This window comes from Canis aureus, chromosome Y, assembly GCF_053574225.1.
Source record: "Canis aureus isolate CA01 chromosome Y, VMU_Caureus_v.1.0, whole genome shotgun sequence".
Lineage (NCBI taxonomy): Eukaryota > Metazoa > Chordata > Mammalia > Carnivora > Canidae > Canis > Canis aureus.
The window spans coordinates 3124795-3196883 of NC_135650.1; positions in this window are offsets into that span (position 1 = coordinate 3124795).

Consider the following 72089-nt stretch of genomic DNA (forward strand, 5'->3'; position numbering starts at 1 on the left):
TCCCGGTGCATGGAGCCTGCTTCTCCCTCCTCCTGTGTCTCTGCCTCTTTCTCTCTCTCTATGTCTATCATGAATAAATAAATAAATCTTTAAAAAAATAAATTATTTATTCATTCATTCATTCATTCATTCATTCATTTATTCATTGAAGAGAGAGAGAAGGGCAGAGGGAGGGGGATATTCAGACCCTGCTCTGAACAGGGAGCCTGACACACGTCTACTGCTAGGATCCTGGGATAATGATCCAAGCTGAAGTCAGACACAACCTACTGAGGCACGAAATTGCTCTTCTGTGGCCTATTCTATCATAAATATAGCGTTCTTTGGATAAAATAGTAAGAAACAACGTAAATAGTGAGAAACACTCTGTGCTGGTTTTGGGTTGTGCAGTTTGTCATATTCTTCTTTTATTTTTATTTAACTATCATTCCTGAAAAACAGTTCCTTTTCCTTTGTCACTGGCAAGCATCATAGCCCTTCTTTTGTTTAGTTAGAATCTCTTGAGAATAGAGCAGGAGATGTTTTTCTTTCAAGTTATTGCATGTGGTCTTTCATGGAGCCAATCTCTTGAGATCTGCCATGCATAAAACTTACAGAAAGAGTGCATCTGTTGGATTCAGGTGCTGGCACAGCTGGGGACACACTTCCTTTGCCCCTATGTGTCACACAGTAGTAATGCTGGGCTACCCTCGGTTCTGTCTGGGGCTGTAAGGGCACTATAGGAATGGGCATCACAGAAATGGTAACTTGAAGCACATGTCTCTGGTTTCAACAGAAGTGAGGTGGGAGGGATGGCCAGAAGACAACTTCTGCCACATCTCCTTTCACAATCCTCAGTCCTGGGACAAGAATAAAATCTGCAGTTGCCTCCCTAAGAGAGAGGCTCAAGTGCAGCCACCCAATACCATCGCTAGGTACAGGGAATCTAGAGGAATATGTGAAAGTTGTTGGGTTGGTGGTATACATTTGTGCTTAAGGTACTGCAGAGCTAGTCTCCTGGTCTGACCAGGCCAAGGACACAGGCTCTAAGCAGGGTGGCCAGTGTTTCTGATCATGTCTGATATCACTATTACAAGCACACAGTGCTGGGCCTGCTCGCCATCCAGGGTCCTGACACAGCCTACAACTACCCCTCTCATGCCTGCCTGCAGCCCATGGCCCAGCCCTTCCAGGATTCAGGGCAAATGCTGGCCTGAGCTAGTATTGATTAGGCCTCACCCACTTTAGAAAACCCATCATCTCATTTTTACACTAAAGGGAATTTGGCAAGATACTTTACGTCTAGCATAGCATTCATCTCCTCTATGTACTACGGTATGTATGGGCTGTTCAAAAGATTCAGTGTGTCCCAATTTAGGAGTCTCTCATGGTTTGTCTCACTCTCTAATTTTTCCCACTCAATTCTTCTCCTTTCCCTCATAATCGCTTTCACTATTTCTTGTATTCCAGGAGAAGGGTATTTGATGGGATGAGCCCTGGGTGTTACAGTATATGTTGGCAAATTGAATTTACATACAACTAAATAAAGATTTAAAAAATGAATGAAGTTTAAGTTTGTCTCAAATACCTAAGGTCACTTAAAGCACAAGGGAGTCACATGATAATCCCAGTGGGATGTCACTCTCATGGTCACATACAATTCCAGCCACTGGGCCCCCACCCCATTGCAACTACTCTGGCATTGCCTGGATTGGCTTTTGATCAACTTGTTAAGGTGGGTCACATAAAAAGCTGATCATTACTCCACCAATCCCACATCATAAAATAAAATGGTTGTTGGAAGTGAAGGAGAAGGGAAATGAGCAATTGATTAAGAGGAAGAAGACGGAGTGAAACATGAGTGATCAGAAAAAGGGACCAAAACATGGGAACAGAAAGTCATAGGTAACTTGGGGGCCTCTTGGAGGAATTGGATGAGACACCTTGTTTCCTGGTTCCAGATATAGAATTTGAGACCGGGGAAGGCACAGAGACTCTGGAGGCCATTCACCACACAGAATTGAAGAGATCATGGTTAAAGGGGTGTGAAGGTGAGCGGACTAGAGCAGAGGGCAAAATTAAGTTCCCAGTTTGAAGACATAGGTCCTAGGAGCTGTGACTCATATCCTCCTGTCCCCTAAACTGTTCCCTATTCTTTCCCCAGGCCAACACATTCCTGTTTTTATGCTGCTGCACAAGGAAGGTTATTTTGGTGACTGTGAAGACTCAGATCCTTAAATCAACATTGTATGTAATTTATTTCCTCTCATGATTTTTACACTATATTGTTTAATAATTACTAATTATATTTTGAGAGAGAGACTCTGTGGGTTGAGGGGCGGAAAGTGAGAGAGAATTCCATGTAGATTGCCTGCAAATCCTACTGTTGAACTCAAACCAGCACTCTGAGACAAGGACCTGAGCCAAAATCTTGAATAGGATACTTACATACTGGGTCACCAGGCACCACTATTCTCTCTCTTAATGCCATGCTCCTTTGTAGGACCGTCATCCTGCAGCATTTGCTTTCATCCAGGCACTTGTCACTTTGAGATGTTTATTTTTTTTAAGATATTTAATTTTTATTTATTTATTTATGATAGTCACACACACACACACACACAGAGAGAGAGAGAGAGAGAGAGAGAGAGAGAGAGGCAGAGGGAGAAGCAGGTTTCATGCACTGGGAGCCCGACGTGGGATTTGATCCCGGGTCTCCAGGATTATGCCCTGGGCCAAAGGCAGGTGCTAAACCACTGCGCCACCCAGAGATCCCTACTTTGAGATGTTTAAATGTATCATCCTACTCTTGAGCCCAGGGCAACAACTTCCCTAACATCCACCCTGGTGGATGATTCCAAGTCTACCTGGAAAATTCAAAGTATAGATCATAGTTATACCATTCATTCAGAGATTTTCCTCCCACAGCCAATCCAGGAACCAACCAATTATCTTGCTGTCAGCCAAATGAGAAGTCCTCATCTATATAATATAGAGAGTAGGACATTTGGCGGTTGTATCCAGCACCTGCTGAATGGTGTGCACCAGAACCTGTGGGAAAACTGGTTCAAGTTGCTACAGAATAGCCCTTATACATCTCAAGCCACAGGCTTAGGATTCTACACCATACCCACTCTCCCACCTAGACCTATGTATAACTGAGAGCTTTCATAACACTAGTCCCAATTTCCTCCCTAGGACCCAACAATCAGAAAAAAATCAGCCTTGACAATCACATAGGATGACTCACTTCTGGACAACTCACTCTAGTCTCTCCATAAAATACCTGCCCATCTTGGCATAATTGAAGTCTTCCATTTACCCCACTAGAGTCAGTTTGCAGCCTTCTGTCTGAAACTGGGGCCCTACTCAACACTAATAACAGTGGCTGATTCCCTTGCTCTAACAAAAACTTAGTCAGTTTTCTTTGCTATTTTCATTTGGTTGGCCGTTGTTCATTATACAGGCAATCACAAGGGGTCCACAACACCTTCACAGCCTCCTGTTGCTTTGAGCAAGGGTTGTGCTCACAGAGTTCTCCTGTGCCTGGCTCCTGGCAGCTATCGAGTCCATGGTGACATAGAGAGGAAGCCCTGGATTTGTAATGTGTTCTCTGAGACAGTTCCTAGGCGGTTTGTACTGAGTCGGGCACCTGAGATTTGTTTTTGTTCCCATTTCTTTGGACTATTTTGTGGAATCAGACTATTCTTATAGGTCTCCTTATGCTGTGTGGTTTTGTTACCATTTTCTGCTGTGCTGTGTTAAACTGGTGTGTGTAATAAGTAGAAATATCTGAGCATAGAAGCATAAATAATGCCCAGTGAGTCTTCTCTGAGTGATCCTCCCAGAGCAGTGAGCTTCAGGATCTCACAGGACTGGCATCCACCCTGAAGAACTTTGCTGAGGTTCACCAATCCCATCAGCAGAGCTTCTCTATCTACTTTTGTGTCCTGAGAGTATTCACTCTGAGGTTGTGCCTGCTGGGGTGGACAGATCATTGGCTGTTTGTTCTGCAGTGTCCAGTTGTCCTTTTGGGCACTCACAGCATGAGGTACACAAATGTGATATTTCCATCAACTGTCACCAGCTGTCTTGGGATCATCTAAAACTGAACCCTCCCCTCTACCTGAAAAAGTGTGTTTTGCTTTTATGCCTGCTTCTCAAAATCATAATTCTTGATCCCACCACTTCACCAATGCTGTTTTGGGTCTTCTAGGCCATCTCTCGATGACCAGAACTGAAAAAATTATTCCCTAGAGAAATCTCATAAAAAGGAAGATGAATGGGCAGCACCATTGATTGATACACTGAGGCCCCACAAAGGATTTCGGCATCAAAACTTGTTTCATTAACCATTTGTATGACCAAAGCTAAAGAACAATTTTACAACGCTAGGCAATAATAAACTAGAGGCACATTTTTAGTAAATGCTCCCTTCTCCCGTTCCTCCAGCTATTTGTCTGTCTCCACTTCTATTCTTAGTATCCCGGTTTCTCTCCCACCAGCACCTCCTTCTCACTACCCCCTTCCCAGATACCTCATTTTCCCTGACAATTCACATGAAGCACCAAAGTGCTATTTGCATAAAATAGCCAGGTGTGCAGCAAAGAACAGATAATTGAAACCTTGAACTTAAGGTTAAAGAAGAGATATACTTACAGATTTTTCTACCCCAAGGAGAGCCAGGACAAATTTCTATACTATTTAGAATTCTATGAGGTGTATATTTGACCTTGTATTATCTGACCAATGTCAGCTCATACACACACACACACACACACACACACACACACGGTTTGGTCCCTCAGATGATCCATTTTGAATGGCAAAACTGATTGGACTGATCTGGAAAGACACCTACATGGTCACCTTTTCTGCAGTAAATGAAAAGTCAAGAAACAAACAGGAGTTTAGAGGAGTGGCCACGACCTTTTTTTTTTTTTTTTTTTGGCTTAGGTCATGAACTCAGGCTCCTGAGTTAAAGTCTTACCTCAGGCTCCATGATGATGAAAATCCTGCTTAATATTCCCTTCCTCATCATCTACCTGTACCCCATCTGGACTTACATTCTTTCCCTCTCTCAAGAAGACTGAGACAGTTCCTAGGCGTTCCTAGGAACTGTTCCTAATAAAACAAGAATGAAATAAAAAATAATTGAGATTTCAAACCATCAAAAAATCCACAATGAATGGTTTCTGTATTCAACAAAATGAAAGAAGTGAGTCTGAAAAACAATATGGTTCATGATTCCAAATATATAACATATTCTAAAAAGAAAGCTGTAGAATGTGAATTGGATCCATGTATTTGTTCCCAATCTTCACAAGAAGTAATATAGAGTTCAAAGAAAATTACAATTTTGCTAGAACACAGTTCACTGTTTAAGATGTAACCTATTTAAGAGGGGAAAATATTTTCAGCACTCCATTTAAATAAGAAAAACTTTCATAATCCTGTGAGTTCCCTGGAGTAAGTAGACACTAGCAAGGATGGTTATCCAGTCCATTCCCTTCATTACATACTGGTTCTTCCATTGTAAATTAGGATCTGGAAGATACGAAAGCCTTTCAGTATGGAGACTAGAGGGCAGTACCTTACTACATGCAGAGATGGTAACATGTTAAAGAACTCAGGAAATTACCGAAGTGTTTCACCACTAAGGTAAAGAAAATGTCCCTCAAATTTTCCTAGCAGCATTTTCCTGCTTTTCAACTGGAGATGTTTCTGAAGTAAGGGACAAATGTGAAAAAAATGCCCATCACTGAAAGTGACCTTATCAGGTCTATGTAAAAAATGAGCAATGAGAGTCTAAGATGTTCAAACGTTAACTTTAAAAAAAATTCAGAATTGGACAAACTAAGAAAGCTACTCAAACTGCCTCCTCAGACATTTTTTGAAGCAGTCATTGGAAAGGTGCATTGACCCAAGACTTTCAGAATAGGCAAATTATGATAGATAGTGGGCAGCTTCCTCCCAAGATAATGGACCAAGATGCTCATCCAATTCATTTCCATTTTCTTTCCCTCCTCAGGGAAAGCTCAGTTAAGATAATTATTTTCACTTTACACAAACCACTTGTGGCCCTTCACCCAGAATGACTCATTGCCCCCACCTTTACTTCTTATTATACTTGCTATACTAATTATAATCATAGTTATGTTGGGACATAGCAAAAAGAAGCCATAATTCTCCCTTTCTGACTGCTGGATATGCCATCCATCACTGAAGTTCATGATAAATCCTTCTGGGAAATGTGGATTTCATCCAATGAAATGAATCACCGAAGCTGAAATTTACACCTCATATGTGAGTTCCCACTTAAGATCACTTTTGTTAGTTCAGACAAATTACTTGGAGAAGTTCCTATTCAGGCCAAAGATTAGAAAATGTTGCCATGGGTGGATATTGCACAAATTAATAAGCCGGAAAAATATTGATCTCTAATTTTGGCAAATGTTCTGATCATAAAATATATGAACCAAAAAACAAAATGTATTACCCAGATGGAATATGGATCAGTGGAATCCTATAGGGATGAATAGTGATGGACGGTCACATTGCCCTAGATTTCTTGTTGGCTGGTGTGGGGGCATTGGTGCCATTGTTAACACATCTATACTTGGCCGAACAATAAAGTTGTGTAGGCCGAACAAATGTGAGGTCCTTAGGGAAGAATCTGCTTGGCTTTCAGGTTGATTCTCTTGGCTTTCAGGATTTGTTCCTTGGTCTGGTTTAGGCAGATTGGATTCTTTGTTTTGAGGCACTTTTTATGGACTATTAACTTGTTCTTTGTTCATTTGTTTGCTTTCATAGTGGTCATAGCTCTGGTCCATTGCATTCTATCTGGAGCCTCACGAATGGTCAAGAAGATCTTCCAATTCATCTTAATATGAAGGTGGCTAGACCATATGCAGCAGCATATGTAGGATCTCTGTTTTCTCTGAGTGGGTCAACCTCCCCCAAGTGAGATAAGGACCAAAATGGGAGACTGCAAATAGGAGACCCAAACGGGCTGTGGCGTGACCACAGATACACTTCAACACTGCTGTGAACTTGTCAGCAACCCTCTAAGGAAACCAACCAATTCTCTAGGCTTTCCTACTTACAGTAAGTCAAAACAATATCTTGGGTAAGAAGCCCAGGGAGCTAAACAATAACCCTTGTCATAATTGCAAGGGATGCCCTGCAATAGGACTCTGAACCATGCTCCCTGCACCACTCATGGCTGATCAGCGACATTCAGTGTGTGAAACCCAGGTCAGGAGTCAGAGTGACACCAATAGATTAGGTAAGGTGATCAGTGTCAGATATTCTATAGAAACTGGAGATGCCAGGCGCAAAGTGTCAGGTTGAGACCATGTCCTCCAGAATGATAATCTTCCATGAGAAACACAGAGAGATAGGCAGATATACAGACAGATGCAGAAAAATGCTCCATGCAAGGTGCTAAATTTGGGACTTGACTACAGCTCCTAAGATCATGCCCTGATATGAAGGAAGACGCTCCACTGCTGAGACAATCAGGTGTCCCCAGAAAGATAATCATCCAAATGTACGACGGGTTAGACCACAGAGGTAAATTATGGTTAAGCAAGAAATAGAAAAAATGGAATGCTAGAAGACAGATATGTCAAATGCATATGGCTGGGGCCTGTGTCCTAATCCTCAATCCTATGTGTTCTCCAGAATGATAGTAACCCATGAAAGACACAGAGAGGCAGAGACACAGGCAGATGGAGATGTGTGCTCCATGCAAATAACCCAATGTGGGACGCAATCGGGGTCTTAGGATGATACCTTGAGAAGAAATCAGGTGCTCTGCTCCTGAGCCACTCAGGTGTCCCAAGAATTACAATCATCCAACTGTAGGATGGGGTAGAGGCACAGAGGGAACTTATGGTTAAGCAAGAAATATAAAAAGTAGGTGCTGGAAGCCAGATGTAAGTGTCATGCAGATGGCTGGTGTCTGTGTCCTAATCCTTAGGATCTGGAAGTCAGGTTTCTATGTACATTGTGGAAATGACAGACAGGTTGGCATTGAGAATGAGAGAAGAGCACAGGTGTTGAACCAACTTGCAGAATTGTCCCAAAGTTTGTATCCCCAAACCTAAGCACCACTCTGTCCTCAGCATTGCATCCACCAGCGACCAGGATCTGTTTCCCAGGAGAGGATCCATATCTCAGGATGATTTTCTCTCTCAGATTTCATTAGTGAGGCCAGCCAGCAGTCTCTGAACCGCCCTGTCCCTCCAAGAATCAGTCACTGTCCCCATGACATTATGTTGGTTATATTGACTGCCTCCCTGCTCAACCGACCCCTCCACTAACACATTCCTGTCACCTGATCCCTCTCCATTTCCATCCTCTTATTTGGCCTATACATTAGTGTTTCTCTCCAGTATCAAAAAAGAAGAGAGGAGTGGTCATGGATATGTTGCTACACTCCCTTAAAATCAATCTATTAATGAAAACTAATCCTTTCAAATTGCAAAATGATTTGCAAGACTTCTTGGAGAATGAAAACAACTCTGCACAACTTGTAAGCATCCTGTCCATTCTTTGACCTTAGCGTCTTGGGAGACAAGGAGCTTCACCCACCCCTTCCTCTTATGACAACTCTGGCCTTGTAGAGAGGTGAATATGACATTAGAACTAATCTATCTTGTTCAATGTCCCCAGTCTACAGGTGAGGTGAGAGAAATGCACAGGCTTTCTCCTACCCTTGAGAGGGCTACCAGGCTTTGATCCCAGCATTGAAAGAATTGGAGATACCCCTAGCAGGTGGAAGAACCCAGCATGGGGTCATGACCCTGATATTGGGAACAGACCTATCACTCAGTAGCTAGTATAGCAAAGTCACACAGGAGTAGTGAACCTGGTCCTTTGGCCCAGAGCCCTCAGTCCTCAATGTTGTATTTAGGAAACCAGCTCTGTGGGAACATGAAATGGAGAGCCTGTGGCTACATTAGCAGGGTCACACAGACCTCTAGAATTCCCAGGCCAGGGAGGATCTTGAGAGGCTAGATGTAGGCCTGTCTAGAAAACAGAATATAAAACTACTTCATACTTATCAGGATACAGTGTAGTGCAAATGTAAATCTATGCATTGGAAACAAAACAAAAACTCATTTGACCCACTGTATGGAGACATTTGATGTATTATGTTAGTCTTAACAGAACCTACCCACTCTCAGACATGTGTCTGTATCATAATACAGATGACCATGGATGGTCTTGATTCAAGATGTTATACTCTTGGCCTGACCTTAAAACCTTGGAATTGTTCCCCCTCTACCCTCATGTTGCCTGTTTTCTCTCTTTGGCATCCTTTTGCCTCTCTGTTTCTCCTGTCTTAATGTACAGCCCATGGCCTGAATTCCTTGGTCACCCATGGAATCCATGGGGGACCTGTCTCTGGACCCTAGATCCTCACACTTGGTATCACTCATCAAAAACATTCACCCCTGGGCATGACATGTAGCTGCATCTGGGGCTGCACCTGCCACAACCCTCTGGCTAAGGGAGAGGATTCTTTCTCAGGCACTTTTAGTCAAAATGGTTTCGAAACAAGAGTAGGGGCAGGAGGGGAGCATCAGTGGAGAAATATCCCTTTCAATCTCAAGGAAATGATGTAGAAAGGATTCTGGGATCAATGTGGTCTCCAGTCTGCAGAGAGTCTCACATGTGGAGGATCAGAAACAAGAATTAGATGTGTTACTGATACTGGAATCCCACTGAGATTTAAAGAGAGATCAGCTGGAATGATACAGATAAGATTTTTTTTTGCTTCTAACAACTTAGGAAGGCAGAAAAAAGAGGAATCAAGCAGGGGAGGGACACTACCAAGAGCAGAGCTACAGCCTGATGGGAAATCCTCAGGGACATGAAGCCCAGCCCCAGAAAAACAGATATTTTATAAATCCTCCCTGGATTCTTCCCAGACACAATGGCACTGAGCAGTGAACTTGGGCAGTATGGCAGGAGGGGCAGTGGAGCCTCCAGGGTCCCAGAGTCACTAACAGAGGAGGTGTGCCCAGGGGACAGTGCTATGCACACTGTGGGCTGACCTCGGCAAAGCACTGGAGTGTGCACCTGGCTGGGTCTCGGGGAGAAGCTGGTCAGTCAGGCATGGGGTCAAGACAAATGGGTCTGCACCCTGCTGCCTTTGGGAGCTGTGGCCCTAGAAGCATGATTTGAACAGCTCAGGCCCTGAATCCCACGGAACTGGGGACACAACCCAGGATCACCCACTTGCCCTGGGATAAGCAGAGGTGACGGGAAACAGGACTGCAAGGACACTCATGCCACCGGGTGCCCCCAGGCTGTACTGATCATGGCCATGGCCCACTGCCCTCCAGAGCAGGCTGTACTGATCATGGCCATGGCCCACTGCCCTCCAGAGCATCCAGCTCAATGTAGACTGGGAGACTGTCGCAGTTACTGCAGGGAGCTGACTGCAGACCTGGAGAGCTGCCTGCAGCCAGTCTTCTTGTCCCTCCTAGTGTCACCTTGTACCTGGGAGAGGCAGGGCCACCATGGACAGAGGCCTCACAGGACAAACAGATCCCACTGAGCCCTGCACCTGGTGGTGGTGGGTCATTTCCTCCAGGTACACACATCTGCGAATCAGCACAGCAGGCCCTCTTTCAGAATACCAGCTGATAGGACAGGGGAAGAGCAAGTTATGGACCAAGCAGTGCTGGAAAGCTCCAGGGGATTTCGAGGGATTTACAGTATATAGAACTAGAAGGTACCTCTTTTTTACCTTTTGCCATACAACTCTTTTTTATATCAGACTAAAATTTACTATTTTTTTCTCTTTCCCACCTTAACTACAATATTTTACTGCCTCTTCATTTTTAAATTTCTTTCTCATATTTCTAAAATCACATGTCCTAGATAGATTATCCACTTCTAGATTCCCTTCAACATACTCAATTTAATTTTGGGAGATAAACGAGATTTTTTTGGGGGGGTGTAATTTTTGCTTCCTCTGCTTCATTCTATTATACAATAGTGGAAGTTAATACTTTCTAAAACATGACTAGCATGCACCCACAATCAAGTGGTGTACCATGCTGGTTCATTCTGTAAGATTATATTCTCTCTTCATTCTCATTCTGCTGCCCTCACTTATATCGTTTAAGTTTTGGTGGTCAATGTTGTGGTTTCTTCAAGTATTGCTGGTGTATATAAATTTTGGAATGCGTGTCTTCTAACATACAGAACTAAATGCACTCAGAACCAAAAGGATCTAAGACTGTCTAGGACAACTTAGGTGGACCAGATTTCCCTCCATTACAATTTCTTCACCATCACCTTTCCCTGTCACCCTCCTGTTTTCCTTTCTTCTCCTTTTTTCTTTTTTTCTTTTTTACTTGTAACTTTAGCTTTTTCTCTTCATTTTTCTTCTTTCTTTCTTTTCATCTTCTTTGGGATCCTTAGCCTTGTATTATTTTACTACTTTGTATTAAATTAGTTTTTCACTTTAGTGGTCTCTTCGTTTTATTTTGTTCTGATCACTGCTTTCATTTTCTGGTCTCTGACCATGTCAGAGTCGCCTAGAGGTGAAATTTACTTAAGTCGTGGTTGATATTCTTGACTCACTGTTCTCAAACAGCAACTGCACACTGAGCAAAATGACTGTAAAGAACACCTCACTAAAAAAGAATGAGTTAGAAACAGTAATCTTGAGCACAGTATTACAGAATTTGGATTACAATTGGATGTCAGAAAGCCAATTCAGAAGCCCAATTACATAGTTACTGGTAGCTCTGGAAAAATGCATAAAGGATTCAAGAGACTTCATGACTGCAGGATTTAGATCTAATGAGGCCAAAATTAAAAATCAATTAAATGACATGCAATCCTATCAAGGAGGTTTAAAGACATAGAAAATAAGGAGTGACATAGAAGACAATTTGATGCCAAGGAAGGAAGCTGAAGCAAAATGGAAAAATAATTTAAAGAACATGATGAAAGGTTAAGAGAAATAAGTAACAGCCTCAGGAGGAATAATTTATGTTTAATTAGGGTTCTAGGGGGCACCAAGAGGGACAGAGGACCAGAAGCATACTTGAAAAAATCATAGCTCAGAACTTCCCTAATTTGGGGAGGGAAACAGGTTTTCAGATTCAGGAGATAGAGAAGTTCCTCAAAAAAATGATCAAAAAAAAAATGATCAACACCTCATTTCATAGTGAAACTTGCAAATTCCAAGAAAATCCTTAAAACAGAAATAGCCAAGAGATGCCTAACTTATATGGGGGGAAATATTATAATAACAGCAGACTTCTCTACAGAGCCCTGGCAGGCCAGAAAGGAATGGTTGGATATATTCAGGGTGCTTAATGAGAAGAACATAGAGCCAAGAATACTTTATTCAACAAGGCTCTCATTCAGAATAGAAGGAAATATCAAGAGCTTCCAAGATAGGCAGAAACTGAAAGAATATGTGACCACCAAACCTGCTCTGCAAGAAATATTAAGGAGGACTCTGTAAAAGAGAGAAAGTCCAAGGAAACAAACCAAAAAACAGGGACTGAATAGGTATTATGATGACACGAAATTCATATCTTTCAATAATAACTCTGAACATGAATGGGCTTAATGACCCCATTAAAAGGCACAGGGTTTAAGACTGGATAAAAAAGTAAGACCCATCTATTTGCTGTCTTCATGAGACTCATTCGAGACCTAAGGACACCAACAACCCAATGATAAAAGGTTGCAGAAAAATTTACCATTTAAATGGTCCTAATAGGGATCCCTGGGTGGCGCAGTGGTTTGGTGCCCGCCTTTGGCCTAGGGCACAATCCTGGAGACCAGGGATCAAATCCCATGTTGGGATCCCAGTGGATGGAGTCTGCTTCTCCTTCTGCCTGTGTCTCTGTCTCTCTCACTCTTTCTCTCTCTCTCTGTGAATATCATAAATAAATAAAAATTAAAAAATAAATAAATAAATAAATAAATAAATAAATAAATAAATAGTCCTAATAATAAAGCAAGGGTAGCAATCCTCACATCAGATATATTAAAGTTTATCCCAAAGACTGTAGTAAGAGGTGAAGAGGGACACTATATCATACTGAAAGTGTCTATCCAACAAGAATACCTAACAATCATGACTGTTTATGCCCCTAATGTGAGAGCTGTCAAGAATATCAACCAATTAGCAAACAAATAAACACACATTTAGATAATCATACACTAATACTGGGAGACTTCAACACGATGCTTACTGCAAGTGACAGATCTTCTAAGTACACCACCTCCAAGAAACAAGAGCTTTATCATTTTTATTTTTTTATTGGAGATCAATTTTCCAACACATTGCATAGCACCAGCGCTCTTCATACCAAGTGCCCCCTCAGTGCCCATCATCCAGTCACCCCAACACCCGCCAACCTCACCTTCCCCTACCCCTTCTTCATTTCCCAGAGTTAGGTATCACTCATGTTTTGTCACCATCAAAAACCTCCCAAGACACAAAAGTCCAGGGCCAGATGGATTCCCATGGGAATTCTATGAAATGTTTAAAGAAGAAACCATACCTATTCTACTAAAACTGTTTGGAAAGATAGAAAGAGATCGAGTACTTCCAGATTCATTCTATGAGGTCAGCATCACCTTAATTCCTAAACCAGACAAAGATCCCACCAAAAAGAATTATAGACCAATATTCCTGATGAACATGGATGCAAAAATTCTCAACAAGATACTAGCTAATAGGATCCAACAATACATTAAAAACATTATTCACCATGACGAAGTAGGATTTATCCTCGGAACACAAGGCTGGTTCAACACTCGTAAAACAATCAATGTGATTCATCATATCAGCAAGAAAAAAAAAACCAAGAACCATATGATCCTCTCATTAGATGCAGAGAAAAACATTTGACAAAATACACATCCATTTCTGAACAAAACTCTTCAGAGTGTAGGGATAGATGGAACATTCCTCAACATCTTAAAAGCCATCTATGAAAAGCCCACAGTAAATATCATTCTCAATGGGGAAGCACTGGGAGCCTTTCCCTTAAGATTACAAAAAGACAGAGATGTCCTCTTTCACCACTGCTATTCAACATAGTACTGGAAGTCCTAGCTTCAGCAATCAGACAAAAAAGATATTAAAAGCATTCAAATTGACAAAGAATAAATTAAACTCTCCCTCTTCACAGATGACATGATACTCTACATAGAAAACCCAAAAGACACCACCCAAATATTGGTAGAACTCATACAGCAATTTGGCAGTGTGGTAGGATACAAAATTAATGCCCAGACGTCAGTGTCATTCCTATACACTAAAAATGAGAGTGAAGAAAGAGAAATTAAGGAGTCAGGCCCATTTACAATTGCACCCAAAAGTATAAGATACCTAGGAATAAACCTAACAAAAGATGTAAAGTATATATACCCTAAAGCTACAGAAAACTTCTGAAAGAAATTAAGGAATACACAAAGAGATGGAAAAATATTCCATGCTCATGGATTGGCAGAATAAATATTGTGAAAATGTCAATGTTACCCAGGGCAATTTACACGTTTAATGCAATCCCTATAAAAAAATCATGGACTTTCTTTGGAGAGATAGCAAATTATTTTAAGATTTGTGTGGAATCAGGAAACACCCCGAATATCCAGGGGAATTTTAAGAAAATAAAACGGTGCTGGGGGCATCACAATGTCAGATTTCAGGTTGTACTACAAAGCTGTGGTCATCAAGACAGTGCGGTACTGTCACAAAAACAGACACATAGATCAATGGAACGGAATAGAGAATCCAGAAGTGGACCTTCAAGTTTATGATCAACTAATATTTGATAAAGGAGGAAACAATATCCTCAGGAAAAAAGACAGTCTCTTCAGCAAATGGTGCTGGGAAAATTGGACATCCACATGCAGAAGAATTAAACTAGACCACTCTCTTGCACCATACACAAAGATAAACTCAAAATGGATGGAAGATCTAAATGTGAGACAAGATTCCATCAAAATCCTAGAGGAGAACACAGGCAACACAGTTTTTTAACTCGGCCATAGGAACTTCTGATAAGATCCATCCACGAAGGCAAAAGAAACAAAAGCAAAAATGAACTATTGGGACTTCAAGAAGATAAGAAGCTTTTGCACGCAAAGGATACAATCAACAAAACTAAAAGACAACCTACAGAATGGGAGAAAATATTTGCAAATGACGTATAGATAAAGGGCTAGTTACCAAGATCTATAATGAGCTTATTAAACTCAACACCAAAGAAACAAACAGTCCAGTCAGGAAATGGGCAAAAGACATGACCAGAAATCTCACAGAGGAAGACAGAAACATGGCCAACATGCACATGAGAAAATGCTCTGCATCACTTGCCATCAGGGAAATACAAATCAAAACCACAATGAGATACCACCACACACCAGTGAGAATGGGGAAAATTAACATCTCAGGAAACCACAAATGTTGGAGAGGATGCGGAGAAAAGGGAAACCTCTTGTATTGTTGGTGGGAATGTGAACTGGTGCAGCCACTCTGGAAAACTGTGTGGAGGTTCCTCAAAGAGTTAAAAATAGACCTGCACTATGACCCAGCAATTGCACTGCTGGGGATTTATCCCAAAGATGTAGATGCAATGAATCCCTGGGACACCTGCACCCCGATGTTTATAGCAGCAATGTCCACAATAGCCAAACTGTGGAAGGAGCCTCAGTGTCCATCGAAAGATGAATGGATAAAGACGATGTGGTTTATGTATACAATGGAATATTACTCAGTCATAAGTAATGACAAATACCATTTGCTTCAATATAGATGGAACTTGAGGGTATTATGGTGAGTGAAATAAGTCAATCGGAGAAGAACAAAAATTATATGGTCTCCTTCATTTAGGGAATAGAAATAATAGTGAAAGGGAATAGAAGGGAAGGAAGAAGAACTGGGTAGGAAATATCAGAAAGGGAGACAGAACATAAAGACTCCTAACTCTGGCATATGAACTAGGGGTGGTGGAAGGGGAGGTTGGTGGGGGGGGTGAATGTGTGATGGGCATTGAGGCAGTCATTTGATGGGATGAGCACTGGGTGTTATTCTAGTTTTTTGGGGTGTTATTCTATACGTTGGCAAATTGAACATCAATAAAAAATAAATTTATTATTTAAAAAAATCTCCCCATGTGTTGGCATCGACTTCACGGACTCAGATCGAGTGACTTTTCTCTCCCTAGAGACTTGATTATTACCTTCTGTAGCTTCCCGTTAGAAGTTTCACCACTTCTTCAGTCAATGAAGAATCCTACCCACTCACATGGGTATATACCAGGAATCCTACACAGTATGCCAGTAGATGCCCATCCTTACATGTGCACCAGAAGACATATCAGTGGAATTACCATGGCTCCCCTTTTGCAGATGTGAACCCAAGGCATGGATTTAGGCAAGGAAGTCCTTTCAGAGGGCCATGACTACAGAACAGAAATGAGGAGCACATCAGGAAGGACACCTGGGCTCACACGGATCCCCTAGAAGAAATGTTTTTCTCACTCATCCTCCACTTAAGCACACACCTGGAGCTCTGGACTCATGCCTTGAGACTTCCCTCCATCATTACTGGGAACAGCAATGGTCACAGAAGCACGTAACTTCTGCCCTCTGGCTGCAGGTCTTTGGAGCAGATGTGGTCATGTGACCCAGGGTAGCCTAAACTCATTGGCTGTGCTAGAGCATTTGAAATTGTGAGTTCTGCAACCTAGAGGCTCTAATTTTTGGAACATTTTCTAAGTTTTGGGAATGACGCCAAGTAACTAATTGTCCATCTCCTCCTTACAGCACCTTATATTGATCATTCTTGTCCCCATCTTATAGGTGACCAAGAAGGCCAGGAAGGTTAAAGGTCGAGATGTATACAGCGAGGAAGTAGCAGGGATGAGGTTCAGTTATTTGTATGTTATACAAATAAAGGTCTTAACCTCCACATGGTGCTGCCTTTCTTAGTGGACCCCACATCTCCATAGGCAACCCCAGTACTCACATGTCAAAATTCAAGTTTTTTCTCAACAACAAGCAGTTCCGCAAATGCATCATGCTGGTGGTCGCCTCTGAGCTCCTCGTGTGTTCTTCCTCCTGCTTTTGTGTCCTCCCTGGCTTTGCGACCCCAGAGTGGTCTGTCCTTACTCCATACCATGGACCTCAATTTCCTTCTTTGCAGAATGGGAAATATGCTGATTGTCATGCTTACCTCACAAGGTCCATGTTAGGCACAAGTGATTACTGTGAGAGCAGTTTGTAGACTTTCAAGTCTTGTAGCACATCAGAAAGTACAATATGAAAGTGGACAACTGAGTACCCATACAGGAAAGATAGAGAATGATATTGTGTGGGGCAGTACTAATCTATAGTGTAGCTTCAGAACAAAGCTATACAGAGCAAGAGATGCCTGGGTTGCTCACAGTTTGAGTGTCTGACTCAGGGTGTGATCCTGGAGTCCAGGTATTGCCCACATCAGGCAATTGTTATCTTCTGTTCCATTTACTCTATTACTCTATTGTATTTAGTCTCTAATCTGTTGTTACAAAATCATCCAGTATGGGAGATATTTAAAAATGGAATATATACAATTTACAAATAGCCATGGTTGTAAGAAGAGCAGAGGGGATAGGCTTCTACATATCCATTATAAATGTCAGAGGGTGAAAGGTAAAGTGTAGAGAATATGATCAATAAAATGGTAATAGTGCTCTATGGGGACACATGATATCTAGGTTTTGGGTGAGTGCAGTTTTAATAAGCATAAGTGACAATCATAGGTGGTACACCTGAAACTAATGCAACCTTGTGGTTCATCTTGACCTGAATTAAAATCAGTAAAATGTGGTCACCAGTGTGGATCATTTGGATCAGCAACTCCCTTTGACTCAGGTTATGTTCCCAGATCCTGGGTTACATACTATTATGCATATGTCAAAACAATCCCTAAAGGAGATCAGTCCTTACTATGGTCAATGTCAATATTGATAAAATCTTTACGCCATTTTTTCTTTGTGATAAATGTTCCACACTGATGTAGGTGTGAATAATTGTGGAGATTGTATGTCAAGGGATACGGGGAAAGGAGAATTTTTATATTATGTGCTGCATTATGACATCAACCTAACTCCAATGTCAGTAACATGATCTATTTTTAAAAACATAGTAGGAGTTTTTTTTTCATAGTAGGAGTTTTATTTGCTAATATTAACATGGACTAATATGTCCAAATGTTAGCTTCACAATGCCTACCATTAAGTTTGACCAACATAGAGGTCTGAATGCTATTTTACTCTTTTGGGTATAAACTAATGCCTGACTATGTAAATTAAGATTTTCAAACATCAAATATAAAGGATATGGCTTAGTATATTTGACTTTGGAATGGAACCCTGAGCAAAATTGAATGGTTCTTTTTTTGTAGAGAGATCAAAAGAGAAAGTGTAAGGAGAAGAGGGGCAGAGGGAAAGGAAGAGAGAATACTAAGCTGGCTCCACGCTGAATACAAGTGAATCTGATGACCTTGAGATCATGACCAGAGCTGAAATCCAGATAGTAGAAACAGCTGACAGAAACACGCAGGTGCCCCTACAACATTATTTCTTGAGTCAATTTAAAGAATGAATTTTCATGTTACAGTCCATTGACTCCTTTGATAGGTGACTTTTTATGTTTCTGAAAAGTTAAAATATTTTCGCTCAATTTTCAGTCCAGGTGTACTCAGCTGGTTTCATAATTAGTTTTTGTTTTGAGATTTTGATTGAATATTCTGGGAAATGGATGACCATAGAAAGACGTGTTGACATCTTTATGTTAGAAGACCATCCAAAATGAGTGATAAGATTATTAGAGTTCAAAATTTGATCCCATTAATGGTCATTTGCCTTGTAGAGAAACCTGAGCCAGAGTGTGGTGCAGAAAGGCCTTGGAGAAGCCATATTCATAAAGTACTCAACTGAAAATCTAAACTGATAAACATGGAATGGAAAACAACCTGCAGAGCCCCACCCTTAATATTTAAAAAGGTCTGTCATAAAATCTAGCAATCAGATTTTGGGCAAATAGGGCACAAGGAGTTGAAATCTGAATTTCACAGAGATATCTGCATGATCTGCAGCACCATTCTCAACACTCAAGAAAAAAAGAAAGGACTTCACATCCATTGATGAACAAAAGGATAAAAACTTAGTCTATTTTACAATGAAATATTCCATGTAGAGGAAGGAAATCACAATAACAGTGATGACATGCATGAGCCTAGAGGCCCTTATGTTAAGAGAAATAGGCAGGCAGTGTAACACAAATACTGCATGACGATGCTTATGTGTGGAACGGAGAAAAATCAATACACAGCATCAGAGTATAGAATAGGAGAAGGGGGGACAAAGCAGGAAATGTTGCAGGTAGGGTACACAGTTTCTATGATACAATTCAATCTGTTCTGGAATTCTTTGTGCAGCCAAGGGCCTGTGATAAGCAACACTGTATTATATGTTTGAAAATCATGAAGAGATTATATAATATCAAATTTATTTACTGTCAGAGAACAAGAGAATAGCTAGCAGACACTTTGTGGGGACATACCTTTATTTAGGTGAGACAATATAGAAAGACAGAACAGGACATTGTGTTGATGACTTGCCAAGAGTTACAAAACTTATGAGGAAGGGAGGAAGAAGACTGAGACACAATCTGAGTTGGATCCCAGTGGCGAGAGGTCTGTGAACACCTGTGAAATGCATAAGGATCCAGAGATCATGCTCTGCACCCCTGAATCAACGGATACCTCATGTCTTTCTTAAATTCTCCTGCCCTGTGTTCCCTGTGCATGACATTTCATAACCTGGAGACTGCCTGTACACATTTTATGTAAACCATCCAATCCCGGTTTCAATCCCTGACCCAAAACACAAAGCAGTTGCCCCCAAGTAAAGCGATGGTACGGCAATGGGAACCCCAACTGTGGTCAACATTCCCCAGGGTTCACACTGCCATCTGTCTCAAGTGGAGCCTTCCTGGGCACTGGACCAGCCTCAAATACAAGTGGACTGCTCCCAAGGTGATTCAGAACCCAGGATCTTCCAAGCATACAGTCCCATGAATGCCCTGCCAAGAAGTTGCTTCCCTTAAACTGACCAACCATGATGTACAGTTAATGTGAATTCATGACATTTAAGCATGTTTTAGGCTTCAGTATGAATGTGTATTCAGACATATCACCACATATGTCCAATACTATTTTTTTTTTCTTAAGAAGTCTCTATGCCCAACATAGACTAGGGCACATGACTCTAGATCAAGAGTCGCATTCTCCATCAATAAGCTATCTGGGTACCAGCTGCTCTGCTTCCAATTAGTACTTTTGTGCCATGTCCTGAAGTCAGACCATGTTATGACACTGATTGGTCAGGCATTTATCACCTCTGTATCTCAGCTGTACAAGTGAATAGCAGTGGGGCATGGATACCAAGCTAATCATAAACTGGCCACGGTTTCTGATCTTTCATTGTCCCAGGGGTAGGTCACAGGATTTCAGCATTACTATCGCTCACTGTAAAGACAAAGCCATCATGAAAGAAATGTCTCAAGTATGAAAAGATTGAGGTCACGTGCTGAGGAACAACTGAACACTGACAGACTTCAATCAGATTAGCCAATGGTGCCACTAAACCCTTAAAATCTACAAACCGACCACAACCATGGCTTGAACTGACCACTATCATAACTTTAAGCTGACCATACTTTGAATTAACCAGATCTAAGACTTAGGACTCCTCAGGCTTTTTGTCTGTTTCTATTAGTGACTATGACAAGATCCCTCCCACTAAGGCTCAAGAGCATCCCTGGTAATGTAACCACTTAGGTGACCTCATAGTGGTAGACAATGTTGGGACTTCCCTAGGCACAGGTCATTCCTGACACACAGAGAAGCTAAAGCTCCTTTATACAATAACCAATGATCCAATGCCTGAGTAATTACTGCAGCATAATTCAATAATAAGAGTATGAGATTTCAGACTCCAAGCTTGGATTCATATCATAACTCCTGAATTCAGAGTTCATGAGCCTCTTCGCTGTGCCTCTATTTCTCCACCTGAGGAGGATGGAGAACCAATGAGCATTAAATGAATAAATGTATGAATAATGATCAGGGAGTTTAAGTAGAAGCAAAATATTGCGTCTGAGATCTCACATTTCACAAGTTCTAGAGCTTGATTGAAACCTAGGAATATAGGGGACTGCATGGTCCCAGGAGCATCTCAGAAGTGGCTATGGTAGGGGCCCAACCCAGAGGGGGCTGTGCCCCCAGCAACGTGATTCCAACAGCACAGGCCTGGGAGCACAGGGCACTGGGGACACAGCCCAAGATCTGGTGCTCACCCTGGGACAGGCATAGGCTGGGAGGGCACAGGACAGCAAAGACACTCCTGAGGATGGGTGGCCCCAAGCTGAGCATACCAGCAGCCAAGCACCTGGCGTATCCCGGCCCCTGAAGACAGAGAATTCCATAATTACTGTGGGAGCTGAATCCAGGGCTCCAGAGGTGGCCACCACCACTGTTGTTGTTCCTCCTGGGGCCTCACAGGATAAACAACCCCCAAAGAGAATCACAGTGGCCTCACAGGATAAACAGCTTAAACATCTTTCACTGAGCCCTGCACCAGGCAGGGGGCTGAGAAGCTCCTCCAAGTCCTAACACCAGAAATTCAGCACAACAGGCCCCTCATACAGAAGATGTGCTAGACAGACAGGGGAAAAACAAATTATTAACCAAGCAGCACTGGAAAGTTCCAGAGGAAGTCAAGGGATTTACAGTATACAGAATCACAGGATACTTCCCCTTGTTCTTTGATTTCTGTTTGCTCCCCGCATTTCTTTTTTCTTTTCCTCTCTTTCTTTCCTATTTTTTCCTTTTTTCCTTTATTCTTTTTCTTTTCTTCTTTCTCTTCTCTCTTTTTCCTCTTTTCCCAATACAACTTGTTTTTGGCCACTCTGCATTGAGCAAAATGAGTAAAAGAAAAACTCACAGAGGGAGGGGCAAGATGGTGGAGGAGTAAGGTCCCCAAATCACCTGTCCCCACTAAATTACCTAGATAACCTTCAAATCATCCTGAAAATCTATGAATTTGGCCTGAGATTTAAAGAGAGAACAGCTGGAATGCTACAGTGAGAAGAGTTCACGCTTCTATCAAGGTAGGAAGATGGGGGAAAAGAAATAAAGAAACAAAAGGCATACAAGGGGGAGGGGCCCCACGAGGAACTGGGCTAAAGCCAGGGCCAGTGTCCCCAGGACAGGAAAGCTCCGTCATGGAGAAGCAGGAGTTTCACCAATCTTCCTGGGCAGAAAGGCCTTGCAGGAAGTTAGAGCAGGATCCCAGGAGGGTGAGGATGCCCTCAGGCTCCCTGGGACACTAACAGACACCTGCATGCCCAGGAGAGCACGCCAAGCTCCCTAAACAGCTGCAGAGTGCAAGGCTGGACCAGGAACAGCTGGGAGGGGCTCAGGCAGCGGCTCTGCGTGGAGGGGGCTGCGAGGCCCCAGAAGCAGCTCGGAGGTGGCTCCTGCAGAGGAAGAGGCTCAGTACGGAGGGGGCTATGCAGCTCTAGGAGCAGCTCGGAGGGGCTCCGGCAGTAGCTCCGCGGAGGGGGCTGCCAGCCGGAGCGCGAATCCAACAGCACAGGCCTGGGAACCCAGGGTGCAGGGGACACAGCCCAGGATCCAGCCTCCCCCTGAGGCAGAGGGCCGGGAGGGCACAGGACAGCAAGGACGCTCTTGCCCTGAGCTAAGCAGAGCAGTGGCCCCACCCTCAGAACATCCAGGCCCCTCGGATGGAGATCTCTGTAGTTACTGCGGGAGCTGAAGCCAGGGCTCTAAAGCTGGCCCCGCCACTGCGGTTGTTCCTCCTGGGGCCTCAAGGGGTAAACCCCCACTGAGCCCTGCACCAGGCAGGGGGCAAAGCATCTCCCCCAAATGATAACACCTGAAAATCAGCACAACAGGCCCCTACCCAGAAGACCAGCAAGACGGACAAGTTGCAAGGGAAGACAAGGGACTTAAAGTATACAGAATCAGAAGATACATCCGGGTGTTTTTTTTTTTCTTTTAGATTTCTGTTTGCTTCCCCCACCGTTTTGACCTTTCTTTCTTTTTCTCTCTCTTTTTCTTCTCTTTTTGCTTTTTTTCTTCCTTTTTTCTTTTTTCTTTTTCTCTTTCCTTCTTTCTCTCATTTCTTTTTCTCCTTTTCCCAATACAACTTGTTTTTGACGATCTGCACTGAGAGAATGACTAGAAGGAAAACCTCACCTCAAAAGAAAGAATCAGAAACAGTCCCCTCTCTCACAGAGTTACAAAATTTGGATTACAATTCAATGTCAGAAAGCCAATTCAGAAGCACTACTATAAAGCTACTGGTAGCTGTAGAAAAAAGCATAAAGGACTCAAGAGACTTCATAACTGCAGAATTTAGATCTAATCAGGCAGAAATTAAAAATCAATTGAATGAGAATCAATCCAAACTAGAAGTCCTAACGATGAGGGTTAACAAGGTGGAAGAATGAGTGAGTAACATAGAAGACAAGTAGATGGCAAAGAAAGAAACTGAGGAAAAAAGAGACAAACAATTAAAAGACCATGAGGATAGATTAAGGGAAATAAACGACAGCCTGAGACAGAAATACCTACGTTTAATAGGGGATCCTGAAGGCGCTGAAAGGGACAAAGGGCCAGAATAATTATTTGAACGAATCATAGCTGAAAACTTTCCTAATCTGGGAAGGGAAACAGGCATTCAGATCCAGGAAATAGAGAGATCCCCCCCCTAAAATCAATAAAAGCCATTCAACACCTTGACATTTAATAGTGAAGCTTGTAAATTCCAAAGATAAAGAGAAGATCCTTAAAGCAGCAAGAGACAAGTAATCCCTGACTTTTATGGGGAGGAGTATGAGGGTAACAGCAGACCTCTCCACAGAGACCTGGCAGGTCAGAAAGGGATGGCAGTATATATTCAGCGTCCTAAATGAGAAAAAAAATGCAACCAAGAATACTTTATCCAGCAAGGTTCTCATTCAAAATGGAAGGAGAGATAAAGAGCTTCCAAGACAGGCAGGAACTGAAAGAATATGTGACATCCAAACCAGCTCTGCAAGAAATTTTAAGGGAGACTCTTAATATTCCCCTTTAAGAATTTCGGTGGAACAATCCACAAAAACAAGGACTGAAGAGATATCATGATGACACTAAAGTCATATCTTTCAATAGTAACTCTGAACATGAACGGGCTTAATGACCCCATCAAAAGGCGCAGGGTTTCAGACTGGACAAAAAAGCAGGACCCATCTATTTGCTGTCTACAAGAGACTGATTTGAGACAGAAGGACACCTACAGCCTGAAAATAAAAGGTTGGAGAAAAATTTACCACTCAAAGGGTCCTCAAAAGAAAGAGGGGTAGCCATCCTTATATCACATAAACTAAAATTTACCCCGCAGACTGTAGTGAGAGATGAAGAGGGACACTATATCACACTTAAAGGATCTATCCAAAAAGAGGACTTCACAATCCTCAATATATATGCCCCAAATATGGGAGCTCCCAAATATTTAAATAAATTAATAACCAAAGTGAAGAAGAACTTAGATAATAATAAACTTATTCTTGGTGACTTCAATATAGCTCTTTCTATACTAGAGAGGTCTTCTAAGCATAACATATCCAAAGAAACGAGAGCTTTAAATGATACACTGGACCAGATGGATTTCACAAATATCTACAGAACTTTACCTCCAAACTCAACTGAATACACATTCTTCTCAAGTGTACATGGAACTTTTTCCAGAATAGACAACATACTGGGCCATAATTCAGGTCTGAACTGATACCAAAAGATTGGGAACATCCCCTGCATATTCTCAGACCATAATGCCTTCAAATTAGAACTGAATCACAACAAGAAGTTTGGAAGGACCTCAAACAGGTGGAGGTTAAGGACCATCCTGCTAAAAGATGAAAGCATCAACCAGGAAATTAAGGAAGAATTAAAAAGATTCATGGAAACTAATGAGAATGAAGATACAACCGTTCAAAATCTTTGGGATGCAGCAAAAGCAGTCCTAAGGAGGAAATACATTGCAATACAAGCATCCATACAGAAACTGGAAAGAACTCAAATACAAAAGCATACCTTACACATAAAGGAGCTAGAGACAAAAGAGCAAAAAGATCCTCCACCCAGCAGAACAGAGTTAATAAAGATGCGAGCAGAACTCAATGAGCAGAACTTAATGAAATCAAGACCAGAAGAACTGTGGAACAGAACACCAAAACCAGGAGTTGGTTCTTTGAAAGAATGAATAAGATAGATAAACCATTAGCCAGCTTTATTAAAAAGAAGAGAGAGAAGACTCAAATTAATAAAATCATGAATGAGAAAGGAGAGATCACTACCAACACCAAGGAAATACAAACGATTTTAAAAACATATTATTAACAGCTATATGCCAATAAATTAGGCAATCTAGAAGAAATGGATGCATTCATTGAAAGCCACAAACTACCAAAACTGGAACAAGAAGAAATAGAAAACCTGAACAGGCCAATAACCAGGGAGGATATTGAAGGAGTCATCAAAAACCTCCCAAGACACAAAAGTCCAGGGCCAGATGGAATTCCCATGGGAATTCTATGAAATGTTTAAAGAGGATCCATACCTATTCTACTAAAGCTGTTTGGAGTGATAGAAAGAGATGGAGTACTTCCAAATTCGTTCTATGAGGCCAGCATCACCTTAATTCTGAAACCAGACAAAGACCCCACCATAAAGCAGTATTAGAGACCAATATCCCTGATGAACATTGATGCAGAGATTCTCAACAAGATACTAGCCAATAGGATCCAACAATACATTAAAAAAATTATTCACCATGACCAAGTAGGTTTTATCCCTAGGACACAAGGCTGGTTCAGCACTTGTAAAATAATCAATGTGATTCATCATATCAGCAAAAGAAAATCCAAGAACCATATGATCCTCTCGTTAGATGCAGAGAAAGTATTTAACAAAATACAGCATCCATTCCTGATCAAAACTCTTCAGAGTGTAGGGATAGAGGGAACTTTCCTAGACATCTTAAAAGCCATCTACCAAAAGCCCACAGCAAATATCATTCTCAATGGGGAAGCACTGGGAGCCTTTCCCCTAAGATCAGGAACAAGACAGGGATGTTCACTCTCACCACTGCTATTCAACATAGTATTGGAAGTCCTAGCCTCAGCAATCAGACAAAAAAAAATACATTAAAGGCATTCAACTTGGCAAAGAAGTCAATCTTTCCCTCTTTGCTGATGACATGATGCTCTACATAGAAAACCCAAAAGCCTTCACCCCAAAATTGCTAGAACTCATACAGCAATTTGGTCATTTGGCAGGATACAAAAATCAATGCCCAGAAATCAATGCATTTCTATACACTAACAATGAGACTGAAATAACAGCATTAAGGAGTCAATCCCATTTACAATTGCACCCAAAAGCATAAGGTACCTAGGAATCAACCTAATCAAAGAGATAAAAGATCTATACCCTAAAAACTATAGAACACTTCTGAACAAAATTGAAGAGGACAAAAAGAGATGGAAAAATATTCCATGCTCATGGAGTGGCAGAATTAATATTGTGAAAATGTCAATGTTGCCCAGGGCAATTTACATGTTTAATGCAATCCCTATCAAAATTCCATGGACTTTTTTAGAGAGTTAGAACAAATTATTTTAACATTTGTGTGGCATCAGAAAAGACCCCGAATAGCCAGGGGAATTTGAAAAATGAAAACCTTAGCTGGGGGCATCACAATGCCAGATTTCAGGTTGTACTACAAAGCTGTGGTCATCAAGACAGTGTGGTACTGGCACAAAAACAGACACATAGATCAATGTAACAGAATAAAGAACCCAGAAATGGGCCCTGAACTTTATGGTCAACTAATATTCGATAGAGGAAAGACTATCCATGGAAGAAAGACAGTCCGTTCAATAACTGGTGCTGGTAAAATTGGACATCCACATGCTGAAGAATGAAGCTAGACACTCTCTTTCACCATGTACAAAGATAAACTCAAAATGGATGAAAGATCTAAATGTGAGAACAGATTCCATCAAAATCCTAGAGGAGAACACAGGCAACTCCCTTTTTGAACTCAGCCACAGTAACTTCTTGCAAGATATGAAGGCAAAAGAAACAAAAGAAAAATGAACTATTGGGACTTCAAGAAGATAAGAAGCTTTTGCACAGCAAAGGATACAGTCAACAAAACTAAAAGACAACCTACAGAATGGGAGATGATATTTACAAATGACGTATCAGATAAAGGGCTAGTTTCTAATATCTATAAAGAACTTATTAAACTCAACAGCAAAGAAACAAACAATCCAATCATGAAATGGGCAAAAGACATGAACAGAAATCTCATAGATGAACACATAGACATGGCCAACGTGCACATGAGAAAATGCTCTGCATCACTTGCCATCAGGGAAATACAAATCAAAACCACAATGAGATACCACCTCACACCCGTGAGAATGGGGAAAATTAACATCTCAGGAAACCACAAATGTTGGAGAGGATGCGGAGAAAAGGGAACCCTCTTACACTATTGGTGGAATGTGAACTGGTGCAGCCACTCTGGAAAACTGTGTAGAGGTTCCTCAAAGAGTTAAAAATAGACCTGCCCTACGACCCAGCAATTGCACCATTGGGGATTTACCTCAAAGATTCAGATGCAATGGAACGCCGGGACACCTGCCCCCTGATTTTTATAGCAGCAATGTCCACGATAGCCAAACTGTGGAAGGAGCCTCGGTGTCCATCAAAAGATGAATGGATACAGAAGATGTGGTTTATGTATACAATGGAATATTACTCAGCCATTAGAAATGACAAATAGGATCCCTGGGTGGCGCAGCGGTTTGGCGCCTGCCTTTGGCCCAGGGCACGATCCTGGAGACCCGGGATCGAATCCCACATCAGGCTCCCAGTGCATGGAGCCTGCTTCTCTCTCTGCCTGTGTCTCTGCCTCTCTCCCTCTCTCTGTGACTATCATAAATAAATAAAAATTTAAAAAAAGATTAAAAAAAAAAAGAAATGACAAATACCCACTATTTGCTTCAACATGGATGGAACTGGAAGGTATTTTGCTGAGTGAATTAAGTAAATCGGAGAAGGACAAACATTGTATGTTCTCCTTTTTTGGGGGAATATAAATAATAGTGAAAGGGAATATAAGGGAAGGGAGAAGAAATGTGTGGGAAATATCAGAAAGGTAGACAGAACATAAAGACTCCTAACTCTGGGAATGAACTAGGGGTGATGGAATGTTAGAAGGGCGGGGGTGGTGGTGAATGGGTGCAGGCACTGACTGGGGCACTTGATGGGATGAGCACTGGGTATTACTTTGTATGTTGGTAAATTGAACACCAATAAAAAATAAATTTATTATTAAAAAACTCACAAAAGGAAAGTATCAGAAACAGTCCTCTCTCCCTCAGAGTTACAAAATTTGTATTACAATTCAATGTCAAAGAGCCAAATCAGAAGGATGATTATAAAGCTACCGGCGATGCTACAAAAAAGCATAAAGGACTCAAAAGACCAGGACTGCAGAATTTACGTCTAATCAGGCAGAAATTAAAAATCAATTGAATGAGATGCAATCCAAACTAGAAGTCCTAATAATGAGGGTTAATGAGGTGGAAGAACAAGTGAGTGACAAAGAAGACTAGTTGATTGCAAAGAAATAAACAGAGGGGAAAAAAGACAAATAAAAGATCATGAGGCTAGATTAAGAGAAATAAATGACAGCGAGGAAGAAAAAAATCTAATTTAATTGCGGGTCCTCAGGGTGCTGAAAGGGACGGATTTCCAGAATATGTATTTGAACAAATCTGTTCCAGGGAGTAGGAATATAGGGAAACTGTTTATACTACATGTTCAATTATTCTGAGGTATTCTAAATAATAAATTGTGTTCACAAGAAAGTAATGAGCTTCATTTTTGCTAAGATTTAAAAACAAACGAATACCCAAGTAGTGGCTGCAAATTATCTATTATGGAATTAGATCAAATTTGACCTAGAAATTAAATTTTACTATTGTGGTTCAAACTAATGTCTCATCAGAAAATTAAAATCTACACACATGAAACAAAAATAATATGCCTTTATTATGTTGTCCTTAGGTATGTCATACTGAGTAAACTATAATAATGATTCATTATATTATGTTTATGACAGGAAAAGAGAGCAGAAAGAGAGGAAGGGCAGAGGGAAAAAGAGTACACCTTGAGCATCCATAGCCAATGTGGAGCTCAACATGGTACTAGATTTCAGGACCCAGAAATCATGACCTAAGTAAAAATCAAGAGTTAGACACTGGGATCCCTGGGTGGCGCAGCGGTTTGGCGCCTGCCTTTGGCCCAGGGTGTGATCCTGGAGACCCAGGATCGAATCCCACATCGGGCTCCCAGTGCATGGAGCCTGCTTCTCTCTCTGCCTCTCTCTCTCTCTATATATATATATATATATCTGTGACTATCATAAATAAATAAAAAATTAAGAAAAAAAAAGAGTTAGGGATCCCTGGGTGGCGCAGCGGTTTAGCGCCTGCCTTTGGCCCAGGGCGCGATCCTGGAGTCCTGGGATCGAATCCCACGTCGGGCTTCCGGTGTATGGAGCCTGCTTCTCCCTCTGCCTGTGTCTCTGCCCCTCTCTCTCTCTCTGTGACTATCATAAATAAATAAAAAAATTAAAAAAAAAGAGTTAGACACTTAACTGACAAAGCCACCCAAGTGTCGCTAGAATAATTATCTTCAGTCAACTCAGTGAATGAATCTCTATGGTATCTTCAATTGAATCATGTGTATTGTTTGTCCTTTGTTATCTTCAAGATACAGGGTTTGATGGCCCACATCCCAAAGGAGATAACAGATCTATTTGAACTTCAGGAATGTTTTTGTCCCCAAAAGTGGAGTTTCACTTATAATCTGTCCAATATCCTGGAGGGTCTTAAGTTGCTAATCTGTGAACAGAGCATGGTAAATGCCAAGTGCTTATGTTTTACCTTTTGGACTTTGTCACCATATTTCAAACATCTCTGGTAAATATTCGATTCTACATAAGTGGTCTGGAAAATTTGGGACTGAACAGATCACTTCTCTGTCTCATCCACACTAGTAGTCTAAATAGCAAAAGTGGTGGTTGACCTTCTTATCCTTCATCTCTTGCTCTCCCTCTCTTTTCTTCCACCATGCTCTCCAATTCCAACTCATCTATCTTATTAATGCCTTATCTTTTCAGGCCCTCTCCCCTGTATCATGGGAGGAAGGTGTCATCTCTCAGTTCCCTAGTGTAAAAATTCTTGTCCACCCTTCCTTCAGGGCATCTTCTGTCATAGTTTGAGCTCTTTTAACTGGTAGAAGTTTGTTGCCAAGGTAGAACAATCAAGGAATGTTGCAGTGACAAATCATGCCCTGACTAGGACAATTATGATAGGAGTAATTGGTTGCCTCTCTGGGATGCTTGCTCAAGATACTCTTCTGAATTTCTATAAATAGGAAACTCTAGAGTATCTATTGGTATGCTTGGTGGGTTACTTCACACTAGAGTCCAAGTTTATCTGTCATCAGTCCACTGCCAATTTGTATCTTCCATTCACACTCCCCGAATTTGGTCATTTTCTCACTTGTGAGGGAGTGACGCATTCAGAGAAAACTGGAGATCTCACGCTTTGCTGCTGCACATGTTCTAGTCATCTTCATATTCACCTGAAGTATAAGATCTTCTTGACCATTCACATCTTGAGAGAACATCTCTGTAAAAGCTGCTCTAGATAGAAGGCAAAGTACCAGGACTATGACCACAATGAAAGCAAGCAAACAAACAATGAACAAGTTATGATTCAAGAAATTGTACCTCAAACTGAAGGAACCGCATTTGGCAAGCCCAGACCAAAACATCAATTCCTGGAAGTCATGAGATTCAACCTAAAAGCCAGACAAGTTCTTCCAAACAGCACCTCACATCCTGTTCTGCCCTTTGATTTTATTCGTCCCAGCACAGAAGGTGTTAACAATGATAGACGTGACACTACACCCACCCATTGAGAAATCTAGGGCAATGTGACAGTCGCTCACTGTTCATGACAATACGATTTGATGGATCCATATTCCATGTTGGACATACATTGTATCATCAGGAACATGTGACCAATTACCAAAATTGGAGGTCACTGTTATACCGGCTACCTGATGTGCAATCTCCACTGAAGGGAACATTTTTCTAATCTTTGGCATAAAGTGTAATTCCTCCAAGTACTGTGCCTGAACAAACTAAAGCGGTCCTATTTGGGAACTCACATATAAGTTAGAAAGTCCAGCCTTGGTGATTCATTTCATTTGATGAAATCCACTTTTCCCTGAGGGTTTCCTATGAGCTTCATTAATGAATGGCATATCCAAAAATCAGAAAGACAGAGAGCCATGGCACCTGTTTGGCTATATTATGACCTAACAATGACTATAATTACTATAAAAAGCATAATAAGAAGAAAGGGGGTGAAAGGGGTCATTCTGGGTGAAGGGCAACAAGGGTTCTGTGGAAAGTAAAAATAATTATTTTTACTGACATAAAATGGAGAAAGATTTCAATGAGAATCTTGGTCCATTATCTTGGGTGGAAGCTGCGCACTATCTATTATCATTTAACTATTTTATAACTTTTGTATCACCTACGTTTTCCTAAGACTGACGGCTTCCCAAAGACCTCTGAGGAGCCTGTCTGAGAGCCTTCTTATTTGTCAAATTCTGAATTTTTTAGAAAATGTAATTAAATGTTGTATTTCCTAGAATTTAATTGCGTTTTTTAAATAGGCATAAGTTCCCTTTCAGTGATGTGTCAGGGTAGTTTTTCATATTTGTCTCTTCCTTCGGAAACATCTCCTGTTGAAAGGCAGGAATAGGCTACTAGGACTATTTGCAGAACATTTGCCTTAACTTAGTGGTGAAAAACATGGGTAATATCCTAAGAGTTAAGATTATAACATATCTACATGTAGTAAGGTAGTGCCGTCTAGTCTGGGTGCTGAAATTATTAAACTTATGTATCTTCCACCTCCTAATTTACAGTGAAAGAACCAGTATGTGGCAGCCCAAGTGGCTCAGCAGTTGAGCGCCGCCTTCATCCCAGGGCATAATCCTGGAGACCCGGGATCGACTCTCGCATTGGGCTCCATGAATGGAGCCTGCGTCTTTTACTGCCTGTGCCTCTGCCTCTCTCTCTTTCACTCTTCAACTCTCATAATTAAAAAAAATAAATCTTAAAAAAAACAATACGTACCGAAGGGAATTTAAGGAATAGCTATTCTTGCTAGTGTCTATTTGCACCAAGATAACTCTCAGTTATCTGAAAGTTTTGCCTATTTTAATGGGCCAATGAAAATAATTTCCCCTCCTAAATAATATCATGAATAATGAATTATTTAGCAAAATTGTAATTTCTTTTGAATGCCTATATTTCTTTCTGTGATGTTTGGGAGCAAATATGTGGATTCTTTTTACTTTTTTTTTCTTATTCTCTGTACAAAACTGTTGATCGTCCACTTATTACATATGAGAATTACAGGAACATCTGGGTGGTTCAATAGCTCAGTGGTTGATCATCTCCCCTTGGCTCAGTTCATGATCACAGATCCCACATCAGGCTCCCTACAGAGACCCAGCCTCTCCTTTTGCCTATGTTTATGTCTCTGTCTCTCTCATGGATAAATAAACAAAGCCTTTAGAAAATGAAAAGAACTGAATTACAAGGGAGCCTTAGATTATTTAAGCTTTGATTAGGCGGGGAAAGTCAAAGGGGAATTTGGTGAACTCCTATGGATGATTGTCCAGGAATACCAATGTACTCTTCTGGAGAGAGGGAAATGTATTAACCCTCTGATCTAGGGGCACACTGAGAAAGGAGACCAAATACTCAGTACAGCACAGGAAGTACCTTTGAAGAATTGACAACTTTTCAGCATCTGGGCGAGGTCCTACCTATCAGGAGGAAGAAAAAAATTTTTTTTGTTTTTTTGAGGTCTTGAACAAATCAGTATCTTTATTCATTTGGAGCTTTTCCTGGCAGTACAAGGATGGTACTACCACAAGTGGAAGGTATATGAAGACTTATTTAAAGGCTTTTAATACAGGTTTGATCCTTACTTTCCACCTCATGTTATTGGGAAGTTTAGGTAATGGTTTTGTTGGCTCCTCTTATCATTTCTAGGTTGTGCTTTGAGCTCTGATTCTTTTATCTATGTCCAGGTGATTTGTATCCTGGGAATGTCATGTACACAACCAAATCCTTGTAAAGGTATGTGTTCCATACAACAGAGGAGCCAAAATCCTATCCAGAGCAGATGTATATGTTATGAATAGAACCATGGGACCTCAAGTCATGTCCTTGTGGTGTACATTCAATACTACAATTAAATTTGCAAAGTCTCTCCCAAGTAATTCTGCAGGGCTGGAATCACACAGAAGCATAGAATAGTGGTTTCATTTAAGGGGTCACGGGTTGTGGTGATCCTTCGGTGGGGATTCAAGGAAAATCTGTGTGTCAATCTACTCCAAAGAAAAGCAGGAGCAACACAGGTAGCATTAAGAAACAACTAGGAGCACCAGGGTTCACCAATAATTGATGAGATTGACTTTGTATATTTTTAGATAATTCATCTTAAATCCATAAGCCAACAGAGAGATCTGAGTGCTTCCTCTTTTGTTGCAACACCTTCATTCCTTTGAACTGGAGGAATTTTCTACATCTTGTTCTTTTGCCAGGAAAACATATCTTTCCTTCAGTGTTGATTTTGTTTACAATGTTTACATATGTCCTGGGTGTTTCTATTAAGTTGTGGTACACCAAGGTATGTCAACTGTTTGTCCTCCCACTGCTCCTCTTGTCTCCTCTTTGTATGAAAGCCCCTTGCAAATGTTCTACGAGTGTGTTTTTGTCCACGTAAGGGCTTCATTTCTGTTTTCATGTATATTTATGAGTAAGGTCTGCAGTTTTCAGTTTAGCTCAGTTGACTACAGATGAAAGAATTACTATTTCAAAAGCAACTCCCTTTCCTCAGGAATGAAAGGGAAAGTCATTTCCTCGTATACCTAGAACTTTTATGCCTGGTGATTTAGTTAGTTTGCTTTGTAATTATTTCATATTGCATGACTTTATTATGATACTGCCTTTCTGTAAGGAGTGCATTTTCAGGATATCTCCACGTGTAAGTAAAAAGGTGGTTTTATAATTTAATGGTGGAGTTTATAACCAATTATTACCCCTTCCTCTATATCTTTTTCTTCCTTTATATGAGATCCTAATTTTGTTTTAGGAAAGCAATGTGGTTACCTAAAATACCGACCAACACATGAGTACATTTACTAATTGCCATGTTAGTTTAGTCTTTAGATGATGTAAATAGTGAATACTTTGTGTGGGTTTGCCCTCTGCTTAAACATGTCCCAATATGAGTGGGCAGTTCTATTCCTTTTTTTAAAGATTTTATTTATTTTTTCATGAGAGACACAGAGGGGGGAGAGAGAGAGAAAGAGAGAGAGAGAGAGAGAGAGAGAGGAAGAGACACAGGCAGAGGGAGTTGCAGGCTCCATGCAGGGTGCCCAACATGGGATTTGATCCCAGGTCTTTAGAATCAGGTCCTGGGCTGAAGGCGGCGCTAAATCGCTGTGCCACCGGGACTGCCCAGTACTTCTATTCCTAATTTTGTGTGGCTCCGATACAGGCCTGGATCACAGAACCTGAGTTGACGTATGAGACAGTGTTGGATGTTTAATTTACTGATACAACCAGGCCTCCAGGATAGGTCCTGTGCAAAGGAATGGGACTTAGTACCCTGCCACAGTAGGGTATACAGAAGGAGGGGAAGTCTGTAGATACTGGAATTGGGGAAACAAGGAAGGAGCAGGAAAGGGTCCCACTTAGAGCAAGGGCAGCCAATGCCCACTGCCTAGCAGACCTTATTCTCAGCTGCTCACACAGATACTGAGACCCGCAGTCTCAGTGTGCAGAACCTGTTTTGCTTAGATTTCATCCAATATGCTACCCGATATACAGCCCAAATAATCACTTTCCTAGTTAATTTATAATCAGTGCTCATCAAAGTTTGTCATTTGAAAGGAAGCCAACTGCAGGCAGAGCTGTCATGTGACAGACGGTTTGAAATGTCATGGATTCTGAGTCAGGCTGGGAGATGGGCAGACAACTCATGAGTCACTGAGAATGGTCAGCTGGTCCCTGTGAGAGCTGTAAGGGAGACAGCTGGTAGTGAGAAACCTGGGGAGGCTGACCACATTTGGGCTTCTCTGGCCATTCTAACAGGCTTTACTTGAGGAAGTGCATTGTGGTTGGGTTCAGCATGGGACGTGGGAGCCTGAGTTAGATTTGCCCTTCGTTAAAAAAAAAAAAAAAAAGATTTGCCCTTCGTTTTTGCTCAGGGACCTCCACCAGGGTATTGAATTTGTCCCGCAGTGAACCTAGTGCAGGAAGATTTGAGGGAGAGACTGACAGAGCTCAAGACTCAGGGGTAGTTAGTGTGAACTCGGGTGACTTAGAAACATCTGAGGTGTTAAGAATAACTTTAAAACCGATACACCTCCATTCTTCCTCTGGACCCACCACTCATCAGTTTGTTAACTCTTGGTAAGTCACCAACATCATGTTCTTAATGAATGTGTTGTTCCAGCATTCTCTATTGTGTCACCTAATAGAAGGATTTTCCCACACAGTCTCTGCTATAGCTCCACTTCTTCTTCAATTTAGGCACCACACCTTTGGAAATATTATCCCAATGACTTTCAGAAATAGTGTGAGCCCTTGTTTAATCAAGGGCAGAACATATTTAATATCCTTTCACCAAATTGTTCTTTCCCTAAGGGATTATTTGACTTTCTCCTTCTTTGTCTTTGGCTATTTGAGATTCCAGGTATATGTGACATCATGCAGTATTTGTCATAAAACTCCTGGTTTATTACATTTTACATAAAGGCTTCCAGGGCTACCCATTTTGTCAACGTTAAGATTTTCTTCTGGGACAGAATAATATCCCATGGATAGACTCCATTTTCTTTTTTTTCTTTTTTATTAGAATGTAAGTAAAAAATTTTAATCGAAGATACCTTTCTGCAAGATAAAATAGGAAAAATTCAACGTAGAGTTAATGTAGAGCTTTAAAGTGTTGTTAGATTATTACTAAAGAAATGTTAATTTTCCTTTAATCAATAATTGTATGGCACTTTAACATTTAACAATTGAGCATTTTAGCTTTTGCTTGGCAATTATTATTATTTATTTTATAAATGGGGATCCCTGGGTGGCTCAGCGGTTTGGCACCTGCCTTTGGCCCAGGGCGCGATCCTGGAGAGCCGGGATCAAATCCTACCTCGGGCTCCCTGCATGGAGCCTGCTTCTCCTCTGCCTGTGTCTCTGCCTCTCTCTCTCTCTCTCTCTCTCTCTCTCTCTCACTCCCTGTGTGTGTGTGACTATCATGAATAAATAAAATCTTAAAAAATATTTTGTATTGGTGTTCAATTTGCCAACCTATACAATAACTCCCAGTGCTCATCCCATCAAGTGATTCCCTCAGGGCCTGCAAAAAATTCATGCCACCACCCGCCAACCTCCCTTTCCAACACCCTTAATTCAATTCCCAGAGTTAGGAGTCTCTCATGTTCTGACTCCTTTTCTGATATTTCCCACTCATTTTTCTCCTTTCCCTTTTAATTCCTTTCACATTTTTATATTTCCTAAAGGAGTGAGACCATTTAATATTTGTCCTTCTCTGATTGACTTATTTCACTCAGCATAATAGCCAACAGTTTCATCCAAGTGGAAGGAAATGGTGGGTATTTGTCATTTCTAATGGCTAAGTAATAGTCCATTGTACACATCTACCACAGCTTCTTAATCCATTCATGTTTCAATAGACAACAAGGCTCCTTCCACAGTTTGGCTATTTTGGATATTGCTACTATAAACTTTGGGGTCCAGGTGTCCCAGTGTTTCACTGTATCTGTAAGTTTGGGATAAATTCCCAGCAGTGTAATTGCTGGGTCTTAGGGCAGATCGATTTTTAAATCTTTGAGGAACCTCCACAGTTTTCCAGAGTGGCTGCACCAGTTCACATTATGACCAACAGAGCAAGAAGGTTTCACTTTCTCCACATCCTCTCCAACATTTGTTGTTTCCTGCCTTGATAATTTTCCTCATTCTCCCTGGTGTGAAGTGATATCTCATTGTGGTTTTGATTTGTATTTCCCTGATGGCAAGGGATGTGGGGCATTTTCTCATGTGCTTTTTGGCCATGTCTATGTCCTCCTCTGTGAGATTTCTGTTCATGTCCTTTGCACATTTCATACCTGGATTGTTTGTTTCCTTGCTGTTGAGTTTAATAGTACTTTATAGATCTTGGATACTACACCTTTATGTGATACATCATTTGCAAATATCTTCTCCCATTCTATAGGTTGTCTTTAGTTTGTTTACTGTTTCTTTTGCTGTGCAAAAGCTTCTTATCTTGACGAAGTCCAATAGTTCATTTTTGCTTTTGTTTTCTTGCCTTCATGGCTGTATCTTGCAAGAAGTTACTGTGGCCAAGTTCAAAAAGTGTGTTGCCTGTGTTTTCCTCTAGGATTTTGATGGAATCTTGTCACACATTTAGATCTTTCATCCATTTTGAGTTTATCTTCGTGTATGGTGCAAGAGAGTGGTCTAGTTTCATTCTACTGCATGTGGATGTCCAATTTTCCTAGCACCATTTTTTCAAGAGATCGTCTTTTTTTCCAGTGGATTGTCTTTCCTGGTTGTCAAATATTAGTTGACCATAAAGTTGAGAGTTCACTTCTGGATTCTCTATTCTGTTCCATTGATCTATGTGTCTGTTTTTGTGCCAGTACCACACTGTCTTGATGACCACAGCTTTGTAGTACAACCTGAAATCTGGCATTGTGATGCCCCCAGATATGGTTTTCTTTTCTAAAATTCCCCTGGCTATTCGGGGTCTTTTCTGATTCCACACAAATCTTAAAATAATTAGGTCCAGCTATCTGAAGAAAGTCCCTGGTATTTTGATAGGGATTGCATTAAACGTGTAAATTGCCCTGGGTAACATTGACATTTTCACAATAACCACAATAATCATTCTTCCAATCCATGAGCATGGAATATTTTTCCATCTCTTTCTGTCTTCCTCAATTTCTTTCAGAAGTGCTTTCTGTAGTTTTTAGGATATAGATCCTTTACCTCTTTGCTGAGGTTTATTCCTAGGTATCTTAGGCTTTGGGATGCAGTTGTAAATGGGACTGACTCTAATTTCTCTTTCTTCAGACTCCTTGTTAGTGTATAGAAATACTAATGACTTCTGGGAATTGAATTTGTATCCTGCCACACCGATGAATTACTGTGTGAGTTCTAGCAATCTTGGGTTGGAGGCTTTTGGGTTTTCTATGTAGAGTATCATGTCATCTGTGAAAAGGGAGATTTTGACTTCTTTGCCAATATGAATGCCTTTTATTTCTTTTTGTTACCTGATTGTTGAGGCTAGGATTTCTAATACTATGTTGTATACCAGTGGTGAAAGTGAACATTCCTGTCTTGTTCCTGATCTTAGGAGAAAGGCTCCCAGTTCTTCCCCATTGAGAATGATATTGGTTGTGGGCTTTTCATAGATGGCTTTTAAAATGTTGAGGAATGTTCCCTCTATCCCTACAATCTGAAGTGTTTTGATCAGGAATGGATGCTGTATTTTTTTCAAATGCTTTCTCTGCATCTATTGAGAGGATCATATAGTTCATGTTTTTTCTATTACTGATATGATGAATCACATTGATTTTTTTATGAGTGTTGAACAATTCTTCAATCCTGGACAAAATCTCACTTGGTCATGGTGAATAATCTTTTTTAAAGATTTTATTTATTTATGATAGACATAGAGAGAGGCAAAGACACAGGCAGAGGGAGAGGGAGAAGCAGGCTCCATGCCGGGAGTCCAACGTGAGACTCAATCCTGGGACTCCAGGATCGTGCCCTGGGCCAAAGGCAGGCGCCAAACCACTGAGCCACCCAGGGATCCCTGTTAATAATCTTTTTAATGTGTTGTTGTATCCTATTGGCTAGTAGTCTGTGGAGAATTTTTACATCCATGTTCATCAGGGATTTTGGTGTATATTCCTTTGTGGTGGGGTCTTTGTCTGGTTTTGGAATTAAGGTGATGCTGGCCTCATTGAACAAGTTTGGAAGTACTCCATCTCTTTCTATCTTCTGAAAAGATTTCATAGAATAGGTATGGTTTCTTCTTTGAACGTTTGATAGAATTCCCCAGGGAAGCCATCTGGCCCTGGACTTTTGTGTCTTGGGAGTTTTTTGATGACTGCTTCAATTGCCTCCCTGGTTATTGGCCTTGTTCTGTTTTTTGATTTATTCCAAGGGCAGGTTTGGTAGTTTGTTGTTCTCCAGAAATATGTCGATTTCTTCTAGATTGCCTAAATTATTGGCGTGCAATTGCTCATAATATATTTTTAAAATTGTTTGTATTTCCTTGGTGTTGGTAGTGATATCTCCTTTCTCATTCATGATTTTATTAATTTCAGTTTTTCTCTCTTCATTTCTTTTTAAAAATTTTTTTTATTTATTTATGATAGTCACACACACACACAGAGAGAGAGAGAGGCAGAGACATAGGCAGAGGGAGAAGCAGGCTCCATGCACCGGCAGCCCCATGTGGGATTCAATCCCGGGTCTCCAGGATCACGCCCTGGGCCAAAGGCAGGCGCCAAACCGCTGCGCCACCCAGGGATCCCTCTCTCTTCATTTCAATAAGGCTGGCTATTGGTTTATCTATCTTATTAATTCTTTCAAAGAACCAACTCCTGTTTTTGTTGATCTGTTTCACAGTTCTTCTGTTCTCTATTTCATTGAGTTCTACTCAAATTTTTATTAACTCTCTTCTTCTGCTGAGTGTAGGATCTATTTGATGTTTATTTCTCCACCTCTTTTAGGTTCAAAGTTACCTTTTGTATTTGAGTTCTTTCCAGTTTTTGAATGGATGCTTGTATTGTGATGTATTTCCCCCTCAGGACTGCTTTTGCTGTATCCCACAGATTTTGAATGGTTGTATCTTCATTCTCCTTAGTTTCCATAAATCTTTTTAATACTTCCTTAATTTCCTGATTGACCCTTTCATCTTTTAGCAGGATGGTCCTTAACCTCCACGTGTTTGAAATCCTTCCAAACTTCTTGTGATTTAGTTCTAATTTCAAAGCATTATGGTCTGAGAATATGCAGGAGACCATCCCAATCTTTTGCTATCAGTTCAGACCTAATTTTTGACTCAGCATGTGGTCTATTCCTGAAGTAGTTCAATGTGCACTTGAGAAGAATGTCTATTCAGTTGCATTTGGATGTAAAGTTCTGTTGATATCTGTGAAATCTATCTGGTCCTTTGTATCATTTAAAGCTTTTGTTTCTTTGGAGATGTTGTAATTAAAAGACCTATCAGTTGTAGAAACACTACATCAAAATCACCAAGGACTAGTGTATTATTATCTAAGTAAATATTAAATTTGGTTATTAATTATTTGTTATACTTAGGAGCTCCCACATTCGTGGTATATATATTAATGACTGTTAAGTCCTCTTGCTGGATAGATTTTTAAGTATGTTTTAGGATCCCTCTTCATCTCTCACTACAGGCTTTGAGTTTAACATCAGTTTATCTAATCTGCCTCTGTGTGTGTGTGTGTGTGTGACTATCATATATAAATAAAATAAAAATTAAAAAAAATAAAGCTCTCGTTTCTTTGGAGATGTTGTGCTTAGAAGACCTATCTAGTGTAGAAATGCTAGATTGAAGTCACCAAGTATAAGTGTATTATTATCTAAGTATTTCTTCACTTTGGTTATTAATTGATTTAAATATTTGGGAGCTCCCACATTCAGGGCATATATATTGAGGACTGTTAAGTCCTCTTGTTGGATAGATCCTTTAAGTATGAGATAGTGTCCCTCTTCATCTCTCACTACAGCCTTCGGGGTAAATTTTAGTTGATCTGATATAAGGATGGCTACCCCTGCTTTCATTTGCGGACCATTTGAAGGGTACATGGTTCTCCAACATTTTATTTTCAGGCTGTAAGTGTCCTTGTGTTGAAAATGATTCTTGTATATAGCAAATAGATGGGTCCTGCTTTTTTATCCAATCTGAAACTCTGTGCCTTTCAATGGGTCCTTAAGCCCACTCACATTCAGAGTTACTATTGAAATATATGAGTTTAGTGTCATCATGATATCTATTAAGTCCCTGTTTTTGTGGATTGTTTCCTTGGACTTCCTCTTTCTTGTACAGGGTCCCCTTTAATATTTCTTGCAGAGCCATTTTGGTGGTCGTATATTCTTTCAGTTTCTGCCTATATTGGAAGATCTTTATCTCTCCTCTGTTCTGAATGAGAGCCTTGCTAGATAAAGTATTCGTGGTTGCATGTTCTTCTCATTTAGGACCCTGAATATATCCTGCCAGCCCTTTCTGGCCTGTCAGGTCTCTGTGGAGAGGTATGGTGCTAATCTAATATTTCTCCCCATAAATTTAGAGACTTCTTGTCTCTTGCTGCTTTAAGGATCCTCTTTACCTTTGGAATTTGCAAGCTTCACTATTAAATGTCAGGTTGTTGAGTGGGTTTTATTGATTTTAAGGTGGGAGGAATCTATTTCCTGGATCTGAATGCCTGTATCCTTTTCCAGATGAGGAAAGCTTTTAGCTATGATTTGTTGAAATACATATTCTGGACCTCTGTTCCTTTCGGTGTCCTCAGGAACCCCAATTAAATGTAGACTTTTATTCCTCACGTTGTCATTTATTTCCCTTAATCTATCCTCATGATCTTTTAATTGTTCTTCTCTTTTTCCTTCAGTTTCCCTCTTTGCCATCAACTTGCCTTCTATGTCACTCACTCCTTCTTTTACCACATTAACCCTCTTCATTAGGATCTCCAGCTTGGATTGCATCTCATTTAATTGATTTTTAAAATCTTCCTGATTCAATCTAAATTCTGCAGTCATGAGGTCTCTTGAGTCCTTTATGTTTTTTTTCTAGATCCACCAGTAGCTTTATAATAGTGTTTCTGCATTGGCTTTCTGACATTGAATTGTAATCCAAATTTTGTGACTCTGTGGGAAAGAGGACAATTTCTGATTCTTTCTTTTGAGGTGAGTTTTTCCTTCTAGTCATTTTGCTCAGTGCAGAGTGGTCAAAAACAAATTGTTTTGGGAAAATCGGAAAAGATAGAAGAGAAAGAAGAAAAGGAAAAGGAAAAAGGAAAAAAGACAAGTAAAGAAAAAAGGGGGAAGCAAACAGAAAAAAAAAACAAGGGGGAGTATCCTCTAATTCTGTATACTGTAAATCCCTCACCTTCCCCTGGAACTTTCCACTGCTGCTTGGTCAATAATTTGTTTTTCCTCTATCCCTCTAGCTGGTCTTCTGGGGGAGGGCCCTGCTCTGCTGATTCTCAGATGTCAACACTTGGGGGAGCTGCTCATTCCCCTGTCTGGTGCTCAGCCAGTGAAAGTTGTTAAACCTGAGGCCACTGTGAAGCTCAGTGGGGGTTGCTTATCTTGTGAGGCCCCAGGAGGAACAACAACAGTGGTAGCGACCAGCTCTCCAGCCCTGGAGTCAGCTACTGCAGTAACTACTGGAGCTCTCAATCTGCAGGGACCTGGATGCTCTGGGGGTGGGGGCTTTTTATCTGTACAGCATGGGGCTGCCCCCCCAACAGGAGTGTCCTTTCTTTCCTCTGCCCTCTTGGCTTCTGCCTGTCCCAAGGGGAGAACCGCATCTTGGATTGTGACCCCAGCATTCTGTGCTCCCAGGCTTGTACTGTTGGCATCACGCTTCCCACCATGCAGCTCCCCAGCATGGAGCCTCTGCCAGAGCTGGCTCCACGCTGCTCCTGGGTCCAGCCAGACACATGCTGCGGCCCTATAAGGAGCTCAGCCGTGGGGTGTGGTACACTCTACCTGGGACACAGGTGCTCTGCTAGTGTCCCAGGTAGCATGAGGGCATCCCCTCCTCTCCTGGGATCCTGCTCCAACTCCCTGTGAGTGCCTTTCCATCCGGGAAGATGGGTGATGGTCCTGCTTCTCCTGGATGGGGCTTTCCTGTCCTGGGGGCTCTCGTCCCAGTCTTATCCTGGCTCCTCACAGGGCCCTCCCCCTTGGATGCGTTTTGTTTCTTTATTTCTTTTTCCCCCATCTTCCTACCTTGATAGAAGCATGAGCTCTTCTCACTGTACCATTCCAGCTATTCTCTCTTTAAATCCCAAGGTGAATCTGTAGGTTTTCAAGATGATTTGAAAGTTATCTATGTGATTTGGTGGGGACAGGTGACCTGCGAACCCTATTTTTCCACCATCTTGTCCCACCCTCCATGTCTAGGCTCAATTTTCTTTATCCATTTTATTTGGATAGACCTTAGTTTGTTTCTATAATCTTGACTTTTGTGATTAGTGCAGAAGAACATGCACAGATATCTGTCTGAAGTTCAGATTTCAAACTTTGAAATGTGTTTACCCAAAGTTATTATATTGATGTATATTGAAGTTCATTTTTTTTATTTTTTTGAGGGAATCCCATATTGTTTGTCTTAGTGACTGTATCATTTTAAATTCTCTCCTGGGTCTTTTAAGTATAGAGCAATTCCATAATCTATGTAAAGCCCTAGTGAATCAAATTCCCTGAATCAGGTGGCTCTGCTAGGCAAACAATTAGGAATTGGGTCAAAATTTTGAGCTCTGAAAAAAAAAATTTTGAGCTCTGGAAAGTTACCAGTCATTCTTTTTGGGTTCTGTCAGTAAGATATCAACATATCATTGTATTTCAGTGCATTTCAAAATCTCTATATTCAAGAGCCTCCAAAAGAAACACATAGCATGGGCTATAAATCTGTGTACTTGCTCGAATGACCTAGACCATTTTATCTGGGGAAAGTACAAAGACATCATATAAATGGCCCAATTGAAGTTAGTATGGAAAATCATTCATGGATATAAATATCACTATTCTATTCTAGGGACACCTGGTTGACTGTGTCATGTAAGTGTCCAACTCTTTATTTTGCCCTAGGTCATATTCTAATGTTCATGAGAGTAGCTTTGGGTGTAGCTCTGTGTTATGTATGGAATCTCTTAAGATCTCTTCCCCTTCTCTCCTCCAGTTCTCACTCACTCTCTCTCTCTGTCACTCAGAAAAAAAGAAGCATTATTTTATTATAGGCAGTGTCTCTTTCTTAGGAGAAAAGTAGTACATCATACTCTTTTTGTTTTACATGTAAATAATTCAAATTACCTGGTGAGAGATTTTTCTATAACCAGAATAGTCAACTTGTTATCAAAGCTTAAATAAGGGGCAGCCTGGGAGGCTCAGCAGTTTAGCACCTCCTTCAACCAGGGCCTGATCCTGGGGACCCTGGATCGAATCCCACATAAGGCTCTCTGCATGGAGCCTGATTCTTCTCTGTCTGTATCTCTGCTTCTCTCTGTGTGTGTCTCCATGAATAAATAAATAAAATGTTTAAGAAAAGTTTTAGTCACTTTCTTTTTTTTAATAATAAATTTAGGGATCCCTGGGTGGTGCAGCAGTTTAGTGCCTGCCTTTGGCCCAGGGCACGATCCTGGAGACCTGGGATCGATCCCACGTCAGACTCCCAGTGTATGGAGCCTGCTTCTCCCTCTGCTTGTGTCTCTGCCTTTCTCTCTCTCTCTGTGACTATCATAAATAAATAAATAAATAATAATAATAATTAATAATAATGATTGATTGATTGATTTTGGTGTTCAATTTGTCCACATAGAGAATAACACCCAGTGTTCATCCCATCAAGTGTCCCACTCAGTGCCTGCCACCCAGTCACCCCCACCCCAGGCCTCCCTCCTCTTCCACCATCCCTAGTTCATTTCCCAGAGTTAGGAGTCTTCCATGTTCTGTCTCCCTTTCTGATATTTCCTACCCATTTTTCTCCTTTCCCCTCTATTCCCTTTCATTATTATTTCTATTCCCCAAATGAATGAGAACATACAATGTTTGTCCTTCTCTGTTTGACTTATTTCACTCAGCATAATACCCTCCAGTTCCATCCACGTTGAAGCAAATGGTGGGTATTTGTCATTTCTAATAGCTGAGTAATATTACATTGTATACATAAACCACATCTTTTTTTTAATTTTTATTTATTCATGATAGGCACACAGTGAGAGAGAGAGGCAGAGACACAGGCAGAGGGAGAAGCAGGCTCCATGCACCGGGAGCCTGACGTGGGATTCGATCCTGGATCTCCAGGATCGCGCCTGGGTCAAAGGCAGGCACCAAACCGCTGCGCCACCCAGGGATCCCAAACCACATCTTCTTTATCCATTCATCTTTCAATGGACACCGAGGCTCCTACCACAGTTTGGCTATAGTGGACATTGCTGTTATAAACATCAGGGTGCAGGTGTCCCGGCGTTTCACTGTATTTGTATCTTATGGGTAAATCACCAGCAGTGAAATTGCTGGGTCATAGGGCAGATCTATTTTGAACTCTTTGAGGAACCTCCACAGTTTTCCAGAGTGGCTGCAGCAGTTCACATTCCCACCAACTGTACGAAAGGGTTCCCCTTTCTCCACATCCCCTCCAAAATTTGTAGTTTCCTGCCTTGTATTTTCCCCATTCTCACTGGTGTGAGGTGGTATCTCATTGTGGTTTTGATTTGTATTTCCCTGATGACAAGTGATGCAGAGCATTTTCTCATGTGCATGTTGGCCATGTCTATATCTTCCTCTGTGAGATTTCTGTTCATGTCTTTTGCCCATTTCATGATTGGATTGTTTGTTTCTTTGCTGTAGAGTTTAATAAGTTCTTTATAGATCTTGGAAACTAACCCTTTATCTAATTAGTCATTTGCAAATATCTTCTCCTATGCTATAGGTTGTCTTTTAGTTTTGTTGACTGTATCCTTTGCTGTGCAAAAACTTCTTATCTTGATGAAGTCCCAATACTTCATTTTTGCTTTTGTTTCTCTTGCCTTCATGGATGTATTTTGCAAGTAGTGTGGCCAAGTTCAAAAAGGGTGTTACCTTTGATGTCCTCTAGGATTTTGATGGAATCTTGTCTCACATTAAGATCTTTCATCCATTTAGAGTTTATCTTTGTGTATGGTGTAAGAGAATGGTTCAGTTTCATTCTTCTGCATGTGAATGTCTAATTTTCCCTAAACCACTTATTGAACTGTCTTTTTTCCAGTGGATAGTCTTTCCTGGTTTATTATTAGTTGCCCATAAAGTTGAGGGTCCACTTCTGGATCCTCTATTCTGTTCCATTGATCTACGTGTTTGTTTTTGTGCCAGTACCACACTGTCCTGATGAGCACAGCTTTGTAGTATAACCTGAAATCTGGCATGGTGATGCCTCCAGCTGTGGTTTTCTTTTTTTAATATTCCCCCAGGTCTTCAGGGTCTTTTTTGATTCCACACAAATTTAAGATGATTTGCTCTAACTCTCTGAAGAAAGTTCATGGAATTTTGATAGGGATTTTATTACATGTGTAAATTTCCCTGAGTAGAATTGACATTTTCACAATACTAATTCTTCAATCCACGAGCATGGAATATTTTCTATCTCTTTGTGTCTTCCTCAATTTCTTTTCGAAGTTTTCCATAGTTTCTATTTTTTATTTTTTAAAAAAATTTAAAAATTATTTATTTATTTATTTATTTATTTATTTATTTATTTATTTATTTATTTATGACAGAGAGAGAGAGAGAGGCAGAGACACAGGAGGAGAAAGAAGCAGGCTCCATGTCAGGATCCCGATGTGGGACTCGATCCTGGGTCTCCAGTATTGTGCCCTGGGCCAAAGTCAGGCATTAAACCACTGAGCCACCCAGGGATCCCCCATTTCATAGTTTTTTTTTTTAATTTTTATTTATTTACTTGTGATAGTCACAGAGAGAGAGAGAGAGGCAGAGACACAGGCAGAGGGAGAAGCAGGCTCCATGCACCGGGAGCCCGACGTGGGATTCGATCCCGGGTCTCCAGGATCGCGCCCTGGGCCAAAGGCAGGCGCCAAACCTGTGCGCCACCCAGGGATCCCCATTTCATAGTTTTTAGAGTACATGTCCTTTACATCTTTGGTTTGATTTATTTCTAGGTGTCTTATGTTTTTGGGTGCAATTGAAAATGGGATTGACTCCTTTATTTCTCTTTCTTCAGTCTCATTGTTAGTGTATAGATATGTCACTGATTTCTGGGCATTTATTTTGTATCCTTCCACACTGCTGAAATGCGGTATGAGTTCTAGCAATCTTATGGTGGAGTCTTTTTGGTTTTTGATGTACTGTATCATGTCATCTGCGAAGGGAGAGAGTCTGAATTCTTCTTTGCCAATTTGAATACTTTTTATTACTTATTGTTGTCTGATTGCTGAGGCTAGGATGTCTATTTCTATGTTGAATACCAGTGGTAGTAGTGGACATCCTTGTCTTGTTCCTGATCTTAGGGGGAAGGCTCCTAGTGTTTCTCCATTGAGAATGATATTTGCTGTGGGCTTTTGGAATATGGCTTTTAAGATGCTGAGGAATGTTCCCTCTATCCCTACACTCTGAAGAGTTTTGATCAGGAATGGATGCTGTATTTTGTCAAATGCTTTCTCTGCATCTATTGAGGATCATATGATTCTTGTTTTTTCTCTTGCCGATATGATCAATCATATATTCCTGATATATGATGGTATTCTATTCCTTGGATTTCTGGGGTGGACTTGGTAGACAGTATAGTACACTTAATTGTTTCACAACTTGATGAAATTTGACATATATGCCTGTAGTATAATGGGGATTCTTTTTTGCCTCTCCCTTTGGTTACTTACATACTGATTCAAAGCCTATTGGTCTCCTAAGTGATCAATCTGCTCATTTCATGCCAGCGAGTTGTCTGTTCCTGGGCCCCTACTAAGGCAAAAACCAAGTGTAGGAAGATATGCTTGTAACATGAGCCCAAATGACCTGTAGAGAGAAGAGGAGCTAGAAACCCTCTCAAGGCACACCTGCGTGTGTCTTTGTAATACAATTGACAGTGTAAATAGAGCACTTTCCTTATTTCTGGGCAATACTGAAATGGAGGACCTCGTGATTATATAGCCAACATGTCAGAGACTGGGGTGGCATCCCCACAACACATCTGGTGCTGGTTATAAGGACCATCTTTGGGGGCATTTGCCCTTCTCTTCTGGGGTCTCATTCTAACACAGTGTTCAGCATCAGAATATACTGGAGTATGCCAAGATGGGGAGAAACAACAGAATACTTCATGTCAGAAATTGGGGATGCTCGAGGACTGGCTCACTGACACATGTGGATTAGGAGAAGTAGGGATGAGACTATCAGTAGGAGATACCTTTGATTTCTGTGTGGTCTGAATGTCTTAAATGGTATTGTCAAGAGGTGGTGTCTCAGTCATTTGCATACATCCAAAGTTAAAATGAAAACTAGAGTAAAAGAATTTGTAAATGATGAGTCTAACTCATAGATAGGTGGGATAGGGGAAAGATGTAAGAAAGATTGAATAATAAGGAAATAATAAGTATGCAATCTGTTGCTCCTGATTATCACTAGTAGCTAAAATGACCCAGAGTGCTCAGTCAGATTTCAAGCTCAGACTTCCCTCATTCTCAAACCTTCCCCTCAAGGAAATAATGAACTTGGACAACAGGGATCAACTCTCAGACCCCTGGGCTGCGAAAGGAATTCCAGTTTGGGGGATGACCAAATTAAGAAATCACTGAAAGGAGGAGGTAGGGTGTGATGAAGATGTTGCATTTTAAACATGAGAATCATCAGGTCCCTGGAAACATTTATTAAAGTGGATGTGAGAGTAAGTCATTTGGGGGCTGTGTCCTTAGCTTGGAAGGCTACAGAGTGGAAGGGAATGTTTGAGTCCATATATTACACACATCTCATTGCAGAACAATCATAGGTGGCTGTACAAGATCCATACACAGGTTACTCCTAAGTAAGCCATCCAGATTGGAGACTGGACAAAAGGCACTGTTGGTTTTGTGAACTCTGAGGAGATGGGTGCTGCTCTCAGGGCACCAGAGCAGAAAAATTGATCTATTTTCCCTTCCCTCTAAGAAAGGTGGAAGCTGGAAGGGCTCAAAGCAGTGAAAGTTCTCCTGCTGCTAGGCACCCTTCAGTTTGAAAAATCATAGCCTCCACACTGGACACCAGAATATCTAAACCAGTATGCACTTGGAGCCTACAGTTCAGTACACATGCAGTGCACCTGGCTTGAGGGTTGGAAATGTGGCCACAGCTATTTTTTGCTTTTCTACTCACATCTGGGAGAGTTGCAGCCTCTAGGAACAAAGGTGTCACAAAACAAACACCTCTATGTGGAACCTGCCACCTGGGAAAAGACTGGACATCTCTCCCCAGGCATGGACACATGAGAATCACTGCAACAGACCCCACCCCAAATAGACAGCTGGAAGAACAGGGGAACAGCAAGATTAGTGAGCAGCACTGGAAAACTCCAGGGCTGAGAGAAAATAGTATAGAGACCTCAAAAATTTCTGCTTACAATTCAATTACCTGTCAGATTAAATCTTTCTAATATTGTTTATCTTTTACAACCTTAACTATAATATAATAACAAATATTTGTTTTAATATTTTCCTTTTTGTGTTTCATATTTCTACAAGTACCTCTCTTAGTTTTATTCTTCAGTTTTGAATTCCTTTCAATGTACCTAATTGATTTTTGTAGATATATGAGTAATGGGTTTGGGTGGGTTACCTTGTTTCATTTCATAATTGTGGAAGTTAGTAACTTCTACCATACATATTAAAATACACTCAGAGCCATGTGCAGCCCCGTGTTTGTTATTCTTCTGGTTTATCTTCTCTCTTCCTTTCGATTCCACCCTTCTTTTTTATCTTGGTTCTGCCTTTGTAGTTGCTGTTGTGTCTCTATGTATGTCTTGCTGATTAATATGTTTGCATTTAGCACCTACTGTAATACAGAACGACATACACTAAAAATGGAAAATATGGGAATACCAGCAGTCCTCTTTGCTTTTCTGAAGAGCCACCATTAGGTTTAACATTGTATACCTGAATTTTACCTCTAACATGTTACTGAAATAGATATTCATTAGGTTGTGGCAGAGAATTTTACTTCTGGCTCTTTCTGGTTTGGTCTATTATTTTTCTCTTCCTTTAGTGTAGTGCAGAATGGCTATATGAGTGATAAGGTCAAAAATATCAACCAGGACCTAAATAAAATACACCCAGATAATTCCAAAGTGTCTAGGACTGGAAAATAATGGAAAAAGAGAAACAAAACCAAATAAAACAGAAAGACCACAAAAGGGAAAAACAAATTTCAAGGATAGTATAAATAAAAAAAAAAGGTGGGGAGGCTGTTCTATATTATAGCAGGTGCTAAATCCAAATTTAACACCTACTATAATACAGAAGAACATACACTGAAAATGGAAAATATCAACCTCTAGGTCCACTCTGTGAGATTATTTTCTCTCCCATGCACCACAGCCTCCCCACCCTTCCTTTTTTAATTTATACTATTCTTGAAATTTGTTTTTCCCTTTTGTGGTTTTTCCATTTTCTTTGGTTTTGTTTCTCTTTTTCCATTATTTTCCAGTCCTAAATATCCTTGGAATTATCTGTGTATATTTTACTTAGGTCCTGGTTGATATTTTTGACTCTGCTCACTCCTATAGCCATTCTGCACTACACAAAAGGAGGAGAAGAATTGACAAAAACAGAAAGAACCAGAAGTAAAACTCTGTGCCACAAACCTAAGGAATATGTATTTCAGTAATATGTCACTGGTAAAATTCAGAGACACTATGTTAAATCTAATGGTGGCTCTAGTAAAAAGCAGAGGACTCATGGTATTCCCATACTGCAGAATTGGGAAAATCAGGCTGAAATTAAAAGTACATCTGTGACTTACAGTTTAAACTGGATGCTACCACTTAGGCATAAAGAGGTAGCAGGGCCACTGAGTGATGTGGAAGACAACTTCATGGAAACAAAGGAAGCTGGAAGAAAGAGAAAGAAAATTCAGAATTAACAATGGCATATATCAGGATCTAAGTCATATTTGGAGAAGGAATAATATTCATCTTAGTAAGATTCCAGAAGTTTTAGAGCGAGAGATAGAGAAGACCATAAACCATATTGGAACGAACCATAGCTGAAAACTTTTCTGAACAGGTATTCATATCTAAGAGACAAAGAAGAATCCCCCCAAATTACACAAATGTGATCAACACCTGACATATAACATTGGAGCTTGAAATTTCAAAGATCAATAGAAAGCTCTAAAAAAAAGGTGGAGGGATCCCTGGGTGGCACAGTGGTTTGGCGCCTACCTTTGGCCCAGGGTGTGATCCTGGAGACCCGGGATAGAATCCCACATTGGGATCCCAGTGCATGGAGCCTGCTTCTCCCTCTGCCTATGTCTCTGCCTCTCTCTCTCTCTCTATCATTAAAAAATAATAAAAAATAATAAATAAATAAATAAATATGGAGACAAGTGATTATAAACTTCTATAGATAGAAATGTGGATTAAAAGCACATCTAATCAAAGGGACCTGGCTTCCCAGAAAAGGCCAGTGAGTTATATTTGGGTAGTAAATGAGAAAAACATGCAACCAGGAATCCTTTATCTCACAAGTCTGGAATTGGGCAGAAGACATGAACAGACGTTTCAGTGAACAAGACTTACTGTTAGCTGACAAACAAATGACAAAATTCTCCACAACCATTGCCATTAAATAGATACAAATATAAACCACAAGGACATACCAGCTCTCACCCCTGAGAATGGTATCATTTACAAGACAGGAAACCATGCTGGCGAGGATGCGGAGAAAGGGGACCGCTTTTGCACTTCTGGTGGGAATGTAGGCAGGTGCAATATCATATATATATCTTCTATCCTATTTCAGTAACATGTTAGAGGTAAAATTCAGAGACGCAATGTTAAATCTAATGGTGGCTCTTCAAAAAAGGAAAGAGAACTGCTGGTATTCCCATCTTTTCCACTTTCAGTGTATGTCATTCTGTATTATAATAGGTGCTAAATGCAAAGCTATCTTAATCAGCAAAATGTACATAGAGACACAATAGCAACCACAAAGGCAGAACCAATATATATGCCACACACACATGGGGTTGAGATTGTGCATCGCTGAATGTAGGAGCTTCACTCCTAAAATGGAGAAAGCAGTGCCTTGTCCTTTCACCCAACACACCCTGTATGATCCAGCCTTCATTGTTTCTCAATAGATAGATAGAAAGATAGATAGATAGATAGATAGATAGATAGATAGATAGATAGAGATAGAGATATAGATTATATATAGATATAGATGATATAGATATAGATGATATATAGATATATAGATAGATATATAAATAGATAGATGATAGATAGATAGATAGATAGATAGATAGATAGATAGATAGATGATAGATAGATAGATAGATAGATGATAGATAGATAGATGATAGATAGATATAGATATAGATATAGGTATAGATATAGATATAGATGATATAGATATAGATATAGAAATAGAAATAGATATAGATAGATATAGATATAGATAGATATAGATATAGATAGATATAGATATAGATGATAGATAGATATAGATGATATAGATATAGATATAGATGATATAGATATAGATATAGATATAGATGATATAGATATAGATAGATATAGATATGCCACACACACACTAACATCTTATTATTACTCAGGCCTCAGAAACTATGTATACCTGTCATATGCTTGACATTAAAGATGAGGAGAGTATTCTGCTGGGTGAAATAAGTCAATCAGAAAAAAGACAATCATTGTGGGGAGCCTGGCCTAGGACTCAATCCCCAGACATACAATCATGCCCTGTGGTGAGAAAATTCCTCAACTGCTGAGCCACCCAGATGTCCCAAAAAAGACAGAACATAAGTACTCTTTTATTCAGTTATGTCAGATTAGGGATTGGTGAAAATGACAGATAGAAATGGAAGGTACATCTGATATATTTATCCAGCTCAGACAGACAAAGAAATGGAATATGTAAATAAAGTAGTTAAACAACATGAAGCCTGAATTAGAAGGTTGAAAGATCTAACTTTGCTCCAAGAAGAAAACATGGAGAATGAAACAATTAAAGCATATCAAGACAGAAGAGTGGAATATTTCCTTTTTTTCACAACCATGTATGTTTTCTCAGGATTATGGGACATTTTTTGGATGAACATTTTGAAAACTTATACTAGGAAAAGCCTAGTGAATAAGAAACATGATCAAGGCATTTAAATATGTAGTAAGCCAGATAGACATGGAGTCATAGGCCGTCTTCTGTCTTTAGAATTTCAATACCCTATAATAGTTTGTCTGCATAAAGGGAAGAATTCTAATTCTCACTTCCAAGAACAACTAGTTGCCTGGACTCAGACAAATCACTTGCCTTCTCTGGACGTTATTTTCTACATCTCTCACCGGGAATAATAACACCACCTATCACTTGGTATGGTGAAGCCCAAAGAGATTCAATATATGAAGTCCCCTAGCAATTCCACCATAATGATGGGATTGACATGAGATCTTCCCCTGATACTGGTCACCAGCACTTTACTCTGTGCCAGGAGGAAGTAGGTCCTCAGATTGCTGAAGGCAACAAATCCATTCCTATTGGGCTCTGGGTCCAGGGAGCTGAAGCATCTACCAGAAATCCAGCCCTATCTGGGCCAGCTATGGGGTGTTTATCCATTCCACTTCCTGAATAGGTGAAAATGGTGCCATGACCCTGTCATAGCCTCTGTACTGAGCCTCAAGGAGGTGGGCTAGTTACTGCTCTTCCTCCTCTCCAGAGAGACTAAAAAGGAAGTAGGGAAATTTGAGTAGGAGTGGAAGTACCTCAAGTGTGAGGACTGTTATTCAATGGAAGGAATCTACAGAGGGGAGATTGAGCTCAGGATAGCATCAGTATACCTTGGTTTGTGTTTGTGGACATGTCACTCCAACTCTCTGAGCAGTGGTTCCAGGACCAGGGGCTCTCTATTGTACTGGTGCCCATGAAATGGTTGAGAAGCAATGAAGGCTGGATCATACAGTGTGTTGGAGGAATAGACAAGGCACTGCTTTCTCCATTTTAGGAGTGAAGCTCCTACATTCAGCGATGCACAATCTCAGCCTCAAAGAGGTCATTGACATGTCCAAATTCTCACAGGATGTATCTTGCTGGATCCATGTGTGGCCTTAGCTATTCATGCTGCTCTGCACTGAAACAACCAGCAGGGCTGGGCTTCTGGGAAGACCAGGCAGGAGTCTCCTAGGCCTGAGGTGCAGCTTGGGAGGGGTGAGGATGAGCAATAGTTATAGGTCTTTACCCTGCCTTGTTTTCTTATTAAATCCTAAGAACACCAAGTGAGTGCTATTATCTCCCATTTAACAGCAAAGGGACCCTAGACTCAGAAAGTGACTCTCACTTACCAAGAATACAGTGGAGAAGGGAAATTCATATCCTCATCTCCAGCAGGCACTTTCCCACAGCCCCACATAAGTTTTTGGAAGCATGTAGTGAGAGGGTACAATACAGGGACATACAGTGAGTTTTTAGCCTCAAGAGATCAGCGGGCCTTCCTCCATCTGGAGATGATAAGAGGTTAAAATGCCCACATCTCTTGGCCTGGGGAGTCCTTACAAGACTCAAAGCTCCAGAGGGGAAAGCCTCATGCCACCCACCCAACCAAGAACACTCTAGTTGACAGAAGCCTTCCGTGCCTTCATTCAGGTGGAGCACATTGGCTTCAGGATACCACAGGAGTTCCAGAGGCAGGTTTGTTTGCACAGACTTTCTTACATCTGCTCTACAAGGCAGCACATACAACACCTGTCTTTCTCCAGGGCCCTACCAGGTGGGCTCCTACAATCCAAAGAGGGACCTAGAGCTTTAGAAGTCCATGTGGTCTTAGAGGGTCCTCTCCTCCCTTCCTGGAGGAGAGTTTGTCTCTCACTGGTGTCTCACAGTGATGAGAGTGGACATCTATGTCTTGCTCCTGATCTTAGGGAAAGGCTCTCAGTGTTTCCCCATTGAGAATGATATTTACTTTTTGGGCTTTTTGTAGATGGCATTTAAGATGCTGAGGAATGTTCCCTCTATCCCTACATTCTGAAGAGTTTTGATCAGGGATTGTGATACTGTATTTTGTCAAATGCTTTCTCTGCATCTATTGAGATGATCATACGGTTCTTTTTTTTTCTCTTGTTATGATCTATCACATTGTTTGCTTTACAGTGTTGAACCAGCCTTGCATCCTGGGGATAAATCCCACTTGGTCATTGTGAATAATCTTCTTAATGTTCTGTTGGATCATATTGGCTAGTATCTTGTTGAGAATATTTGCATCTGTGTTCAGCAGATAGATTGGTATATAATTTTTTTTGTTGGGGTCTTTGGTTTTGGAATTAAGGTGACACTGGCCTCATAAAACGAGTTTGTAAGTACTCCATTTCTTTCTATATTCTGAAAAGATTTAGTAGAATAGGTATTTTTTCTTTAAACGTTTGATAGAATTCCCATGGAAAGCCATCTGACCTGGACTTTTGTATCTTGGAAGGTTTTTGATGATTCCTTCAATATCCACCTTGCTTATTGTTGTGTTCAGATTTTCTATTTCTTCCTGTTCCTGTTTTGGTGTTTTTGGTTTTCCAGAAATGGGCCCATTCCTTCTAGATTTCCTACTTTTTTTGGTGTATATGCTTATAATATGTTTTTAAAATCATTTGTTTTTCCTTGATTGTTATCTCTCATTTGCCATTTGTGATTTAATAATTAGAATCTTTTGTTTTTAATAAGGGTGGCTAATGGTGTATCAATCTTATTAATTCTTTCAAAGAACCAACTCCTGGTTTTGTTGATATGTTCGACAGTACTTCTGGTCTTTATTTCATAGAGTTATGCTTGAAAATTTATTAACTCTCTCTTTCTGCTGGGAGTAGGTTTTATTTGCTTTTCTTTCTCCAGCTCCCTTAGTTGCAATTTTAGCTTTGTGTATCTGAGTTTCTTCCAATTTTTTGAGGGATACTTGTATTGCAGGGTATTTCCATCTCAGGACTGCTTTTGCTGTACTCCAAAGATTTTGAATGATTGAATGATTGTATTTTCATTCTCACCATAATTCTCATTCATTTTCATTCTCATTTCATTCTAATTTGTTTTTATGAATATTTTAATTCTTCTTGAATTCCCTGGTTGACCCTTTCATCTTTTTGCAGGATAGTCTTTAACCTCCAGATTTCTGAATTTCTTCCAAATTTTTTTGTGTGTGATTTTTCAGACATTGTCTGAAAATAGACAGGGACCATCCTAAACTTTTGATATTGTTTAAGACCTGATTTGTGACCCAGTATGTGTTTTATTCTGGGGAAATTCCATGTGCAATTGACAATATATGTATTCAGTTGCATTTGGATGTAAACTTCTGCAAATATCTGAGAAATCCATGTGGTCTAGTGTATCATTTAAAACTGTTGTTTCGTGGAGTTTTACTCAGCCATTGGAAACGGCAAATACCCAACATTGGCTTTGACAGGGATAGATTTGGAGGGTATTATGCTGAGTGAAATAAATTAATCGAAGGAGGACAAATATTATATGAACATTATATGGTCTCATTAATTTGGAGACTATAAGAAATAGTGAAAGGGAATAAAGGAGAAGGAGATAAAATAAGTTAAAATATCAGTGAGGGTGACATAACATGAGTGATACCTAACTCTGAGAAATGAAAAGGGGTTAATGGAAGGGGAGGTGGGCGGGGGGTTTGGGTGACTGAATGATGGGCACTGAGGGGGCACTTGGCATGATGAGCACTGGGTGCTATACTATGTGTTGGCAAATTGAACTCAAAGAAAAAATTAAAGAAATAAAAATCTTGATTCTTGGAAACTGTGTACTTAGAATATCTGTCATTTGCAGTAAGCATCATGTTGATGTCTCCCAGTATTAGTGTATTATTATCAAAGTATGTCTTTCTTTGGTTGCTAATTGATTTATATACTTTGCAGCTCCCACATTAGGAGCATAAATATTCATGATTAAGTCCTCTTGTTGGATAGACCCTTTCAGTATGATATAGTGTCCCTCTTCATCACTTACTATAGTCTTTAAGATAAAATTTAATTTATCTGATGTGAGGATTGCTACCCTTCTTTGTTATTAGGATCATTTTAGGGCAACCCTGGTGGCACAGCGGTTTCATGCCACCTGCAGCTCAGGGTGAGATCCTGGAGACCTGGAATCGATTCCCACATCAGACTCCCTGCATGGGTCCTGCTTCTCCCTCAGCCTGTGTCTCTGCCTCTCTCTCTCGCTCTGTATTTCTCATGAATAACTAAAAAAAATTAAAAAAAATCTAAAACAAACAAAAAAAAAACAGGACCATTTTAATGGCAAGTTGTTCTGCAACATTTTATTTTCAGGCTGTAGATGTCCCTGGGTCTCAAATGAGTCACTTTTCGACAGCAAATAGATGGGTCTTGCTTTTTTATCCAGTCTGAAGCCCTGAGCCTTTTGATGGGGTCATTAAGCCCATTCATGTTAAGCGTTACTTTTGAAAGATATGAATTTAGTGCCATCATAATATGTATTCAATCGCTGTTTTTGTAAATAGTTTTCTTGGCCTTCCTATTTCTTTTACAGAATCCCCCTTAATATTTCTTACAGAGCTGGTTTAGTGTCGCATATTCTTTCAGTTTCTACCTATCTTGGAAGCTCTTGTTCTCTCCTTCTATTCTGAATGAGAGCCTTGCTGTATAAGGTATTCTTGGCTGCATGTTCTTCTCATTAAGCACCCTGAATATATCCTGCCAGCACTTTCTGGCCTGCCAGGGCTCTATAGAGAGGACTGCTGTTACTATAATATTTCCCCCCATATAAGTTAGGAATAAATTGTCTACCCCTGCATTAAGAATTTTCTCTTTATTTTTGGAATTTGCAAATTTCACTATGAAATGTTGAGGTGTTGAATAGTTATTTTTTTATTTTTTTTATTTAGGGGAACCTCTCTATCTTCTGGATCTGAATGCCTGTTGCCCTCCCCAAATTAGGGAAATTCTCAGCTATGATTTGTTTAAGTATGCTTCCGGTTCTCTGTCCCCCTTGGTGCCCTCTAGAACCCTAAATAAACATAGATTTTTCCTTCTAAGGTTATTTACTTCTCTCAACCTTTTGTCATGATCTTTAAATTTTTCCTCTTTTGTCTCAGTTTCTTTTTTGCCATCAACTTGTCTTCTATGTCACGCATTCTTTCTTCTACATTTTTAACCCTCATTGATAGGATTGCATCTCATTCAATTGATTTTTAAGTTTGGTCTGATTAGGTCTAAATCCTGCAGTCATGAAGTCTCTTGACTCCTTTATGCTTTTTTCCAGAGCCACCACTAATTTTATAATTGTGCTTTTGAATTGGCTTTCTGACATCAAATTGTGATCCAAATTCTGTAATTCTGTGCTAGAGATTACTGTTTCCAACTCACTTTTTGTGGTTAGTTGTTCTTTCTACTCATTTTTCTCAGTGTAGAGTGGCTGTTTGAGCAGAGTGAATCGAGAATGTCAACCACGACTTAAGTAAATTACACCTCTAGGCGACTCTGACATTGTCAGAGCCCAGAAAATGAAAACAGTGATCAGAACAAAATAAAACAAAAAGAACAGTAAAGTGGAAAACTAATTTTAATACAAAGCACTGAAATAATACAAGGCCAAGGATCCCAAAGCATATGAAAGGAAAGTAAGAAGAAAAAGGAAGAGAAAAAAAGCAAAAGTGAAGAGGAAAATAGAGAAAAGAAAAAAAAAGGGAGAAAAAGGTAAAAGGGGGAGGGTGACAGGGAAAAGGTGGTGGTGAAGAATTTGTAGTGGAGGTAGAATCTAGTCCACCTAAGTTGTCCTAGATGGTGATCCTTTTTGTTCTGAGTGCTTTAAATTCTGTATGTAGGAAGATGCTCAGTCCCAAATTTATATAAACCAGAAACCCCAAACATTGACCATCATTTATCTCAAACATAAATGAGATAAGTGATGGGGGGCAGAATGAGAATGAAGAGAGAATATAATCCTACAGAATTATTCAGCATGGTATACCACTTGCTTGTGGGTGCATGGTGGTCATGTTTTAAAAAGTATTAACTTCCACCATTGTATAACAAAATGGAGAGGAAAGAAAAATCACAATGGTCCTCCCCATAAAATCTCATTTATCTCCCCAAATTAAATTGAGTGTGTTGAAGGAAATCTAGATTTGGATAATATATCTAGGACATGTGATTGTACAAATATGAGAGTCAAAAAGGAAGAAACTTAAAAATGAAAAGGTGGCAAAATATTGTGGTTAAGGTGAGAAAGAGAAAAAATTGGAAAATTTGAGTCTGATATAAAAAAGAGTTGCATGGCAAAAAAGGGAAGAAAAAGAGGATACCCTCTATTTCTATATACTGTAAATACCTCAACTTGCCCTGGAGTTTTCCAGCACTGCTTGATCCATAACTTGATCTTCCCCTGTCCTTCCAGCTGGTCTTCTTGAGGAGAGGCTGCTGCGCTGATTTGCAAGTGTGTGTACCTGGGGAAGATGGCTCACTGCCACCAGGTGCAGGGCACAGTGGGATCTGTTTGTCCTGTGAGGCTTATGTCCGTTGGTGGCTCTGCCTCTTCCAGGAACAGGGTGACACTAGGAAGGACAACAACACTGGTGGTGACCAGCTCTCCAGGTCTGAAGTTAGCTTCCTGCAGTAACTACCATAGTCTCCCAGTCCACACTGGTCTGGATGCTCTGGGGGCCATGGGCCCTGATTGGCACAGCCTGGGGGCATCCAGCAGCGGAAATGTCCTCACTGACCTGTTTCCCCTCGCTTCTGCCTATCCTGGGGCAAGTAGGTGATCTTGGGCTGTGTCACACCATGTCATGGGATCCAGGGCCAGAGCTGTTCAAATTGTGCTCTTGGGGCTGTGACTTCAAAGGCAGTATGGCGCAGACCCATCTATCCTGACCCCATGCCTGACTGACCAGCTTCTCCCTGTGACCCCCAGGGTGCACACTCCAGCCCTTTACCAAGATCAGCCCGCAGTGTGCGTTGCACTCTCCCCTGGGCACACCTCCTCTGTTAGTGATTCTAGGGCCCTGGAGGCTCCACTGCCCCTCCTGCCATACTGACCAAGTTCACTGCTCAGTGCCATTGTGTCTGGGAAGAATCCAGAGTGGATTTATAAATTTCCATCTTCTCTGGGCTGAGCTTCATCTCCCTGAGGATTTACCACCAGGCTTTAGCACTGCTCTGGCTGTGTCTCTCCCCCTTACTTGATTCCTTTTCTTCCTGCCTTCCTACCTGGTTAGAAGCAAAAAATCTTCTCTATAGCATTCCAGCTGATCTCCCTTTAAATCTCAGGTGGAATTCCAGTATCAGTAATACTTTTAATTCTTGTTCCTGATCCTCCACATGTGAGACCTGCAGATGGGTGACCACATTGATCTCAGAATCCTTTCTACATCATTTTCATCATATTGAAAGGGATATTTCTCCATTGATGCAACCCTCCTGCATCTCCTCTGTTCACAAACCCTTTTGATTATAGGTGCTTGAGAACGAATCTTCTCCCTTAGCCAGAGGGCTGTGGCAGGTACATCCCCAGATGCAGCTATATGCCATGCCCAAGGGTGCTTTATGGGGACCCAGGCTGCATGTGATTGTTAAAATAAGTGATACCAAAGGTGAGGGCTCTAGGGTCCCGAGACAGGTCCCCGTGGATTCCATGGGTGACCAAGGAGTTCAGGGTCATGGGCTGAACCTTAAGAAATAGAGAGGCAAAAGGATGCCAAAGAGAGCAAGCAGGCCACATGAGGGTAGAGGATGAACAATTCAAGGGTTTTAAGGTCACCAAGTGTGTAATATCTTCAATCAAGACCATCCATGGTCATCTGTATTATGATACATGCACATGTCTGAGAGTGTGTAGGTTCTGTTGAGACTAACATAATAAACCAAATGTCCCCATACAGTGGGTCAAATGAGTTTTGGGGTTTTTCCAGTGCATATAAGATTTACATTTGTACTACACTGTATCCTGTTGAGTATGAAATAGGTTAATATCCTGATTTCTAGACATACCTATGTATAGCCTCTCAAGATCCTCCCTGAGCTGGGAACTCTAGAGGCTCGTGTGACCCTGCTCAGGTAGTCAGTAACTCTCCATATCATGTTACCACAGAGCTGGTTTCCTAAATCCCACATTGAGGACTGAAACTCTGGGATGAAGGGCCAGGTTCTCTACTCCTGTGTGATTTTTCCATACTAGCTACTGAGTGATAGGTCTGTTCTAAACATCAGGGTCATGGACTCATACTGGGGTCTTTCTTCCACCTGTGAGGGTTATATCCAATTCTTTCGATGCTGGGATCAAAGGCTGGAAGCCCTTAAGGGTAGGAAAAAGCCTCTGCATTTCTCTCATTTCATCTATAGACTGGGGACTTTGAACAAGATAGATTATTTCTAATGTCATAATCAACTCTTTACATGGCTAGAGTTGTCATAAGAAGGAAGTGGTGGGTTAAGCTCCTAGTCTCCCAGGACACTCAGGTGAGAGAATGGACAAGCTAGTTACAGATTGTGAAGAGATGTTTTCATTCTCCAAGGAATCTTGCAAACCATGAATTTGCCTCTGCATTGGGAAGAATTCCTTCATTAATTGATTGGTAAGAGACTGTGGTAACATACCCGGGACATGATATTGGAGAAAAACACTAATGTATAGGCCAACTCGAGGGATTTACAGTACACAGAATCAGAGGATAGTCCCCCTTGTTCTTTTTTATTTCTGGTTGCTCCCCCCCTTTTTTTCTTCTCTCTCTTTTTTCCTTTTTTTTCTTTTTATTCTTTTTTCTTTTTTTAAAATCTTTCTCTTATCTCTTTTTCTCCTTTTCCCAATACAACCTGTTTTTGACCACTCTGCACTGGCAAAATGACTAAAACTAAAACCTCACCTCAAAAGAAAGAATCAGAAACGGTCCTCTCTCTCACAGAGTTACAAAATTGGGATTACAGTTCAATGTCACAAAATCAATTCAGAAGCTACTGGTGGCTCTAGAAAAAAACATAAAAAGACTCAAGAGACTTCATGATGGCAGAATTTAGATCTAATCTGGCAGAAATTAAAAATCAATTAAATGAGATGTAATCCAAACTAGAAGTCCTAACGACAATGTTTAATGAGGTAGAAGAATGAGTGTGTGGAATAGAAGACAAGTTGATGGCAAAGAGGGAAATTGAGGAAAAAAGAGACAAACAATTAAAAGATCATGAGGATAGATTAAGGGAAATAAATGACAGCATGAGGAAGAAAAGTCTATGCTTAATTGGGGTTCCAAAGGGCACTGAAATGGACAGAGGCCAGAATACAAATTTGAAAAAATCATAGCTGAAAACTTTCCTAATCTGAGTAGGGAAACAGGCATTAAGATCCAAGAAGTAGAGAGAACCCCCTTAAAATCAATAAAAACCTCTCAACACCTCGATATTTAATAGTGAAGCTTGGCAATTCCAAAGATAAAGAGAAGATCTTTAAAGCAGCAAGAAACAGGAAATCTCTAACTTTTATGGGGAGAAACATTAGATTAACAGCAGACCGCTCCACAGAGACCTGTCAGGCCAGAAAGGGATGGCAGGATATATCCAGGGTCCTAAATGAGAAGAACATGCAGCCAAAAATACTTTATCCTGGAAGGCTCTCATTCAGAATAGGAGAGATAAAGAGCTTCCAAGATAGGCAGAAACTCAAAGAATATGAGACCAACAAAATGACTCTGCAAGAAATATTAAAAGGGATACTGTAAGAGAAAGAAGAAGTCCAAGAAAACAATGTACAAAAACAGGGACTAAATAGGTATCATGATGACACTAAATTCATATCTTCCAATTGCAAGTCTGAAAGTGAATGGGCTTAATCACCCTATCAAGAGGTGCAGGGTTTCAGACTGGATAAAAAAGCAGGACCTATCCATTTGCTGTCTACAAGAGACTCATTTTAGACATAAGGATACCTACAGCCTGAAAATAAAAGGTTGCAGAACTATGGACCATGCAAATAGTCCTTAAAAAGAAAGCAGGGATTGCTACCCTAAATATCAACTTAACTAAAGTTTATCCCAAAGTCTGTAGTGAGAGATGAAGAGGGACACTATATCATACTTAAGGGATCTATCCAACAAGAGGACTTAACAATCCTCAATATATATGCCCCGAATGTGGGAGCTGCCAAATATATCAATCAATGAATAACCAAAGTTAAGAGATACTTAGATAATAAAAAACTTATACTAGGTGACTTCAAAGTAGCGCTTTCTACACTCGATAGGTCTTCTAAGCACAACATCTCCAAAGAAAGAAGAGCTTTAAATGATACACTGGACCAGATGGATTTCATAGATATTTACAGAACTATACATCCAACCTTAATGGAAAACACATTCTTCTCAAGCGTACCTGGAATTTGCTCCAGAATAGACCACATACTTGTCACAAATCAGGTCTTAACCAATACCAAAAGATTGGGATGATCCCTTACAGATTTTTAGACCATAATGTCTTGAAATTAGAACTAAATCATAATAAGTTTGGAATGATTTCGAACACATTTAGAAAGGGTCAACCAGAAAATTAGGGAAGAATTAAAAAGATTTGTGGAAACTACTAAGAATGAAGGTACAACTATTCAAAATCTTTGGGATACAACGAAGGCAGTCGTGATGGGGAAAAACTGCAAAACAAGCATCCATCCAAAAACTGGAAAGAATTCAAATACAAAAGCTCAACTTGCACCTAAGGAGCTGGAGAAAAAACAGCAAAAATAACAAACACCCAGCAGAAGAAGAAAGTTAATAAAGATTCAAGCAGAACTCCATGAAATAGAGACAAGAAGAATTGTAGAACAGATCAACCAAAACAGGGTTTATTTCTTTGATACAATTAATAAGATAGATAAACCATTAGCCAGCCTTATTAAAAAGAAGAGTGAAAAGACACAAATTAATAAAATCATGAATGAGAAAGGAGAGATCGCTACCAACACGAAGGAAATAAAAACGATTTTAACAACATTTTATTATTATTATTATTATTTTTAAGATTTTATTTATTCGTGAGAGATACAGAGCGAGCGCACGAGAGAGGCAGAGAGAGAAGCAGGCTCCATGCGGGGAGCCCGACATGGGACTCGATCCCAGGACGCCAGGATCACACCCCGGGCTGAAGGCGGCACTAAACCGCCAAGCCACCCGGGGTTGCCCTTTAACAACATTTTATGAGCAGCTATATGCCAATGAATTAGGACAACTAGAATAAATGGATGCATTTCTGGAAAACCAAAAAATACCAAACCTGGAACAGGATGAAATAGAAAACCTGAACAGGGCAATAACCAGGGAGGAAATTGAAGTAGTCATCAAAAATTCCCAAGATACAAAAGTCCAGGGACAGATGGCTTCCCTGGGGAATTCTATCAAATATTTAAAGAAGAAAACAAACGTTTTCTACTAAAGCTGTTTGGAAAGATAGAAAGATATGGATACTTCCAAACTCATCCTATGAGGCCACCATCACCTTAATTCCAAAACCAGACAAAGACCCCACCAAAAAGAGGAATTATAGACCAATATCCTTGGTGAACATCGATGCAAAAATTCTCAGCATGATACTAGCCAATAGGATGCTACACTACATTAAAAAGATTATTCCATGACCAACAGGGATTTATCCTCGGGATGCAAGGCTGGTTTAACACTCATAAAACAGTCAATGTGATTGATCATATAAACAAGAGTAAAAGAAGAACCATATGATCCTCTCAAAAGATGCATAGAAAACATTTGACAAAATACAGCATCCATTCATGATTAAAACTCTTCAGAATATAGGGAGAGAGGGAACATTCCTCAGCATCTTAAAAGCCACCTATGAGAAGCATACAGCAAATATCATTCTTAATGGGAAAACACTTGGAGCCTTTCCTTGAAGATCAGGAACAAGACAGGGATGTCCACTCTCACCACTGCTATTCATCATAGTACCAGGATTCCTAGCCTCAGGAATCAGACAACAAAAAGAAATAAAAAGCATTCAAGTGGCAAATAAGGTGACACTATATATAGAAAACCAAAAACACTCCACCCCAGTATTGCTAGAAGTCACACAGCAATTCGGCAGTGTAGCAGGATACAAAATAAATGTCCAGATATCAGTGGAATTTCTATACACTAATAATAAGACTGAATAAAGGGAAATTAAGGAGTCAATCCAATTTACAATTGCACCCAAAAGCATAAGATACCAAGGAAGAAATGTAACCAAAGAGGTAAAGGATCTATACCCTAAAAACTACAGAAAATTCTTGAAAGAAATTGAAGAAGACACAGAGATGGAAAAATGTCCCATGCTCATAGATTGGAAGAAATAATATTGAGAAAATGTCAATGTTACCCAGGGCAATTTACACGTTTAATGCAATCTCTATCAAAATACCATGGACCTTCTTCAGAAAGTTAGAACAAATAATTTTAAGATTTGTGTGGAATCAGAAAAGACCCCGAATAGCCAGGGGAATTTTAAAAAAGAAAGCCATAGCTGGGGGCATCACAATGCCAGATTTCAGGTTGGACTATAAAGCTGTGGTCATCAAGACTGTGTGGTACTGGCATAAAAAAGAGACACATAGATAAATGGAACAGAATAGAGAATCCATAATTGGACCCTCAATTTTATGGTCAACTAATATTCAACAATGGAGAAAAGACTATCCATTGGAAAAAAGACAGTCTCTTCAATAAATGGTACTGGGAAAATTAGACATCCACATGCCGAAGAATGAAACTAAACCATTCTCTTACACACACACAAAGAAACTCAAAATGGATGAAAGATATTAATGTGAGACAAGATTCCATCAAAACCAGGCAGCCCTGGTGGTGCAGCGGTTTAGTGCCGCCTGCAGCCCAGGGTGTGATCCTGAAGACCCTGAATCGAGTCCTCATCAGGCTCTCTGTATGATGCCTGCTTCTCCCTCTGCCTGTGTCTCTATCTCTGTCTCTCTCTCTCTCCCTCTGTCTCTCCTTCTCTCTGAATAAATAAATAAAATCTTTAAAAAAATAGATTCCCTCAATACCTAAAGGGAAACACAGGCAACACCTTTTTAGAATTGGCCATAGTAACTTCTTGCAAGATATATCCATGAAAGCAAGAGAAACAAATGCAAAAAAGAATTATTGGGACTTTCTCAAGATAAAAAGCCTTTGCACAGCAAAGAAACAGTCAACAAAACTAAAAGACAACATACAGAATGGTAGAAAATATTTGCAAATGACGTATCAGATAAAGGACAAGTATCCAAGATCTATAAAAACGTATTAAGCTCAGCAGCAAAGAGACAAACAATCCAATCATGAATGGTCAAAAACATGAACAGAAATATCACAGAAGACATAGTCATGGCCAACAAGCTTGTGAGAAAATGCTCCTCATCACTGGCCTTCAGGAAAATATAAATCAAAACCACAATGAGATACCACCTCACACCAGTGAGAATGAGGAAAATTAAAAAGGCAGGAAACCACAAATGTTGGACAGGATGTGTAGAAATGGGAACCCTCTTGCACTTTTGGTGGAATGTGAACTAGTGCAGCCACTCTGGAAAACTGTGTGGAGCTTCTTCAAAGAGTTAAAAATACATCTGCCCTATGACCAACAATTGGCAGGAGTTAGAAGGGGGGGTCGGTGGGGTGTTGGGGTGACTGGGTGATGGGCACTGAGGGGTGCACTTGACGCAATGAGCAGTGAGTGTTATTCTATATGTTGGCAAATTGAATACCTGTAAAAATAAATTAAAAAAATAAAGATGAATGGATAAAGAAGATGTGGTATATGTATACAATGGAATATTACTCAGCCATTAGAAACGATGAATATCGACACTTTGTTTCAACATGGATGGAACTGGAAGTTATTATGCTAAGTGAAGTAAGTCAATTGGAGAAAGACATACATTATATGGTTGAATTAATTTGGGGATTATAAAAATATTGAAAGGCAATAAAATGGAAAGAAGAGAAAATGAGTGGAAAATATAAGTGAGGTTGACAAAACAAGAGATACCTAACTCTGGGAATTGAAGAAGGGTTAGTGGTAAGGGGAGGTGGGCTAGGGCTTGGGGTCACTGGGTGATGGGCAGTAAGGAGGGCACTTGGTGGTATGAGCACTGGGTGTGATGCGATATGTTGGCAAATCGAACTTCAATTAAATATGTACAAAAAATAAACAAAAAAAATAAACAATTTAAAAAAACAAATCTGGGATCCCTGGGTGGCGCAGTGGTTTGGCGCCTGCCTTTGGCCCAGGGCGCGATCCTGGAGACCCGGGATCGAATCCCACGTCAGGCTCCCGGTGCATGGAGCCTGCTTCTCCCTCTGCCTGTGTCTCTGCCTCTCTCTCTCTCTCTGTGTGACTATCATAAATAAATAAAAATTAAAAAAAAAAAACAAATCTAATACATGGTTTATTCTATGGAATGCCAATTTCTCAAACACTGCTTTTGTGGTACGTATATGTGCATGAGGAATAAATAATGCACAATGACATTGATTCACACATTTTAACACAAGATTTGATTCTAGTGATTCTACTTTCCTGCACATTACTATTCATCTCATTTGGTGTGCTGATCATGACTCAGGAATTAGAAGGTTGTACAGGACAGTCATGTATGTTTTTGATAAAAGGTTCCAAGAAAGATTTCAGGAAGTAAGCAATAGCTTTCTTTCTTTTCTCTCTCTCTCTCTCTCTCTCTCTAGGCTCTTAAATCTGTCAATACTAAATTGTCTTACATAAAATACTTGTATTTAAGCAAACCTCTTTCATGTTAGAGTAAGGATCTGGGATTTCAGACTGCAACATTTCAATCCAGCTCTGGAACTTGTGAAATTGTGAGATCTCAGAAAAGATATTAGCTTTTTCTTAAGCTTCCTGATCACTATCCATACATTTATTCATTCAATGTCCATCAAACACATATGTGATGTTTTGTTGACTCTACCTCTTCCTCAGGTGAAGAAACAGAAGCAGGTAAATGAGGTTCAAGAATTCTGAATTAAGGATCTAAGATTGAAGCTTGTAGTTCCAAAGCTCATACTCTATTTAATTAAGTAAACTGCAGTGATTACTCAGGCATGGGATCATTGGTTACTGTGAAAAGGAGGTTCAGCATCTGATTCTATATCAGAAACCACCTGTGCTAAGGGAAATCCCAACATTATCTACCATTATGAGATCATCTCACTGGTTACATAGCACACGGAAGCTCATAGTGGTACAGATCCTGCCATAGTCACTAAAAGGAAAAGGACATAGAAACATGGTCAATCCAGAGTCATACTTCTGGCCAGTTCAAACCATGATTATGTTCAGCTTAAAGCTGTAACAGTGGCCAATTCAAAGTCATGGTTGTGGTATATTTGCAGATTCTGAGGTTTTGGTGTCACCATTAGATAACCTGATCAAAGTCTGTCAGTGCTGAGCTGTTCCTCAGCACATTACCTCAATCTGCTCAGAATCAAGGAGTTTCTTTCATGGTATTTGATAGCTTTTTATGTATGATGAGTGCTAGTAATGCTGAAATCCTGTGATCCTACCCCTGGGACAAGGAAAGATCAGACTCAAGGGCCAGTTTATGGTTAGCTTGGTATCCACTACCCACATTGATTTCTCTTGTACAGTTGATATGCACAGCTGATCAAAGCCTGGTCTATCAGCGTCATGGTGTCGTCTGACTTCAGGACATAGCACAGATATAATAAGAATTGGAAGCAGAGTTGAATGTCTGGCTGGCTCATTAGTGGAGAATGCGACTCTTGATCTAGTCATGTGTATAGTGTCCACGTATGACATGGAGCCTTCATAAGGAAAAAAAATTATGAAACACATGTGGTAGTATGTCTGATAACAGCATCACCCTGAGGCCTAAAATATGCTTGAATGGCATGAATTCACAATATATGTTCATCATTGTCAGGCAGTTAAAAGGAAGCTACTTATTGAAAGAACTGTCATGAGACAGTATTCTCGGAAGGTCCTGGGTTCTGAGTCAGCTTGGGAGCAGTACACTTGTAATTGAAGGTGGTCCACTGTTGCCAGGAAGACTCCATCTGAGGCACCTGGCTGTGTGAACCTTGGGGGAGGATAATCACCACTGGGTGACAGTCGCTATACTTGGGGGCAACTGCTTTGTGTTTTGGGTCAGGGATTGAAACCAGGAGGTGGATGATTGAACTAGCATGTAAACTTTACTCTTTGCTCAGGCTGTCCTCCAAGTTGTGAAATGTCTTGCACAGGGATCAGGGCAACATGATTTGAGAAAGAGTATGAGGCAGCCCAAGGTTCTGGAGTGCAGAGCATGAACTCTGGGAATCTAGACAGGTCTCAGATATTCAGGGATTTATCTCCACAGGGAACTAACTCCCAGCCTCTCCTGAAACCCTTCCTCATGATTTTGTAACTCTTGGCAATTCATCAACATCATGCTTTCAGCTTGTAAATACATTGTTCTGTATTTCTATATTGCCTCACCTAAAGAAAGGTATGTCTCCACACAGTGTCAGCTAGCGATTTTCTTGTTGTTCTTTGACAGTAGGTGCATTTGACATCATGTAACCTATTCCTGATTTTCCAACGTATAATAAAGGGTTGTTTATCATAGGTCCTGGATACAGATAGAATTTCAGAAAACACTGAGTTTGTGTCATTGAAGTTTGTACCATACCTGAACTCTGATAATGTTATCACTCATTTGGATTATCTCCTAACATAAAGATGTCAACATTTCTTTCTATAATCATCCATTTCCCAGTATGTACAATGAAAAACCCAAAACAAATCTATTTAGTAAACCAACTTTGTACTAGAAATTTGTGTGAAAATATTTCAGATTACCAAAACAGAAAAATTCACCCATCAAAGGAGTCAATGGTAGGTACAATAAAAATTCATTAATTAAATTGACTCCAGAAATATTGTTCTCATGGCTACTGGATGTTTCTGTCAGCTAAGATTCTGCCTCCTGGTTTCAGGTCTGTTAGTGACCTCAAGGCCCTCAGATTCATCAATTTTCAGCATGGAGCCTGCTTAGTATTCTCACATCCTTTCCATCTGTCACTCTCCTCCTTTCACTTTGTCTTTTCCTCTCTCTGAAAAAAATCATTATTCAGTGAAAATATCAGGAAGGTGACAAAACTTGAGAGACACCTAACACTGGGAAATGAACAAGGGGTAGTGGAAAAGGAGGTGGGCGGGGGTTGGAGTGACTGGGTAACAAGCACTGAGGGGGGCACTTGACAGGATGAGCACTGTGTATTGTGCTATATGTTGGCAAATTGAACTCCAGTAAAAAAAATTTTAAATATTTTAAAAATCATTATTCAATTTTGTTCAGGGTACCATTCTAAAGACAAATATATTAAGCCATATATACAAAGCCATATTACGTTCCATGTGTGAAAATCTTAATTTAAATGGTCAGGCATTAGTTTATATCCAAAATAGTAAAATGCACTGAGAAATCTAATATGGTCAAATTTGACCATATAAATATAAAAGGTCATATAAAAGGTCACTGTTGAGAAGCTAACATCTGGATATATTAGTTCATCTTAAATATTAGCAAATAAAACTCCTATTATGATTTAATAAATAGACCTTATTACTGATATTAGAGTTAGGCTGATGTCACAATGCAACATATAATATAAAATTTTCCCTATCACCCTATCCTTTGGCACACAATTTCCACAAATATTCACACCCACATCAGTTTGGAATATTCATCACAAAGAACCACCCAGTGTAGACATATTATTATCATTGTCATCAAACACTGCTATTAAGGACTGTTCTGTATTATGCATTAGTGTGTGTTTTGATGTATGCATAATATTATGTATCCCAGGATCCTGGGACCATGACTTGAGCCAAACGGAGATGCTCAACCAAATGAACCACTAAGGTGCCCATGTTATTACTGCTTTTACATTTGGGTCAAGATGATCCCAGTTTACATTAATTTAAGTGTACCACACATATTTGACACTTAAATTTATTGAAACTGCTCTTACCCCAAGCATATATATCATGTGTCCCCATAGAGCACTATTACCATTCCATTCATCATATTCCTTATTCTGTACCTTTTACCCTGTGACTCAATGAATATGTGGAAGCCTCTCCCCTCCACTCCTTTTCACAACTATGGCTATTTGTAAATGATATGCATTCAGTATTAAATCTTTCCCATACTGGATGATTTTTATAACAACAGATTCACGAATAAATACAATAGAGTAAAAGACTCAAAGGAAGGAACAGAAGATAAAAATTGACTCACATTGTAAAGGCCCACCAAAGCTGTTTGAAATCAAGTGCAAAACTGACCAAAAGAGATGACAGCATATGTGGATCTACAGAAGTAGAAATCGTTTTGGAAGACATTAGAAACATTCAACTAGGATTCACAAAAATCTCTATGAGCAAAGTAAACCTATCTTTGGATTTGATGTGCACAACAGTTCTATTTTACATTGATTATTTCATGTTACTTAAGTTGCCATTACCTTTTATAAAGTTTTTGTTTATTTGAGATGAGAGAGACAGAGTGAAAGCAAGAGAGAGTATATGCTAGGTGAGGTAGAGAAAAGGTAGAAGCACAAACCCGCTGAGCTGAGTTCCCAAAGAGGAGAGGGATCACAGGTCCATGGACCTTGGCCTGAGCTGAAGGTTTTTCCTCATCCACCAATGACGATGGCCTAGCAGTGCTTCCATTATGCTTATTACCCAGTCAT